Source organism: Bolinopsis microptera, chromosome 7 (genome assembly GCF_026151205.1).
Source record: "Bolinopsis microptera isolate Bmic1 chromosome 7, MBARI_Bmic_1.0, whole genome shotgun sequence".
Classification (NCBI taxonomy): domain Eukaryota; kingdom Metazoa; phylum Ctenophora; class Tentaculata; order Lobata; family Bolinopsidae; genus Bolinopsis; species Bolinopsis microptera.
The window spans coordinates 13,099,856-13,171,944 of NC_087078.1; the positions used below are offsets into that span (position 1 = coordinate 13,099,856).

The 72,089-nt window shown below is 38.1% G+C and overlaps 6 protein-coding genes across 6 annotated transcripts; 5 read left to right on the plus strand and 1 right to left on the minus strand.

Moving 5' to 3' along the window:
* The first annotated feature begins 4,269 nt into the window (after positions 1-4,269).
* LOC134818934 (electron transfer flavoprotein-ubiquinone oxidoreductase, mitochondrial-like) lies at positions 4,270-12,934 on the plus strand. The gene is made up of 9 exons (XM_063828660.1): positions 4,270-4,417; positions 4,637-4,721; positions 7,055-7,158; positions 7,842-7,959; positions 8,131-8,271; positions 8,786-8,899; positions 9,089-9,220; positions 9,689-9,833; positions 12,091-12,934. Exons 1-9 carry the CDS (start codon positions 4,289-4,291, stop codon positions 12,266-12,268), a joined length of 1,146 nt encoding a protein of 381 aa, XP_063684730.1. The 5' UTR covers positions 4,270-4,288; the 3' UTR covers positions 12,269-12,934.
* Positions 12,935-13,576: 642 nt separating this feature from the next.
* Positions 13,577-15,608, plus strand: LOC134818712 (mitochondrial dicarboxylate carrier-like). The gene is made up of 4 exons (XM_063828354.1): positions 13,577-13,702; positions 14,524-14,618; positions 14,888-14,953; positions 15,579-15,608. Exons 1-4 carry the CDS (start codon positions 13,588-13,590, stop codon positions 15,606-15,608), a joined length of 306 nt encoding a protein of 101 aa, XP_063684424.1. The 5' UTR covers positions 13,577-13,587.
* Positions 15,609-28,523: 12,915 nt separating this feature from the next.
* LOC134818713 (uncharacterized) lies at positions 28,524-30,130 on the plus strand. Its single transcript, XM_063828355.1, has 2 exons — positions 28,524-28,652; positions 28,881-30,130. The coding sequence occupies exon 2, from the start codon at positions 28,901-28,903 to the stop codon at positions 30,128-30,130; it is 1,230 nt and encodes a 409-aa protein (XP_063684425.1). The 5' UTR covers positions 28,524-28,652; positions 28,881-28,900.
* A 13,074-nt stretch (positions 30,131-43,204) lies between these two features.
* Positions 43,205-45,041, plus strand: LOC134817955 (arylsulfatase B-like). Its single transcript, XM_063827340.1, has one exon. The coding sequence runs from the start codon at positions 43,239-43,241 to the stop codon at positions 44,850-44,852; it is 1,614 nt and encodes a 537-aa protein (XP_063683410.1). The 5' UTR covers positions 43,205-43,238; the 3' UTR covers positions 44,853-45,041.
* Positions 45,042-62,595: 17,554 nt separating this feature from the next.
* On the minus strand, positions 62,596-65,039 carry LOC134818714 (proprotein convertase subtilisin/kexin type 5-like). The gene is made up of 2 exons (XM_063828357.1): positions 64,865-65,039; positions 62,596-64,751 (listed from the first exon to the last, which is right to left on the minus strand). Exons 1-2 carry the CDS (start codon positions 65,037-65,039, stop codon positions 62,596-62,598), a joined length of 2,331 nt encoding a protein of 776 aa, XP_063684427.1.
* A 2,938-nt stretch (positions 65,040-67,977) lies between these two features.
* Positions 67,978-69,667, plus strand: LOC134819048 (arylsulfatase B-like). The gene has a single exon (XM_063828811.1). The coding sequence runs from the start codon at positions 68,001-68,003 to the stop codon at positions 69,594-69,596; it is 1,596 nt and encodes a 531-aa protein (XP_063684881.1). The 5' UTR covers positions 67,978-68,000; the 3' UTR covers positions 69,597-69,667.
* The last annotated feature ends 2,422 nt before the right edge of the window (positions 69,668-72,089 follow it).

The following is a 72,089-nucleotide window of genomic DNA, read 5'->3' on the forward strand; positions in this document are numbered from 1 at the left end:
AGCGAAATCTTGTAGGATTCGAAGGTATGGTATAAATATCCACGGAGTAATCCAGTTTTCGTATATCAAATTCGATTTCCAACTCCACATCTACAACTACCTCAATATCAAAGTGATAACAGTCTTTCACCTCCTTAGAAGCCCATCATCATCCGGCGACGAACAGCCGGCAACCATCAAACCTTGTCCTGAGCTGCAAGGATTTCGCTACGGAAAGGATGGAAAAAACTACCCAAGACGCCGTCAAGCTTGGCGATGGTGTCCAATCAATCACGAGTACAAATGTATAACATAGCATTCTATCGTTGAGTGTTCAAATCTTCAATTTCAACCGCAATAGAGTCTCATGTTATAGGAGGGTACCGCATTCGTTGCTTGTTCAATCTCAAATTTTTCAACCGAAATAGAGTCCTCAGTAATAGAGGGTTACCGCTCTAGAGTCCCCATGTTATATCTATATAAGGGAGGGCCGCTCTACAAGTCCTACTTCCAGACCTTCACCGCCTACAGTCCACCGCTCAACAGTCCACCGCTCTACAGTCCCGCATTTTAGGATCGTACCGCTCTAAGAAAGTCCTCATGTTTGTTGAGATCTATAAGGGCGGCCCGGCTCTAGAGTCCTACCCTGGCGATTATGACAAACCGGCGCTACAGTCCTAACTTCCGACCTTCACCGACCTACATTCCTACGCTCCAACAAGTCCCACCGCTCAAAGTCCTGCTCCCGCTGAATGACTATTCGAAACCCAAACCCCACTAATTCTGATCCCCAACCCTAACACTTAATCCAATCCCTAACAAAGCATATGCTGGAACCCAAACGAGAAATAAGATCACTTCCTTACGGGTAAACCGCCCTAGAAATGTCACCCCCACCCCTAAACGGCCACACTTGAATGATTTGATCCCATCTTCTTAGAAAGTATTTACCTAATCATTTGTAACTCCTAAACATAAAAAAATGTCATTCAGACCCTGCACAACCTAAATTGAATCTAAATGATGCCATAAGGGCATTTTTTTCAATTTTGTTACGAATTTTTTACTTTTGAAAATAGCGCACAATTTATAACTCTGGAATTCATTAATATTAACTCGGATTTTGTCTAAATAGTGATATTTACATATTTTAGCAGCCTATTTTTAGTTATACAGTACTCAATATTACTACCCTCCCCTAAAATGTCAACTGGCCGCCCCCTAAAATGTCATTTTATCAGATTCTGGGCTTTGAGACTACAGGCACCAAAAAATGGAGGTAACCAGCCTATTAAAAACATCATATTACATTCTAATGGTAATATTGGAAAGCTATGGCAGCTCAAATGAATAGTTTTACTTTAAATTAATCGCAATAAAACATCCCTAAAAAAATGACTAATTATCCCCCCTAATATTCATTTTAACCTGATCAAATTAATCACTTTTCCTAAATGCAATGCTACTCACATAGCGTTAATAGTTGATGGTTAATAATTAACAAGTGCCAAACAAGAGCTATTATTGCACACCATGTGAATAAAATACAAATTTGAGGACATTTTAGGGGAGCAAAAAAATGTAACCTTTAGGGGGCAAATCCTAGGTTTAAACCATAACTAGTACCAAAAAACCTAGTTTTTGACATTCATTTTGCTAAAAAGCAGTTCAAATCTAGTCCTATAAGAAGGGTCAGATCGATTTAACTGGGTACTTGGGTTGGCTTAGTTAACCTAAAGGTCACTAAAATTGCCAAAATGCAGGATGATGTTAAAAATCCCAAAAAAATGCAATAAAACATGCAATTTGCACTAGGTTAAAATCACCTTGAATCCATTTCTTTTGTGCCAATTGTTAGTTTACAACTAATAATCTAACTACAGGTGTAAAATATGTTGACTAGTTACTGTTTTGCCGTAAAAAAAAAAGTTATCTGGTATTCAAAAAAAAGTCCCCAAAATGTCACAAACGTAAATTGACTCTAAATTCCACCAATTTTTTTCAACAGAGAGAGAAATTCTGGTCGACAACCTCTCCAGAAATAGGTTATATTTGTCCAGAAGTGTTAAAATTAATAATGAGCAACATTCTGAGTGCTACACAACTGTTTTAGCTGACGTTTTAGGGGTGGTCACGTGACATTTAAGGGGTGATAACGGTTTTGAGGTACTTTTCCTTGGTGATGAATGTTTTCAAGTAGCTTAATGGTTTTAATGAAGACAAAACAAATAGTACTAGTGGACAAAATATAAATCAGGGCCTCCTGTAACATTTTGTAAATTATACACATATGGAGTAGACATTTTAGAGGGGTGGTGTTTTTAAAAGTGATCCATTTCCACACAAAAAAATTGTACCTGATTTTATTTTTCAAATTTCAAATCTTCCTGGCATCTAGAAAAAGGTTTTAAATATTCTTCCGAGACACATCAGAACCCTGTAAATTTTAGCCCTAACTAACTCGGCAATCTGGCCAAAAAAACAGGTGACTTTTTAGGGCGGCTTACCCCGTATAATGTGAAGACGCCTGCCACAATATTTGGCAGCTCCTGCTAAAACAATTAAAAATACAAACCTTTCTATCACTTATATGTTTTAAGGGACCATACACCAAAACCTTTTAGCAGACCCGGGATTGACTTCCATATAATGAAATGTATAATTACAACTGTAAGATTTGGAGGCATCGAAAAAATTTTTTTGAGAGTTCGCACATTCGAAAAAAAAATTATTTTCTTTTTTCGAAAGTTTTGGAAATTTTTGAGAAGTCTGGTCACTGTGATACCGATATTTCATCATTTAAACTTTTTGGCTGATTTTTTAACTGAACATTATTTACAATGCGTACAAGAGCCCTTTAAAGGATTTTATAATTAAAGAATAGATGACGAAGTTACAGACCCAACAAGGTCGAGAGAAGCAAAATTGAAATTTTTGTAAAAATCAAAGTTGTAATATATTTTACCCATTCACCCAGGTCATAAGATATCGCTCCACAAATTCTTGTGAGTGTAGCTGATGATCATAACCAACTTTTGTGGTACAGGGGATTTCTCTCAATTTTTGAGTTTTAAGGTATGAAATGGGGCCTCAAACGATTAGTAAAATTCATCGTAAATAAAGCCAAACATGGCAGATTTAAGGCTTTAAAAATGCCTATAACTCCAAAAAAGCATCATTTTTTTTTTGAAATAAATTTTTTACAGGAATCGTAAATCAGCTTGAGAACAATCTTTTAGTACCAAATAGGTTATTCTAGAAGTCTTACTAACTTCTAGATGGTTGATTTTATTTTTTCCGGGGTTTTTTCCCGAAAGTATACCTCAATCCCTACCAATAGTGATTGGTAGTGATTCAGTCCGTTAGGGATTCAGTCATGTAGTGATTCGGTCCGTTCACCACGCTGATTCGTGGAAGCAGTTACAACAGGATTCTGAGCCGTTGCAGTATATAATTAAATGAAGTGTGGTAATTAGATTTTACCACTTTGTTTAAATCAACATTAGGTACTCTAGATTCCAGTGTAGCGGTCTATGTAAATATCCAGCTATGAAAAACCGTATTTTTGCTCATTAAAATGAGTTAATCGATACTACGCTCATTGTAAATTATTTAAAGTTAAATTTTCAAGATTGTGCTATGCCACTTCCTTTGAACCCGGTTTTCTCAGACATTTTACTTCCCAGACATTTCTCATTTCTGAGAAGCTGTCAACCTGGTAGAGAGCATACTCGCAGCTCTATAAAATAGCTTTTGATAAAACGTCTCGAACTGCGAGTTTAGGCTAAAGTAACGACTATATTGCCCACGAAGATTCTGCAAATTTGATTTATCTTCATGAATTTAATGATATAGGAAACTCTTAATCTTTCAAGCGTAATTATGACTTTAAAGTTTAAATCTAATGACTGAAAGTGCATAATCATTAATCAGCAATGAAATCTTACGAAATACAGCAATATTCTTGATATTTAAGTTTGATGAAGATATAATGATATAACTCCAATTAGTCTTCGAGAATTAAATGATATATTATGGGGACTGTCGCACTGCAGCATGATGAACATACTTAATATACATACCAAGAAATTCATCCGGTTGGTTACCTGTATTGCACAATCACAGCTGGTATTTTATAAAAGTGATGACAAGTGAAGAGGTTTGAAGGAATTTAAAGAAGACCACAGCTCTGTGGAGTTTAATCGTGGTTTCCCTGTTAGAGCATTCGATTTTAATTAACCAAAGTTAACGTTTGACTGTCGCTACATTCCCAACACTGTTCTGTCCACAGGATACCTTTGAACGAGGTATGGAGATACACGCCAAGATGACCATGTTTGCGGAGGGTTGCCATGGTCACCTCTCAAAACAACTGTTTGATAAGTTTGAACTCAGGAAGAACTGCCAGCCCATGACATATGCAATTGGAATCAAGGAGGTAAGTCAGTACCGCTGCTCTTTTATTGTTTTCTTCTAAGTTGAAGTTTGAATTTGACACCGTGTCATCTCACAAATAGACGACAATCACATATTATAATATATATGGTGACGTGTTACAATATAGTCACGTGTTACAATATAGTCACGTGTAACAATATAGTCACGTGTAACAATATAGTCACGTGTTACAATATAGTCACGTGTAACAATATTGCAGTTGTGGGAGGTTCCAGAAGAGAACCACGAGCCGGGATTAGCAGTACACACGGTGGGCTGGCCCATGGAGCACACAACGTACGGGGGTGGGTGTTAAACTTAGTTTATAAATTAATTCTTGTTAATAAGTTAATATGAGAAAATACTACAATATAATCAAGGTACGATGTTGGATACCTGAGTTCTATATCTTTCGATAGCAACTCCATCTATGTATCTGCTTAGCTTCCATCACTGATCCTGGTACTTGAGATTCCAGGTGTGGCTTTAAACAATGTTTTAAGGGCCCAACACTCAGCTCACTCAGTTGATGGTAGAACAGTGGGTCTTTGTGCGATGTTGTAGCAGGGACTCCACTTCTTGTTTTCTCTTGCTAACCAGATTGCATAGGAACATCTGAGAGCAACCAAAGCCGCCTCTTGGAACACTGCTTTCTTTACTCTCTTTGTAACACCAAAGTAGTTTAGTAGGGCTGGTAAGGTATGATGCCAGAAGCCTCTACACCCAACCTCTACCGTAAAAAGCTGAGCTTTCCACCCACTGCCATGCAGCCCAGGAATAAGCTCTCTGTTGTAACGTGCTTGTTTACGTTCTACTTGGTCACTAAAGTTACTCTCGTCACCAACTGTCAACTCTACTAATATGACCACCTTTCCTTTATCAGACCAGACTACAATATCGGGACGTTCTGCAGTTCCGTAGATGTGCTGGGGGAACTGTGCTGGGAGGTTATCTTCGTCCCAGATAATCTGCCAATCTTGGTCTTTCTCAAAAGGGCTCTCTCTTTTCATCTTCGTCTTCGGTTTTTGGTAACAGCTGCTAGATGACTTGAAGCCTGTCCAGTCCTGAACTTCAAGTTTAAAATCTTTGTTGTTGAACTTCTCGATTTGATCCAGTAGTGATTTCGCAATGACCCGCAGCACGTTGTCATGCCTCCAATTGTATCGTTTGTTGTTCAGCGAGAAGTTGCAAGCTACCAAAATGTGCTTAATGTTGCAGTGTCTCCATCCGCAAAGTGGACAGTGTCCTGTGTCAGCATAGTTCCACAGGCTCATGTTTGCTGGAGTATTTGCAACGTCATGGGTTGCATTGAGGTGGAACTTAAGAAGAGCAGGGCTCATCTTGTAGTTGTAAATAAGGTTGTTCCAACCTAGGTCTAGCTGCATGGTGTTTTCCCATGTTAAGAATTGTCCTTGAACTCCCTTGTCTACCAGTGTCAACAGGATATCCTGCTCTGAGATGTGGGATACCAGTTCTTTCAGTTTTTCCTTTTCACTGGCTACACTCCTCTTGGATCCCAAGCCCATCCTGCCTTGCACTGTTACCCCTACTAACTCTCTGAAGTAGAGATCTCTTTCTCTAGCACTCAGCTCATTAGTGTAACCCCACCGACTGCTCCCTTCTTGTTTCTTGGCCCTGTGCTCGTAGACCTCCTTAACTTTAGGATCCTTGCTGTTCTTTAGAGAGTAACCTTTGGACACCTGAAGGAACTTGTATAAGTCCGATAGTCTTTTAAGATTCAATCCAAAGCAATCCTTATTTCTGTAAAGCACACTGACAGTAATTGTCTTTGTTACACCTAGCCATTTCTTCAGATACTTCGTATATATTGCTTCAAGATCTTTGACAAAACTAACCGGGAGATTGTAGATCATCAGGTCCCAGGAGAGCTTGCTGGTTAGGAGGTTGTTGTAAATCCAGCATTTCATCACTCCATTAAGGCCTGATCCGTCCACTGCCTGAAACAGTGTAATCAGTTTGTCTTCTATCAGCTTCTTGGTATCTTTGAGGCCCAGATCCACATATATCCAATGGCCAAGAAACTTCATCGGTGTATTTCCAATAAACTGGATTTGAGCTCCATCTATGAAAATTTCAGGGTCATAGGACACATACCTTCCATCTATAACCTTCATCCCCAGGGATACGCATTTACTCGGCTTGGCTTTCATTTTCCTTGACCAAGTAAGAAATCTTTCCATCACATCTATTAGCTTCTTCATCTTTTCCAGCCTGGGAGACATCAGAGTTAGGTCGTCAGCAAAAGCACGACTTGACGTGCTGCTAGAACTAAAAGACGGCTTGTAACCCAAGTCGCTTTGATTTATAAGTTAATAAATAAGTTAAAAGGTTAATAATTTAATAAGTTAACATTAATTAATAAGTTAATATTACTGAATATATACTAGTCAATAAGTTAATTTTGGTTAATAAGCTACCAAATTGGCGGGCTTAGAAGTTTATTTTATATTCACTATTCAGTCTAATAATTTAGTCTAAAATAACTTATATAGGGGTTCCGTTCAGGCCCTTGACACTTTGTTTCTGTCTGGTTCTAATATACCGTTACAATAATGACTTTAATATGATATTAAGCTCGATCAGTAAGTAATGTGCTAACCTCTCACTTCTCTGTCAGGAAGTTTTCTCTACCATATTAACGATGGTCCTCTGGTGGCTTGTGGTTTTGTCACCGCACTTGATTACAAGAACACCTACTTGTCCCCTTTTAAAGAAATGCAGGTATGCTGATCACGTGACATGTTCGGAATTGCTGCATATTATGGTTTTCTAATATTAATTTCCATTATTTTGTCGAGCCCTGTGACTCCCTATTACGCTATTGCTTCCCCGGTGTCACATTTAAATTAGTGACAAATTCAAATTATATTGTGACAGGTATTGTATATTGATTTAATGTTACCTGAGGCGCGAAATGGAAAAGTTGAACTCGAAATCAACCACTCAGCCTTGGGTATATTTTATATTATACTGCTCATATTAAAATAAATATATATTATAAGGTGCTCAATAAAGATTTTCGGTAATATCCAACTATTGACATTAAAGTAGCTGTCAGAGAGCTGCTTGAGTGGTAATTGAAAGCGGCGCTTTACCAGTTAGATGATTTCCATCGGGGAAGTTGCCACTTCATGGTTGTATCATATCATAATATATAACGCTAACTCTTCGATAGCTTGATAGACATTCAAAACGCTCATCAGTCCTTATTTGATGTGATAAAAACTGACTGCCAAAGAAATAGAAAACTACTAGCTTCATCCCTGTTACCACGGGCTTTCTATATTATGAAGATAAGGCTATATAAAGTACAATAAATAACCAAAAACTGTCCAATTTCCGCCAGACTGTCACAAAACGAAAATAGCAAAATTAGGGTTAACATCTTAAATTTGAATTTTCAGAGGTGGAAGACGCACCCTAAGATAGCTGCACATCTTGATGGTGGTGAGAGGATTATGTACGGGGCGCGGGCTCTCAATGAAGGAGGATACCAGTCTCTTCCAGAAATAGTGTTCCCAGGTTACTAGAATTATAGTATTTACACTTTACGGGTTATTACAAATATTATTTACACTTTACCAAATGTTAGAGCATGTGTTCCGCCTTCACAATTATCAATTACCGATTACCTAACGATTATATGCCAATAACCGATTACAATTACAATTCCCCCAACGACCCTGTGTTCAGGTGGACTGATGATGGGCTGCAGTCCTGGGTTTTTAAACGTTCCCAAGATAAAAGGGACTCACACGGCCATGAGATCCGGCATTATCGCTGCTGATGCCACCTTCGACAGTATAGTGAACGGTCACCTCTCCATGGAGAAAGGTATTGTTTATTGCGCGAGTAACGCATCCGGTCGAAAGTAGAAGTCTGAATTTTTCCCTTTTGACACATTCAATACTGAGTGTCATTTCATTTCATTAATCAAAGGACCTGCCTGTCACGTATATTTGCTTTATCACGTCACTACAAACCACCTGTCAACCACGAAATTAAATGGAATTCTTGATGGATACCTCGAATCAATTAATAAAAATCAATTTTCAAGTCCTCTTGAAGTGGAAGTAAAAACAAAAATGTGTATTACACGGAACAATCTCCGTTATTAACTTCTTGCTTCTATCAAAGGTTAAACACTATAATAAGTATAGAAGTCTACTGTCCCCTTCTATTAAATTGTTCTTAATTAACTCCTGACGTCTGTCAAAGTTTAACTACTATAAAAGCCTTCTCTCCTACTTCTATTAAATTATTGTTAATTAACTCTCTCTACCAAAGTTTAACTACCATAAAAAGTGGACCCTCTCACATCAAAGTTTAAACCCCCACTTTTATTCAGGTGAGGTTTTAGAAACTTACAAAGAAGCGCTAATGAACAGCCACGTGTGGGAGGAGCTGTACGCTTGCCGGAATGTAAGACCTTCTTTCTGTACAAAGGCTGGTCTATGGGGAGGTGTGTAGATTGAATACTTTTAAACTTTAAAGCAACTTCAACTGAATATAAACTGAATAGAACCCGGAACACCATTAATTGAATCTCAAAAAGCATAATATGATACAGAATGTTTATGTACATTGCATTAATTGCATAATGCATATGTTGCATAATAATTATCAATTAAAATCAATTAATTACCGCCAGGAATGTTGTACACGGGATTGTTCTACGTGGTACTTGGAGGAAAAGAGCCCTGGACTCTGAAACATCACGGAGCTGACAGTGACTCTCTACTCCCTGCTGAACAGAGCAAAGTCATTGAATACCCTAAACCAGGTTAGAAGTTTTATTAGAATGAACAGGATACCCTAAACCAGGTTAGGAGTTTTATTAGAATGAACAGGATACCCTAAACCAGGTTAGGAGTTTTGTTAGAATGAACAGGATACCCTAAACCAGGTTAGGAGTTTTATTAGAATGAACAGGATACCCTAAACCAGGTTAGGAGTTTTGTTAGAATGAACAGGATACCCTAAACCAGGTTAGGAGTTTTATTAGAATGAACAGGATACCCTAAACCAGGTTAGGAGTTTTATTAGAATGAACAGGTCATGGATACTGGAGAGAATGAAATGCTCACTATCAGGAGAACCGGCATTGATATAAAGGGGTGGAACCGGAGTTCAACTGTATATCTTCCAGAACGGAACTATGTAGATATAACTTGGGGCTCAAAACCTGATTATCAACTATCTTGGCCTGCTACCTTGAAGTTAGCTCTAGTTTATAATCTAAATTTCCCAGATAACAAGCTGACGTTTGATCTGCTGTCCTCGGTGGCACTGTCCGGTACTAACCACGAGGGTGACCAGCCCGCTCATCTCACTCTCAAAGATGACTCTGTTCCTGTGGAAAGGAACTTGGGTCTGTTTGACGGACCCGAACAAAGGTTTGTACTTTCTTCGAAATAAAATGAGAATTGCGAGCTTTTAGGATACTTGTAGTGTAAAAGCAACAAATAGTGGAAAAGAATAATCAGCTGAGAATATCTAGAAGCTTTGTACAGAAATTGTAGGCTAATAGATAGACATAATGAGACAGCTCCAGACAGTTCTTACTGGAATCCCCCCCCCCGCCCCTACAAGAAGTAAAATAAAAGTGCCATGGAAAAATCTCCGTTATTTTCTAGAATTTTTGTACAGAAATAGACATTCAATTTCCGACAGTTGGAAACTATACGAAGCCAGCAAATTCTAGTACAAAGGATTCTAGAAAATGTGAAATATGATGATGAAGGATTAGCACTTTCATGTGTGGTGTTTTTTAATCCTGTGTTATCCTCTCAATACTGAAAACACTCGATTATAACCCATGGTTTAAGGTTTACGTTTCAGAACTGTTTTCAAAAGTTATTATCTTGTTTAATTTGTGTTTTGATGTTGACACGGTCACCACTCACCACAGAGCACGTGCATATCAATAAACAATAAATATGATTTTCGCATCATATTCAAAATTTCGCGGTCATGTAATATCAGATCAAATTCAGCCGCTTTGTTTCAAGAAATGTACTGTTTGAAGAAATGTATTGGTTGTGCCTTGTACTAGATGTGTACACTTTACAGCCTAGTATTAAAAGTTTACACGACAGTATATTGCGTAGTGACTAGTGTTTGTTTGTTTGTTTGTGGACCAGCTTTTGGTACACTGTTTAATGTAACTACATAAAATGCTGAAGAGTAATAGTCTTCATATCCATCTTGAAAGAAGCCCGCTATTTGTTTGAAATTAGATTATACGGCTGTTCCGCTGATCACACAAATACGGCATATCCCATATCCCTTCAAGATGCTACAAGTTTAAGTCTAAGGAAGTAGATACTTTAAAAATATGTGGATAAATTGTTCTTCGACACAAATGTGCACAATATGCGTAAATCAGTGGAATTTTTATGTTCGTATCCTTGTTCGTATCAGTGTGAGGGTTTGATTTTTGTGAATTCATGTAGACACGACACTTTCCTTGTGGCCATCATCAGCATTTCTAGATCCTTCTCAGATGGTATAATTAGATGGTATAATTGTGCAAACTTGTATAACCACACAGTGTAATTTGCAGTGTGTAGTATTCGCTGCGTATCGGGAGCTAACATTGAACACCTGGCCTCAATGTATGGGTTCTGTCTCCCCACTGAATCCTCAGTGGTACCCTCGAATATAGTTCAATAAACGCACATACATTATACATAGCGTAATTATGGTATTCTGTTAGATCGCTATATTTTATGCTATTGTATAGTTCTCTTCTAAGCACTTGTAGTTACTTAGGTGACTTATTATATTGGTTTAACAGGAGGGATTTGTTATTATTATGTTTCCTAAAATGTTAAAGCTATGAAAGGTAAATATATAGTTCTATTGTTGTGATATAGTTTCATCTCATATGACATATTGGGTCGATGCCAATTTAGTTTGTGTACCGTAGGTTGATGTGGTTACGAGTAATGAGGTGTCGTGTTACTATGGTTACTCAGTATACCACTCTATAGTTCTCTTTATCCTGTAGTGTACTGTGCCAAGGTACACACTACACAGTGTGTACTGTGTACCTTGGCGGGTACTGGGTTCCACGCTAGTTGCACCTGTCAATTATTGACGTTGGATTGATTAGATGCTGCTTAGATCTTGCTTACAACTCTCGAACGTTCTAGATTTACACTTCAAGAAACGCCCAGGATATTCATTTGTCAAATCATAGCATTTATGGTCGTCAACAGAAGTTCTAGAAAGATGTTCTCTGCTCTAGAAATTTCCAGGATATTCATTTGTCATAATACATATTGTCAACAACAGAAGCAAATTTATTATGTGCAATTAGCTTTTGTTTGAGTCTTGCTGTTATTGAGAGCCCCTAAGATTACGTCCAACCACCTTATCAGGTCATGTATATTGTATACTGCACTGTATAGTGTATACTGCACTGTATAGTGTATACATGTCCTGACCCGAATTGTACACCTGTACTTGTCATACTGGGCACCAATCACCATTTGTCAGTCTCGTATTTCCTGCCCCTAGAACCCTGGTAGATCATATCAGATGACTAATAACATCCAATTTAACCCCCGGGGCCCCCTCTCTTAATAACAACAGAGTAATTCGATGGTTAATGGTTATCCCCCGTTCAATATGTTTCCTTGCGTTCAGGTTCTGTCCAGCGGGAGTGTACGAATACGTGCCAGAAGATGTTGGTGACGGATACAGATTACAGATAAACGCAAGTAACTGCGTGCATTGCAAGACATGTGACATCAAGTGTCCCTCCCAGAATATCAACTGGGTGGTGCCTGAAGGTGGAGGTGGTCCTGGTTACAACGGAATGTGAATCTCTGATTTAAAAACATTTTCACGCTCCGTCTCCCCGCCCCATTTTAAAACTCTGATTTATAGGCTGCACAAATCACATACTGTATAGTATGCACGCCGATTTTTGGGGCCTGACAAGATAAGATAGGGCGTCCTGTTATCAGTATCTAGAAAGGAAATTTGACCCCGTTTCCTTGATATTCCATTAGATCAAAGCACGCTGCACTGTGCACATTATAGTTTTGTATATATTGTGTTTTACAATATGCAAGTGCTGATAAGGAAAGAACTTAGGTTCTATAGCTTTTGGTGACCCTCCCATTTCAATACTAGTGTCCAGTGATATTGGGTGCTAGATTGTCGAATTAGGAATGTTCTTAGGTACTCTTAATATTTTTGTCTTTTGCTATAGTTTATAATTTCCTGTTGAGCTGTGTATAGTACTGTACTTGTACGCTGTCTGAACAATGCAGAGTACCATATCCCAGGAATATCGAAGCCTCTTTTGTTTAATTTTTATTAACTTATTGTGACCCTTCCTAAAGATAAATTAAACTAAAATAAATGTTAAAGTTCAGTTGTGTGTTTGCGAGTTCTGCTCGATCCAGTTTTATGGAGATCTTTTGAGATGTTATATTGCAGTATGTGTTTTTGATAATTATGATTTCCATGTTAGTTAATAAAATAGCCGGTTTTATTTATTTCGGTTGGATTTGTGCCAATTTATATTTATCATGCTAGGTAATTTGAGCATAACAATCGAATTATACATCCGATTATGTTAAAAAGAAATTAAAGCCAAACACCACGCCGTGAAATATCGGCCCATCAAGCTTATCTTAACTCGAGAAACTTATTATTATCAGTCATAATTATCATTATCAGTCATAAAATTATCATTATCAGTTACATCGTAATCAGAACTTAAAAGGTATCATGTAATGAGAAGTGAGCTGATTATTTAGTAGAGACTAGATGTGACAGCTCCAACTATTATAATAACACGGGACCTAATGATAATGATATGCAACAAGTCTCAGCCAAGCACCTCCTCTCCTCTCTCCTCTGGGAGCTCTCTCTTAATTATAATATTACAACTTACACTCATCACGTAGTCGGTGCTTTCTCGCTTCCTTTCTGCACGTATTGCCATCACCAAGTTGAGTCTCTCTTCCAATCCCTCTACTCTATATCGTATATTTTTTTGATTTAAGCTATTTTTTGTAGTTTGATATGGTTTGTTTTTTAATAAAGTAAAGTTGTTTGTCTGATTTGTTAAATAATTGTAGTGGAGATGGTTTTTGTTTTTGTTTGATTTGTTAAATAATTGTAGTGGAGATGACGGCTAGCAAGAAGCAGCAGCGCTGGTATTTGGGTGGGATGGGGGCTTGTATGGCTGTCCTCTTCACTCACCCGCTAGATACTATTAAAGTCCACCTCCAGACTCAACAAGGTATGTTACTCATTTATATTACTGGTATACCCAATTTATTTTATTTTTTCGGTTATTTTACCTTTTTTCCAAGTCAAAATCCAGGAGACTAAAAATATCTATTGTAATACTTTGAAACTTGTTTAATTAATGAAATGATCTTATTGACCATGGGAAAATGGTAAATATGGAGATTATTATGGAGATGGTCACTTTATATCCCCAATATTGGTTCCATTGGTGATGTCCCAATTGTATGTCACAGTAAATTTAACGGCACGGTTAAACTCTAAGTTTGTTGCAGTTTTGCTAATTGCTCCGTAAAAAAACCTTATTCAAGTTAAATGTACTTTTTAACGTGCTCGATTTTACGATTATTCATAACCGTGACGTCCGCCTACTTGACCGAATCATTTGAAATGGTCAGCAATCGTGGTCGTTGTATAGCAGTTGTATCTCGGTTACAAAAACTTGAATCAGATGTTTAACATACTATACCTGTCTCGACATTAATTGACAGACATGACGCACATCAACTTAACCGACGTATTCGACATGGTTATTCATGACAACTTCGATTGTCTGTCAAGTCTATGTGAGTTTGTATCGGTGCAAAAACTTAAATATGCTTTTAAAAGTACCAAATTGTACGATTATATATAGTCAAGTTGGAGTAACTCGTGTAATTTCACTGCAGAACAGTGTCACTATCAACCATGAAGCCAATTTAAGTTTTAACCGATAAAGTACTATCGAAATAACAGTAAATTAAAATATATGTATATATATGCACTAACAAATTAAATAATAACTAACAAATCTACAGATAATAATAACTCCAGGAAAAGATCCAGTACACAGGGTGCTTGTGAAAACTCTGAAAACTAACGGGATTATGGGGATATACAGTGGTCTTTCAGCGTCAGTCCTAAGACAGGTATTAATTGTTCCTCACTGCAGCTGCTTTTTAATTTTATTATTTCAGAGCTTTTAATCTAGAAGTGAAAGAGATTCTCCATATTATGGTGCTAGGGTGTGCCGTGTGGACTAGCTACAGTATACACCTCTTTAAAATGTATTTATTTGTAGATGTGAAAATATTTTATTTATAGATTATGTATTTTATTTGGGATGATACTAATACGTTAATCTACAAATCCACAATATTGTGTATAAACCATGATATGTAATAATTACCGCCGCCAGGCTACTTACACCTCCGTGAGATTTGGAGCGTATGAAGTAGCACGTGCTCGACTAACCCCGCCGACGGTACACCCTTTACCCTTCACTACTAAGGCAAGTTTATTCAGATGACATTTTGGGTATTTTTACTGTGTTAATTTTTTGAAAAAACAGGATATAATTTTTGAGAACTTTTGATCCTTGTACTGTGAATTGATCTTTAAGTTTTCCTGTAAAGTTTTTTTGACGGCCCCAACGTTAATGTGGCTCTTGCTATGTGTTGGTTCAGCGAATTAATTATTATGTAATCAAGTTTATTTTTCTCTTTTAGTTAGTTGTCATCCGGCCAAACATTAAGCAATTTATTGCAGTTCCATTTATCAATTAGTATATCAAAATATGTCATTGTAATTTTGCATGGCTGAAATGTAACGCTTGATTTATATATATAATAATTAATTGAATTTTCAAATAAAAAAAAAAGTAAAGAAAATCTCGAATTCCCCAAATATCAAATATGTTGCAATCATCCTCAGCCTAGCCTCCATCCACCGAACCATAATATGAATATTCCTAATAGAAATAGTAATGGGATCGTCAAATTATTCGCTGCAATTTAATCAACTAACTCCACGGAAACGAACTTTAAAATTAATAAGGATTTATATAATGTTATATTTATTATATTAAATTAATATTGTATTAATTTCAGGTTATGCTGGCTGCTGGGGAGGAGCTATAGGAATTCTTGCGGGTAAGAGTCTCCTATTTAAATTATAGTTATTTTAGGGGGGGGGGTGAAGAGGGGGGGGGGGGAGTGTCGGGGGGGGGGGGAGAATGGGGGGGGGGGGGGGGGGGGGGGGGGGGGAGGGGGGGGGTGGGGGGTTGGGGGGGGAGTGGGGCTGATTTTGATAGAACAATTTTTGTACCACCCCTCCATTCTGTCTCCATTCCATTCAAAGCTCTGTGTTGGCTAATTGTAAATCTCATTTTTAACTTAATGTTGGAGTAAAGAAGCGTGTCGCATGTGGTTTCTTTCCTTCCATCCTTACTAAATAGTCTTAGCTTAGTTTAGATTGCTTAATATTGTTTCTCCTTCAAATTTCCATTGCCATTCACACAGTGAGATTATTTTATTTAATTACGGGTTTGATTTGTGGTATGGTACCTAGTTTGAAGCATGTAAGATTTTGAGGCACGCATGGATGTGAAAAAGTCTTGTAACATTAGGCTATTTACTCTTGGGCTATTTCTCATGATTTTGAAATTACAATTAATCTTTCTGTTTTGTATTGACTCTGATTCCAACGCAATTACGTCAATGTTGACCTGTGTTTTAAAATATTCCCCTTTATCTTTATTTTTGGATGGATTCTACGTGATTTTACAAATGAATTTATAGGTTTTAAATTTTCATGTGGGTGGATTTATGAGCTTTGGTATGGGTGGGCAACTGGTGTTATGGGGATAGAAAGTTTACAAAATATCGGAGAATCACTTTCTAAAAACATTTTAAGATACTCTATTCGTAAAATGATTCATATTAACGCCAAATTGATCATGTCCTATTACGCCTTTTCTAACCGGAACACGAATTGCCGATGAATAAACCCCCAAACGGCTGAATTGAATTTTTATGTGAGTTCGTAAATCAATGACATGATGCCCATTGCACAACCCTCCAGTCTCCAATTAAATAATCACCCTCGTTTTTAAGTGCATACATTAACAAATCTCTTATATTCGCATTATAAAGTTATTATTGTGTATAGATTTATTTGTATTTATGATAAATGAAAGCCCAGCCACACTATTGCTTCAAATCTTACTCTTTTGTTTATTATAAATATCCGAAGCTGAGGCCATATCTGGGAGCTAATACTTTCGTTTTTTAGCGATTTTTTGTGAAAAGCATGTTTAAATAACAAAAAAAATTAGCACTTATTACTGCTGCACTTTGGTAAAGAACTTATAAAGTGTTCGAAAACCTAAAGTTAACAATCTGACCACTAATCGAGACTTGTTGTTCCACCAGGTAAACCCAGCGAGATGTGGTAAACGTGAGGAATGCAGAATGACAAGAGGTTTGGCCGGTATGCTAAGCGAGACTGGGCAACAGAAACCGTAAAATCCACGTACTAGGCCACCATAGTACGATCCGAGGATTCTGGCGTTGTACCCGGGGTCTCCAGGGCAAACATTCCCCGCTCCATCCCTGAATTAAACATTGGTCAGGTGGCTTGCTACGCGACCAGGCAAACAAGTGCTACAGTGTGAGGTTGGGGATTTTTAGAGGATGAAGTATGAATCCATCCCCACTTCACTTTCTATCGAGCTTTAAATCCGCCGGTGACCCCATGCAACCACTCTGACACAACCTGTGGGATTTATCAAAACCCAGGGCTTATGCAGGTCACAACAATTTAAACTCAATAAAAGAGGATATCGTGGCAACCGCCAAGAGGGCCCTCATGCGTTCTATAAATGGTTTCGGGTGCCCCGCTTGGATCAGACTCATGCAGCCCTCAGACACAATATTACCCTTGGTTTGTATTTTTGGAACGCCTTAGATCAATATTGCCCTCCCTAAGTCATGCGCTAATAGTTCGTATTGTGCCTGAGAGGTTTAAATATATTGAAGGGAATAGAACAATGAACAATGAACAGACCCTGTTTATAACATAAATCAAATTATTAAATATTTTATAATCCGTTGAAACGGTTCAGTAGGGTAAGGTTACAATCCATTTCGAATTTCTTGTAGCTCGTTAAAATTAGTCAAAACTTCTGCAACCCTAGAGATTTTCCCGGTTTTTATTTATTGGAAACTGATTATAAATTTATATAATTATATAAAATCATTATATAACATAATAATGATAATTATATTATGATTAATTAAATAAGTTATTGACTAATGAGTTAGGACTATGTATAGACAACATTTTAGAAAATTATCCAATGATTGAAGACGGCAATCTTTATTACACCTAAATCTACCAAAACTTCTTATATTAATAAATTTAAATACACTATTTTTTCGATTTATTTTTACGCGTCGGTATCAATTAGATTGGATATTAATGAGTTTTAAGTTATTGCAGGTTGAATTGGTGGAATTGCAACGTGGAATAATGTCAGTATTCCATAAGAACCCCAAACTGACAAAGACATTAATTGACATTAATAGACATTAATTAGACATTAAATTGACATTAATTACATTAATTACATTAATTGACCTTAATTTTAATTGACAGCAATTGACATTAATATGTCTTGAAATTAGAGATTATCATTATTCGATTAATATTCAAGATATTCACGTCCTATGTAAGTTAGACCGGTTCAAAAAAACTAAATGTCCTTGAAAACTTAATGAGAATGTTCTTATCCTGTTGATCCATTAGCTTCAAAGACCACCGAAACAAAATTACAGCTTCCAAAACTCTTCCATCTTCGTCCCAACACACCCACGCCCGATATATTAAGTTGGTTTTCTTTATACAGGTAAAATATCTAGATCGTGCTTTTTTTTTTTAGTATGAAGGAGTAATGTTAGCTGAGAGATCGGGGGGGGGGGGGGGGGGAGGGGGGGTGGGGGGGGGGGGGGGGGGGGGGGGGGGGGGGGGGGGAGGGGGGGGGGGGGGGGAGGGGGGGGGGGGGGGGGGGGGGGGGGGGGGAGGGGGGGGGGCGTTATTCCAAATAGAGGAAATTCATGCGAGGGCATTCTCGTTAAATGTGGGTTGTTAAGTTCTGATGATGTTGAGAACCACGCCCTTGGATGGGGCCACAAACCCATGTTAAGAAAATTTAATTTCGGAAAACCGTATTTATTTTAGTTTTATTGTTTAATGATCTGAATTTTTACATTTCTACATTTCCATATGTGATAGTAGTGAATAAATTGATGATTAAAAGTTCAAAGTGCTAAAAATTGGAAGAAACTACAGAATCTCTCTGGTCAAAAAATGCGTGTCAATATAATGTCAGTATTCCCAAAAATTTGGCAAAACACTGACATAGACATAATTGAACATAATTGACATTAATTGCCATAAATTGACATTAATTGACATTAATTGCCGTTGCATACACCCCCGGTTGAATTAAATATGTTAAATGTTTTGAATTTCTCCACTAAGATATGACCTGTATGTACATTTTAAATATCGTTAAAACGAATAATTTAAGGAATTAATTCAATTTTTTAAAAAATTCCAATCGTATCCCTCAGTGGAATCGATTTGCAGCCTTATCAAGGTGGACAAGATTTAAACCTATTATTAAATTCATGTATTAAATTATAGATTATCAAAGCCGTTACACGTTACCTTTAGCGTTTTAAATTTCATGTCAACAATAAAATGTAAGTCAATCAGAACTTACTGTTCTCATGGCATATCGCTCGTCATATCTCATCTGTATATGCTTAATAGATAGGTACCCTAAGCTCGACAGGATATATTCAACTGTGAAAAAAGTACAGTGTAAAGTAGAGGGTTAAATGGCCGATTGCGTTATTTTTTTGAATGATCTGTTCGTTATTCTGTCACGAAAACCAGTAATGGTATTTGTGATTACGTCTAGAAAGATGGATCTCGTAATCTGTAAATCTTTCATTATCTTACTGGTCATCATTAATGAATTTTAGATTTTGCAATAGTTTATGTCGTGGGTAATTTTGCTCACATGTATTATGCTCTTAAGTGGAGGTTTGAATCAGTTTTGATTCAAATAGGTATTCGGTGAAGAACTAGAATACAGCCTAGAAGAAAACTAACTTCTTATCAATTTAACTTGAAATTTAAACAGCAGAAATATTATATTCCTCATTCTGCTTGTATACACGTCAGCAACTAAGTGACCGTCATAAAGTCCAATATGAACTGAGCTTTGATACGTTGAATGTTTTTGAAAAAATTTTTCTACCAGTCGGTCGCTTTCCACGACCCATTTTTCACTGCTTTTACTGAATATTTCTTGCATGACCATTTAGCAAGGTCACTGAGGATTGCACAAGAAACGATAAGGTTCTCTATTCCGACAAAGAAAGCTTTGATAAAAGGAACATCATCATAAGACAGGGTGGTCCCGACTCCAGACAGTTACTGCCCAACACAATCCTATAATAACTCGCGTATTCTTATTAGAATTGCACAGAAATTTCAGAGATTATAATATGGGTCAAACTTAGATTTCCTGAAAGTTTCGTCAATTTAATTTTATTACAGTGGGTGTGGCAGCCACTCCTCTTTTTCACTATTTTCAGCGTGGTGAACGCTTTCAGCTAGGAACTTCAAAGTTTCTAGACCACATTTGGATTGATAAGTGCTTTCCCCAAAATTTTTCAAGTTGGTTGTTCACAAAAATTTAACACGAGTTATGACCCTTTTAAGATTTGCCAGTTAAGTAATCCAACACTTAATCAGTGATATCTTCACTCAATCAATGTCTGATTGGTTTGGAGAGCTGCTTATTGGACGCAACCGAAGCCGCCTATAATGCAAATTTCTTCGGTTTTTATGGAATGTCACTATCAGTATTCACTCAATGTGATCAGATCGTCATCCACCAACATGGCTCGTTACCACCTAATGTGGCTCATTGTTGCTCGATGAGATTACTGATTGGGTGACGAATTCACTGATTAAGTGCCGAGATCACGTATCTGCAAATATCTTAAAAAGGGCCACCCTGCTTTAAAAAGAGATTTTGGAAGATTTTTGATTGACAAGCTTTTCTGCCGTCCCCTCTTTGACCGGATTTCGTAGGTTTTGACCCTGAACTTGTTACCAGTGACCAATTAGTGTAGGTCGGTGAGGAGTGACACAAGTCGCCATCAATGGTACTGCGAAAAAGAAAGATATCGGAGGTGACTTTTGCGATGCCAATGAAAATTTTGATATGTCCATACAAGTGGGACTTATTCGAATTTAGCTTTCTGCGACCCACATTTGCATTGTTTTGACTGATTTTTCTTCAACATCCATCTCTTACAAGGTCACCTGAAGGATGGCACAAATAACACGTGTGACATGTACTCAAATTTTTATTCCCAAAGAAAGCCTTTGATAAACGTGAAAATCATCAGAATATAAAAAGTGATTTTGGAAGTTATTGAAGAGGAGCCTGTTTGCTGTCCCCTACGCCGTAGATTTTGCGCGTTTTTTTCACTCACAATTTTTACCATTGACCAATCAGTGAGGTCGGTGAGAATTACAAAAGCCACCATCAAGGTACTGTAGCAGTATATCCGGAGGAAAAACTTAGATTCAGATGAAAATTTTGAACATGTCCTACCGGTAGGACATATTTGATTTTCAGATTTCTGCGACCCACCCAAATTTCACTGTTTCGATTGAATTTTTCTTCAAGGACCATCTTACAAGGTCACTGAAGATGGCACAAGACAAGATTGAGGAACTCAAAGTTCTATTCCCAAAAAAAGCTTTGATAAACGGAAAATCATCAGAATATAAAAAGAGATTTTGGAAGATTTTTGAAGAGGAGCTTTTCTGCCGTCCCCTTGACCAAAATTTTGCGGTTTTGACTGAAATTTTCACCAGTGACCAATCAGTGAGATCGGTGAGAGTGACACAAATCGCCATCAAGGTAGCCATGGAAGCAGTACATCCGGACAAAACTTCAATGCAATGAAAATGTTGAATATGTCCTACATGTAGAACATATTTGAATTGTTTTCACTGTTTTGACTGAATTTTTCTTCAATAACCATCTTACAAGGTCACTGAGGATAGCATAAGACACGATTGAGGTACTCAAAGATCTGTTCCTAAAGAAAGCTTTGATAAACGAAAAATCATCAGAATATAAAAAGAGATTTTGGAAGATTTTTGATGACGAGCTTTTCTGCCGTCCCGTCCCGTCCCCTTTGAGGGCGTCCAGGCGTCCGTGGACGCCCTAAAATTATTATCTGGTGGCTGGTGCTTGAAAATAGAAATAGTGATTAGTAATAGTATTCGGAAATATCTAATCGCAATATAAAGCTCTTTATTCACTCAAACGTTCGAATGTAAGGCATAAGCGCACACATGATCTTTGTGAAATTTTGTGTTGTAGGGTGTCCAATCCTCGTTTGGACAACTAAGCCGCGCAGTTTTAACACATAGTTAATTGTAAACGGTACAAAGCACATCAAGCGCATCCCACTAAAGGTAATCTATATGATTTGGTCGTCCAGGACACCTCGCAATTTGAACTATTGACTGCTATGATACTGCGCAGCTGAGATCGTACACGTGTGGTGTCCTGTTTCACCCATGTTATAAGTTTTTGTTTTTGTTTGCTGTCACCTGTGAAATGTGACACATTGCATACATGAGGCCCTGTGTGTAACTGTAATGTATGTTGGAATAATTTAATTAATTATTTAACTATCTGCTATGGTAATGGTATTGTATGCAGTCATCGGTGAATAGACATTGGTAGTTTGGGGGGGAGCTTGGGGCTTTCACGATAGGCTTTCTGCGACCCATATTTCACTGTTTTGACTAAACTTTTCAAAAAGGTGAAGTTTCTTGGTGTTATTATTGATGATCAGCTTAAATGGGATGCTCATATACGGTCGCTCAACACAAAGCTGAAATGTGAAAGTGGGAAAATTTGTAGAATACGGCACATTATTCCAGAAAAACTCTACAAAGAACTGTACTACACACTATTTGAATCACACTTGCGATTTGGGATATCAGTATGGGGTGGCCTTAGTAACAACAGGCTTGAACCAATATTTATCACTCAGAAGAAATGTGTTAGAATACTATTTGGTAACCGAGAGGCGTACTTAGAAAAGTTTAGAACTTGTGCTAGAACACGAAGTAAAGACAAGCAAAAATTAGGAAGCGACTTCTATGAAAAACAGCACACAAAACCGCTATTTAAGAAAAATGGTTTACTAACCATACACAGTTTGTTCAAACACACATGTTTATTGGAAATGTTCAAAATCAATAAATTAGAATCCCCAGTCCCACTCCTAAATCTATTTAACAGATCATCAAGACGTGCTGATCGATTCATCACTCCAACCCCATCCACCTCCTTCATATATCAATCGACAAAAATGTGGAACGATTGTAGAAACACTGCTAGCAATATCAACTTCTCTACATCAACGAACCTTGTGAAATCCACAATAAAAAAGGAGTTACTCGGCATGCAGTCCAGGTACGACGAAATAGATTGGTGTGAACTGAACTTCGATTCCAACGAACTGAAATTCTAATGTCTACTCAATGAAGATATGCTGAGCGCTAAAGCCGATTGAAATGTTAATGTCTAAAGTATAAAATTTCGGCGGTCACGCCGCGCATTTTGCGCGCTGTGCCGCTATTTTTGGCCCATCTTATCAGATATTATTTACAATGTACTCGCACAGTACATGCAGGGCATGCCTCAAGATCATATTAGTGTAGGAATCATTATGTTTTCAACAATTCATTATATGTCGAATTCAGCAGTGGGTCCTCTCTTCGTCCGGTTTGTGTGTTTGTCGCCTGTCTGGACTCTCGTAGTCATGTAATTTTTAATTTTTAATTTCTAATTTGTTATTTTAATTTTAATTTTAATTTTTCAATTTTCTAAATGTGTGTTCTGCTCCGGGACTCGATTACCGTATCGGCTTTCTTGAGACTGTAAATTTGGAAAGCCAACTATGCGGGGCGCCTGCCCACCGGCACTGAAGAGTGATCAAAGAATTAACTAAAATTTCCTAATATAACGATTGAATATAGAGTTGTTTAACCGGCGCGGCCATGGGTGTGTGGCCTAGCTTTGGCTGCACACCTATGACTGCGCTGTTGCTGGTGGACAGGCGCAGTTTTTGTTGTGCAGTAGTGTTGCAAGAGAATAAAACCAACTTATTATGTACTAAATGGAATCAAGAATATTATTGACTATATTTGATAACGATGAATTGTAAATTTCGATCAATTTATATTTTTCGGTCTCCAATTATTGAACTGCGGAAGCTGGTTGCCTCAACAATGTTGACTATGCATGGTATGACTGAATTGTAAAAACGTGATAATTGAACGAAAAATAAATGATGAACATGATTCAAAAACTGTAAACCACCAAATGAATTATCGCTTAAATTTAAATAAGTATTTAAACAAAAACCACCATGTGCCGTTAAGCAGCAGGGCGCGGCTCATCTGGGCCACAGCAAATCGGCGAAAATGGGTTCGAAAAAGCCACTATTGGCACTCGAGTCCTTGATCTTTCCGATGGTTCACTGGGGCTTTTGAGCTGCCGTCCTTCAGCTTCTGTAAACTGAAATTACTACCAATCCAAGTTGAAGCAATCAGCCGACGCGCGGCTTTTATGGTTATATATGATATGTTTAATCTGTAATAAAGATCAAAATTCAAATTTGTTTCTCTAAAAAATTTGTTCCTCTAACACAGATTAGTTGAGCCCCAAATCATTCAGGGTACATGGAAGTATCAATAGGAAACAGATTAAGCAAAAACAAAAATCTTACAACAATAAACAATAACACAAAATAACTCGTAAGATATCTTCGTGTATCAAGACAATATTTGCGTTAGCGCTCGATTTTTATACTACGGTGTAAATCTGCGAAAATACGCGCGGCTCGTCTCATCTTTATTTGTACATCATTTTTGGCCATTATTATCATTACATTACATTATTATTTTTATTGCAAATTACATATTTGTATTGGATAAATATGCATTTTTTTCTTTATAAAATTAAGAAAAAAAAAAATCTTCAACGCAAAAAGGGATCATTATATTTTTATACAATGTACAATCTTGAGAGGCGTTTCTAATTTAGGTTAATTTATTTATTGTTTCATTGACTTTTTTGGCCAATTAAATCAGTTTTTGCTATTTTAATTGACATACACTGTATACTTTTTTGCGTGCGCGAAACGGCTGGGAAAATAGTTTACTCATTTTATAATATTCAATCACTTTAAATCTATTTTAGAAAAGTGTAGTAGTATTTCAACGTATCGAGTGCATGTAATGAGCAGAAAATGCTGTTAAACTACTCCGCGCGCGCGGCTTTCTTTCCAAACTATCGCCTAAAAATAATTTGTAAATCAGCAAGATAGGTAACTCAAAGTAGCAACAATTTTAATTTGCAACAGCGTTTCTAGAGTCTTGTAGATTATAATTTAAATAATTTTTCATACAATGACGTGCTAAAAATGGTTTGTTAATGTTTTCTTATTTATCATACCTATTCCTTAAATCAACTTCAGTGATTTCTTTCCGAGGAGACAGAGGTGCACAAAAATTTGTTGTTCATACATGATACATAGGTTTAGACCTTGTCATACGTTGTATGACCCGCCGCGCACGAAGTGCGTGGCTCCCCCTGTAGCGTCGAAGACCGTGGGGGTCACCACGACTGTGGGGGTCACCACGTGATACAATTTAGACCTGAATTAAGAGTTACTGGGAGGCGCTCAGCTTGTCATTCCACCGAATCTTTATTCGGGCTGAGTGAATTACGACTTCCATGTCCATCGCCCCATGAAAAAAAGTGCGCATGCTCATTGGATGCTAGAGCGCACGTGACTTGCATTCACGTCATCGTTCAGAACCAATTACAGCCGCGCAAAAGATTATGTGTGATTTTAGATATGGAAATATTCTAGATTTGCAAGGGTTCACTGGTATATAAGACGGTTTAATTTTATATAGGGTCATTGCATTGCTGATAGTATATGTATTAATATTGTAGCAAGATGCGCTACTGGGCCTCTAGTAGAGGCTCTTACGGGCAAAAAGACGTGTTTTCTGCTACGAGTTTAGAGACCTAACCGCTAATTGGACACAATAGTATGATGTCTAAGGATCGATAATATATTAAGAAGTATAAATTTGGCCTTATTAGTCACGTGCTATACCAATGCGCGTTTTAAACTTTGACAGTCTATTACTCTAAGGCAAATAAAGTAATTATATTCATATTTTGTCAGCAATAAGATCACATTATTTTCTATTTAGTGTGAAAATATGAGCTAGAACGGACATAATCTCGCTGAGTTATAGCTGTTTGAAATTTATGATGAACGCGCGGGTGCCAATTGATAACAACTAAATGCTTTTGCGCGTAGTGCGCGTCGAAAATTTGGCAAAAACGCTTGCGGAGTGACAATATTCAAACTTCGATTAAGTATATGAAGTGGGTACTTCTCGGAAAAGAAAAATTTAGGCAAACACGATGTGACTATTTTTGGGTTGATTTAATACAACTGCAAAAAATTATTCAAACTTCAAGCAAAAAAGTCAAAATTTTTACCACTTTTTTGGATTTTTACCTCAGAACAAATAGAGGGATTTGTTTTATTTTTATACAATCTTGTGCGGCTGTCTTTTAGCTATCTTTATGCAAGTTTTGCCGACATGCCAACAAAATTAACTTGCTCAAAATATCAAAAAACATGGTTTTTTTGGCCTATTTTTGGCCCAAAAATCGGTTTTTTGCGATTTTACCCCAGAACAATCAGTCCAATCATCTTGAAACCACTTTCAATCGATTCTACGGTCAAAAATACGTCTAGTAAGGTGTATCTGGGGTCCCTAACGTATCGAGCAGACAATGCCCGTAAGAGCCTCTACTACTCGCCGAGCTGCGAAGAATTGACATCGTCAACTAAGTATTAATACTTTTCATACAATTAATAACAAAGTCTTCATGTTACCTTAATTCCCAAAAATTTGGGCGACAAAAAATTTGAGCGGGCCTCTCGCCCAAATTTTTTGCAGACCAAATTTATAGCATAAATCTTTTCCGTCTGCTAAATTTTTTGCTAACCAAACTTTTGGCATTTGGCCCTGAAATTGTAGGTTTACAACCTACCAGGACGCGCGCCGAGTATATGGAACAGATATTTTACGAGTATCACCCGTTAACCCTGAAATCTATAGAAAGATGGCTTTTTTTCATATCCAAGTGAAATAATATTTAAAATTTTAGTTTTCTAATCTGTCATTCATGGCTTGACCAATTAAAAAGGATTGAAAGCAAAATGACTGGAATAATAAGGAATAATAATGAACTAAGGCAAATATTTAACTGAAATTTTAGTGGAAAATCGTTCATTTTTCGAAGAATTTGTGCCCAAATTTTCGGTCGCCCAAATGAGTTCAAATTTTCTGCCCAAATTTTTCGGGCTCAAATAAATTGTGCTCAATATAATGGCGCACAAATTTTTGGGAACTAAGGTATGTAAAGTATATTATTTGGATACTTTATTTTTATCATACCTATTCTTGGCTGTTTTGAGCTCTGGTCTGAAAGGGTAACATATGCTCAGTCTCGGATTTTATAGGGAGACCTCTGATTCCTTCGAGTGTAATAGATGAGCATTAATTTGCTGCATCCACGAGCTTTGAGTGATCTCTTACAGCTCTGACTGTTCTCTGCAAGAGCAATCCACTAGCGACCAATTGTGCTGGTCTATCTTAAGAGTCGAGATCAGTTGTCATTTTATGTAAATTTTGTAGATATTTTACTGTACTATTTTATATTGTATACAATTTGACGGACAAAATGATCCCAGGGGGGGGGGGGCTCCCAACCCACCGCTTCGGCGGGTAGTTGATGCACCGATCACAAGCAAGAGCCACTTTGGTCTACTTGCTGTGAGGTGTCTCAGCTACATGGGTTGGGGGCCGTCCCCCCTTTTTTTTCTTTTTTTTTGTCTTTGAACCAAAGTATTTATCTCTTTCGTTTTCAGACTGACGGCTACCTTTATTAGGCACATCATCCGAATGCTATCCTTTTGTTGTGCCCCCTAGACATAAAATGAACTCTGAAATAATGTATATTAAGATTTAAATAGGTAGGCTTATGCTGAAGAGTGAACAGAGAGTATCATTCATGTTTATCACAGAATTATTATGATTTACTAGTGTGACTAACCCGTGCCTACGGCCAGGACTTCACTTTCGCAGTTGAAATGCAAAAGTATAAACCCGCATATTATATTCGAAAACACGCATTACATTGTCGTAATTTGGTGCAAAAGTATGAACTCTCTCAGTCCAAACAGACTGCAATTTTATTCCGAGTGCCCCCTAATAAGCTTATAGTATTACATAACAGGGAATCTTGGGGAATCTTGCGGCTGATCCACTACCAAATAACCCAATTATGATTTATGTACCAACGCTGCAGTAATAGGGGAGAGAGCAAGGAGAAGCGGGAGAAAAAGTGAGCCATTTTATGTCACATTTGTGGTACAAAACCATCAATTAAACCACTTACCACCAGCTAATTTAAGAAAACTTAAGCTGTTGGGCTTCATCAGAGTTGTGCTGGAAATATACCGAAAAAAACTAGTCCCATAACTCAGATTAACTGTTTTCTTGATTGAGTTGTTCGTAAATTACAAACACACACACACACACACACACACACACATAGATTTATTGAGATTATATATATAGATTACTGGTGGGCTGTGGGTGATGATGTCATTTTTGGCACACAGCAGTACTTTAAAAATCGAAATGTTGCAAAATCGAAACACCTCGCTACTTGAAGTCCAATCATTATTCTTTAAGCTAATATAATTGTTTACTCTTCATTCATTTCAATAAAATGCTTATAATTTTGTAGGCATTGATCATGGTCAGAGAATGTTACATGTTCAAGAAGGATGGGAGGTGTAGGTTTGGAGACAGCTGCCGTTACAAGCATATAAAGAGGAACAAGATAACTACCAAAAATGATAACACATCCTCCAGAATATGTCCTCTCTTCACATCAAAGGAAGGTAAGATTTCTTACACATTTATTTTAGAACAAGATGATCGCAAGTAAGTAAGAAAGTGCAGCAACTTGTTACATACATTGTATAATGATAGTCAGTATCTTTTTCTCACATCCAGAATGTTTTAAATTTCCTCGCAGTTCAATGTTCCCCGCCCCGCCCTGCTGTCTTTCTGGATGATCTTTTAAGCAATATTTTGTATCCTGAATACATTGAATTTCACAATTTCAGGATGCAAAGGTGGGTGCAAAATGGCCCATGCTTTTAAGGAAGACACTGAGTTGCTTGAAATGTTCGACAATGGGATTGGCATTATCAATATACAGATGAAAGAAATTGACAAGCTAAAACTTCAAATGGAAATGATGCTGAAGCTTGGGGAGAAAGACATGTATGATCTACCAACACCAACACCCTCTGACACATCTACCATTTCTTCTTCCCAATATGTTAGTTTTACACAAAAAACGGGAAATCCACCATCACTAACATTTAGTTCATTTCTTGGACAATCTGATAACTCAAGATATAAACATGAAACAAGGGCTACACCAGATGATATCTCTGAAGAATCTACCATGTCATCTAGGCTGCAAACTTTGCCAAGGTCTGAGACAAATGTTGCCAATGTTTACAATGAACTGCGTGGAGATGAATACGTTCGTGAGATACAACAGATAGAGAGATTGTATAGAGGCAAATGTCAGGTACTGAAAAATGATTATGGTGCCATGCTGCAGATAGTTATGAAACCAACAGACCCAGACTGGAATCTTACCATACTTGAAATAAATCTTGATGTTTTTGTTCCACTTGAATATCCCACTGCAAGTTGTAGCATTGAGTTCTGTGATGAACGAATCAGTGAGTCAACAGCAGAGTCCATCAACACTGCGATAAAGGAAGAATTGGCAATGCGTGAGGGTTCACCATGCCTGCGTCCAATGTTGCGATGGATTGAACGAAACATTAAAGATATGCTGCAACCAGAATCTCAATTTCACACTCATTCCTCTCTAAAAGTTTACAAAAAAGGAGAGATAGAATGGAGTGACTCTGGCTCAGATGGCAGTATCGAAGAGGATGAAACTAGAGCCGATGTTTCTGCACCAGTGCCAGATCAAAGTGGAGAATTCCTTGACAAGGAAGTTGGAACTTCAATACGGCTTATAGACATCAACCTTCACGGCACAAGTCACGGTCTGGTCCCTCAACAAATCCTCTTTCTTGTACAGTGTCTAAGATGTAAAACACAGGTTGAACTTGTTGTTGCTCCCAACTCTAGTAAGAATGTAGCCTGTCCGCGGTGCTCTTGTGAATTGGTGTGCAAGCTTTACAAGAAATTGTGTCTGCCTGGCACTGTGTCCATAGCTTGTGTTGATCTGATCGGGTGTAGTGTTGCTGATGTTATTCTTTCCAGAAGTCAGATTTTGAGTATCTGTACAGAGTGCTCCTCCTCAACTTCTCTCGGGTTGCCATAAATTTTTAGCATATTTTAAAGAACAAACAAATTATTAAAATTCACTAAAATAAATAACAATAATCCAAAATATGATAATATAATGCACATAATCTGGAACATCATGATCTTGCCAAGCTCAATTTAATCTGGTGACAACTTTGACACATGCTCACACACAATTATAGTGGTCAAACGTAAACAACTATTCATCATGCATCTGTTTAGTTCACACTCATCTTGAACGTGAAATTAAATAGATATGTAATTTTTAAAGAATTAACTAACTATACAACTTTAATATCCCAAGATACATCCATCCTATCACAACAAGTCATTGATAATCTGATTAATCTAATAGATCTATTGTTTAAAGGAAACTTAAATTAGGGGAAATGTTAAACTGATGGGACAAAACAGTTTATATGCCAACTATTTTTGCTAAATTCTCCATTCACTACTATGTATCTTCATCTGTACCTCTTTTCCGGGTATCTTTGCCTGGATTATCATGTCCAGGGTAAAACATATTTTACCGAGTTAAAGGAAACTTAATAGTAAGTAATTATTTATAGTTAAACTGATTGGAGAAAAACAGGTTATAAGCTTAAAGACAGGGGCTTTTGCTATTTTGTCCATTCCTCTCCATAATATCCATTCACTACTATGTGATCTGCTTCGTGGATCTTTTCATTCACAACTATTGATCTCTTCGAGATCTTTTCTTATCGTCCAGGTATAACATATTTTGCCGATGTACTCCGTAATTTTTTTTTCGCGGATGTCAATAAGGATGACTCCTCATAACGTCAAAATAATCTTCGTAACCCCCTCTCATTTTGTAGACTCTTGTAAAGCACTTAATACAACCAACCGTTAGAATTTGTGCAATACTTTGGAGGAAGATCGCGTGAAAATCGTCTTCATTGCCCATCACCTATTCACTAATAAATCCATACCCGTAATCTTCTTTATATACAGGATAGTGCGTTGCTTGATGTTTCCTTATTTTTAGAGAAAGCATCGAGTAAAACATGTTTTGTTAGGATCGACCTTCTGTTCTTTACTTTGCCAATACTTAACAGCACTCATAATCTTTTCTCCGTGAGGGTCGGATGAAATTTTTTCCATTAACATTCAGCAAGCGCGTAAATCTCCTTTGAAAGAAAATGCTTCACTTCATTTTTTTTTTTTATTTTTATGTGCAACTTTCAATGAACCGAATAACTTTTAAACTGCTTCCCAAAGAAAGGGTGTTTCTTTATTTCATTTGTACAGGATCCATTGATAATCTTCGTTCAATGCAAAGACTTATCAGCATATCAGCCAAATTTCATCTACAATCGGTCTTTTTAGATGTATTTGGATAATAGACACTCCATTCCCATTTTAATGCACACTGTTCGAGTTTATCTTCACCAAATGGATGCATATTACCAAACCAGACTCGTTCTGATTCTTCTTTTCGCTCATCACATAGTGTATAATCATCCGAACGAAAGATATCAACATGTTTTTTGTGCCCTTTATTTTTTATCTTCTACAAGAGACAAATTGGTGATGTTTCCTTCAGCTCAGAATGGTCCCCTCTCCACATATATTTTGTATATGAAAACTGTTTTAAGATTTTACGACAACTCTTTAGTCTCCAGCCATCAGTTCCGATTAATTCACCTATGACAGTTTTGCTTGCACTCCCAGTACAATATAAGACTCAGTCCGAAATCCGAATAAAAGCATTATACATAATTTTTGTCCAATACCACGCCTTGATTACTTTTATTGAACTGAAGGAGATTCTAGCTTCATATCACCGGAATATACCACCCCATGTAAATAGTGTAAGTCCATCAAGAATTCCATTCAGCAAGTGCTTCTGCCTGATATTTCGCCCTTCTCCCGAAAGTAATTTTTTCTGGTTTTGCCAATTCAATGTATTCTGCTTATTCCCTTACACAGTTCAAGAGCCAAGAATATTAGGCCGATTCATCATTATCCAAAGATAGTACCGTATGACATTGTATTACATTCTCCCTTAGATTTAAGCCTCATTGATCATCCCTCTCCAAGCAAACATATAGTAATGCCTTTACAAGTTTTTCTTTAGGAATCATCTTTTATACCACCGATACTTTTCAAATCTGACTTCATACACTAAATCCCATTGCTACCACATCCAATAGCCACGGTAGCTGAATACTTAAGCTTACCAGATTTTCCACATCTATAAAATTGTCTTCTACGGATCAAATTAACATTTTTGCTGAATTACAGCTCTCTTCTCAGCTATAAGCCTTTACTGAAATAAGAAATTGACCATGAGAAATTTTAACCGTACAATAATATGGATGCGATAATTGAGAGGGTTCTGGAAAATATAACTGAAATTGGCACTGTCCGGCACTCTCGCGGCACTCTTTGAGAAAGGACACAATATTTTCAATGTGCACGCGCGAGTTCAAACAATCGCAAAACAACTGGAGATGTAAGATGAGACCCGGAGCTCATAAACGAGCATCACGGCCGGGGAAACATCCGTAATGATTTTCGGAAGCAGGAACAAGCCAGTTACAACCAAGCGCAGAAACGGGACCTCAAGCTCTGATATACAGTTCAAGTTTAAGACTTAGAACCGCCTGCATAGTGATGAGGTCACAAGAAACTTAAACTACCATCAGCAGCCGAGAAGGGAGTATGGAAGGAATTATGAAGACCCTGATGTTTTTGGTGAACAATGTATCATCAGAGACTGAGTCCCGATCTGGAAAGGTAGAAAGCCTGGTATACAGCTATCTGGAAAGTAATTCTAGAGAAGCGAAGAACCTCGAGTTCCCAGAAGGAAAAGGAGATACAAGGAGACAAAAGTTATTCGCTTGGCCCCCAAAGGAAATAAAAGAAAAGGGGGCTAAAGAGAAACAAGAATATGCTAGTGATAAGCAATGATCTTAATATGTTGGAACAAGCTAGAGACTGAGTACCTGAACCTCGTGCGCTTACATAACAATAAAGAATCCTTCTAATGAGCTCAGGAAAAGAAGAAAAAGGAGAGCAAAGGAACATCACAGTTTAAAACAAAACCCATTTCAATTTGTAAGAAACTCTTGACGGGGATAAGAGAACAACCCCCTAATTCACCAAGGAAGGTGGCCCTGACAGAATCATTTAAGAATGATACTGTGATAAGGATAAGTGCTCCTATATGGTAAAGCTTAAAGGACTGCCCGATTGCCCTACCAAAGACTGCATTTGAGATAGAAGAGGGACTGGATGAGTTTCAAACGAATCTGAAAGCCGAAGAAAAAATCATCACTTCCGAATGAGTCCCATATCTGGTAATAAGAGATGTCCCAGAATGGCAAGCATATTCAAATTTGCTGATTCTCTATGAAAGCCAAGAGTCCCGCTGCAATGGCGAGTAGTAAGCCATCCTGATAGCAAACGAGATTTAGATGACCCTAGTAAGTTTTCAAAACATCACAACAACAAACATGAGTGGAAATTTCAGCTGGGAATACTAGCGGACAGAATCTAGAGTAATGGTCATTAATAGCCACATAGACACGTCTATCAGAAATTCCTGCGTAAGACACCGTTAGCTCGAGCATAACCAGGCTCTGATTTGAAGAGTTTGAAGGATGCCAAATTCTAATAGACACAGATCTTTGCAGTTTGGTGGACCTATAACGCCTACGCCGTTCCCCACAACTTGAATAATATATGCTCTAAGACATTATAAGTTCCCAAACCTTGCTCATAAATATATGTTTAATACTATGATGACTGATTGTTGAAGTGTGACAAAACTGGAAAACAAAACTGGGTTTCTTTTAATGTTAGTCTTTTCCAGGCGGACCCCTCTATCGTTGTACGTTCTTATAGTTTCAACCTACTATTGATCTCCTGAAAAACAAACGAACTTGGGTTACAAGCCGTCTTTATTTCTAGACACGTCAAGTCGTGCTTTTGCGCCGACCAAACACTGATGTCTCCCAGGCGGAAAAGAGAAGAAGCTAATAATTGTGAAGAAAAGATTCTTACTTGGTAAAGTAAATGAAAGCCAAGCCGAGTAAATGCGTATACCCTGGGATGAAGGATATAGAGAAGTATGTGTCCTATGCCCCTGAAATTTTCCATAATGGAGGCTCAAATCCAGTTTTATTGGAAATTACACCGATGAAGTTTTCTTGCCATTGGATATATGGGATCGGGCTCCAAGATAACCATCAGCTATAGAAACAAACTGATTACACTTTTCAGGCAGGAGAGCTGCGTATCGCTGCCGGAAGCTCTCTGAGTGATAAATGCGGATTTACAACAACCTGCTAACCACAAGCCTCCTGGGACCTATGATATACAATCCCCGGTTATTGTCAAAGATCTTGAGCAATATGTACGAAGTATCTGAAAAATGGAAGGTGTAACAAATACAATACTGTCAGTGTGCTTTACAGAAATAAGGATTGCTTTGGATGATCTTAAAATGAGCCTACGTTGGAGCTTACTACCAAGGTCCAGAGGAGCCGAGTGGTTAGCGCGAGAGAGTGTGAAGAGCTTCGTACATTTAAGAGCTACAGCAAGATGTTCCTAAAGTTAAGAGTCCCTACCGACACAGGCCAATAACCAAGAAGGAGCATCCGGTGGGTTACACTAAAGACGGAGTGCCTAAGAAAGAGATCTCTACTTCAAGAGTAGTAGTGGTAAACAGTGCAAGGCAGATGGGCTTGGGATCCAAGAGATGTATCCAGTGAAAAGAAAAAACTGAAAGAACAGTATCCCACATCTCAGAGCAATACCTGATGACACTGTAGACAGAGGAGTTCAATACAATTCTTAACATGGGAAAACACCAAGCAGCTAGACCTAGGTTGGGAACAAACCCCCACCTTAATTACAACTACAAATGAGCCTGCTCTTCTTAAGTTCCACCTCAATGCAACCCAAGACGTTGCCAAAATACTCCAGCAAACATGAGCCTGTGGAACTATGCGACACAGGACACTGTCCACGTTGCGGATGGAGACACTGCAACATTAATCACATTTTGGTAGCTTGCAACTTCTCGCTAACTACAAACGATACAATTGGAGGCATGACACGGCTGCGGGTCATGCCGAAAATCCCTACTGGATCAAATCGAGAATTCAACAACAACGATTTTAAAACTTGAAGTTCAGACTGGACAGGCTCAAGTCATCTTACCAGCTGTTACCAAAAACCGAAGACGAAAATAAAAGAGAGAGCCTTTTGAGAAAGACTCAAGATTGCATATTATCTGGGGACGAAGATGACCCTCCCACACAGTTTCCCCCCAGCACATCTAACGAACTGCAGAACGTACCCGATATGTGTCGTCTGGTCTGAATAAAGGAAAGTGGTCATATTAGTAAGAGTTGACAGTTGTGACGAGAGTAACTTTAGTGACCAATAGAACGTAAACAAGCACGTTACTTCAAAGCTTATTCCTGGGCTGCATGCAGTGGGTGGAAAGCTCAGCTTATTACGGTAAGTTGGTGTAAGGCTTCTGGCATCATACCTTACCAGCCCTACTAAACTACTTGGTGTTAACAAAGAGAGTAAAGAAAGCAGTGTTCCAAGAGGCGGCTTTGTAGCTCCGATTTCCAAGCAATCTGTTAGCAAGAGAAAACAAGAAGTGGGAGTCCTGCTACAACATCGCATCAAGACCCACTATTCTACCATCAACTGAGTGAGCTGATGTTGGGCCTTAAAACATTTTAAAGCACACCGAATCTCAAGTACCAGATCAGTGATGAACTAACAGATCATAGATGAGTTTGCTATCGAAAGATATAGAACTCAGGTATCCAACATCGAACCTTGATTATATGTGGAAGTATTTCTCACAATGGAAATGGCCATGGCGCCTTGCAGAGGCTAGTTTTTCACTGTTACTGCGGGAAAGACCAGCTGACTTCTGACAAAAAGTGTTAGTGACTCTTGGAATACCAGTGACGCCTGGAAGACTGGTGACATCTTGGAAAGACTGATGACCCCTTCGAAAGTGCAGAGTTAAGCAAATAGGCTTATAGAGGCCCCCGCTTTACAGAAAGCAATCACTACAAACAATATACAAAAAATGCCTTCAAACCTTCCGATCAGGTGGGGACAATCAAAGGTCAACCCGAATTAACTGATGATGACCTTTGAGAAAAGGACGACAAATTTGTCAATGTGCAAGCGCGATTTTCAAACAATCGGCAAAAACATCTGGGAAGACGTAAGATGAGACCGGCGAGCACATAACACCTCAGGCGAGTGGGAGATGACATCCGTAATAGATTTTGTCGAGCATGGACAACCAGGTTTACAACACACCTGACGGGACTGCAAGCCTGAATACAGTTCACTTTAAAAGACTAGAACCGCCTGCCATAGTGATGAGTCACAAGAAACTTAAACTACCAACCACTAAGCAGAGACGAGTATGGAAGGAATTGATGAAGACCTGATTGTTTTTGTTGAACAGTAGCAGCAGTGGACGTGGAGTCCCGACTGAAAAGGTAGAAAAGCTGGTATACACTATCTGGAAAGTAATTCGTGAAGAGTAAGCGAAGAAACCTCGTTCCCCAGAAGGAAAAGGAGAACAAAACAAAATTTTATTCGCTTGGCCAGAGAGAGGCTAAGAGAAAAAAGAAAGAAGCTAGGAGAAGCAATGATCAAATTGTTGCTCAAGCTAAGACTGAGTACCTAGACTCGTGCGCTACATAACAAAAGCCGCGTAAATGATCTCAGGAATAAGAAGAATAAGGAAGCAAATAGGAACAGTCACAGTTAAACAAAACCCATTTTCAATTTGGAAGGAAACTGCTGACGGATAAGAAAACAAACCCCCTAATTTCCTCCAAGAAGTGCTGACAGATTCTTTAAGAATGAGTACGTGATAAGGAGTGAAGTGCCTATATGTAAGCTTAAAGGACTGCCCGATGCCCGTAACCAAAGACTGCATTTGAGATGGAGAGAAATGGACTGGATGATTTCAAACGAACTGAAAAGCCTTAGAACAAACATCACCTGTTCCGAATAGGAGTCCAATCTGGTAGATAAGAGAAGTCCAAATGCGAAGCAGTATTCAAATTGCTGATTCTCTAAGGAAAGCAAGAGAGTCCCGCTGCAATGGCGATTAGTGAAGCATTTTGATAGCAAAAACCTGAGATTAGATGATCCCTAGAAAGTTCAAGAACATCCACTAAAAACAAACACAGAGTGGAAGTTGCAGATGGATTACTAGCGTACAGAATGCTAGAGTATATGTCAGTAATAGCTAACATAGACACGTCTATCCAGAAAGGATCCCAGCGTAAGAACACCAGGTTCCTCGAGCATACTCCCAGCTCTGATGAAGAGTTGCAGGATTCCAAATCTAATAACGACAGATCTTTGCAGTTTGGGTGGACAAATAACGCCTACGCCGGGTTCCCAACAACTTGATAATATATGCTCTAAGACATAATAAGTTCCCAAACGGCACATAATATATGTTTTAAGTACTATTGATGAGCCTGATGTGAGAGTGTGACAAAGACAGAAAACAACTGGTTCTTTTAAAGTTAGGTCTTTTTTTCAGGCGCACCCTCTATCGTTTACTGTTTCTAATGTTATAAACCTTACTAGGCTCACCTAAAAATCAAGCGACTTGGGTTACAAGCCGTCTTTTAGTTCTATCAGCACTCAAGTCTGCTATGCTGACGACCTAACTCTGATGTCTCCCAGGCTGAAAAGATGAAGAATCTAATAGAGATTTAAGGAAAGATTCTACTGGTCAAGAAAATAAAGCCCAGCCAGTAAATGCGTATCCCTGGGGATGAAGTGTATAGATGGAAGTATTGTCCAATACCCTGAAATATCCATAGATGGAGCTCAAATCCATATATTGAAATACACCGAGAGTTTCTTGGGCATTGGATAATTGGATCGCCTCAAAGATACCAAGAATCTGATAGAAACAAACTGATTACAACTGTTTCAGGCATGGACGATCAGCCTTAATGGAGTGATAAATGCTGGATTTACAACAACCTGCTAACCACACACTCCTGGACCTATGATCTACAATCCTCGGTTAGTTTTTTCAAAGATCTTGAAGCAATATGTACGAAGATCTTAAGAAAAGGCTAGTGTAACAAAGACAATTACTGTCAGTGTCTTTACAGAAATAAGGATTGCATTGATTGAATCTTAAAAGACTAATGGACTTATACAATTTCCTTTCAGGTGTCCAAAGTACTCTCTAAAGAACAGCAAGTATCCTAAAGATAAGAGGTTCTACAGACACAGGCCAAGAAAACAAGAAGGGAGCAGCCCGGTGGGTTATCTCAAAAGATCTGAGAGCGTAGAGAAAGAGTCTCTACTTCATAGAGTTAGTAGTTGTAACAGTTCAAGCAGATGGCTTGGATCCCAAGATGTATCCAGTGAAAAGGAAAAATTGAAAAACTGGTATCCCACACCAGAGCAGATCTCCGTTGACACTGGTAGACAAGGAGTTCAAGACAATTCCATAACATGGAAAACACCATCAGCAAGACCTAGGTGAACAACCTTATTTACAACTACAAATGAGCCCAGCTCTTCTTAAGTTCCACCTCAATGCAACCCATGACGTTGCAAATACTCCAAGCAAACATGAGCCTGTGAACTATGCTGACACAGGACACTGTCCACGTTGCGGATGGAGACACTGCAACAATAAACCACAATTGTACTTTGCAACTTCTCGCTAAACAACAAACATACATTTGATGCATGACAACGTGCTGCGGTCATTGCGAAAATCCTACGATCAAATCGGAATTTCAACAACAAAGATTTAAACATGAAGTTCAGACTGGACAGGCTTCAAACATCTACCAGCTTGTTACCAAAAACCGAAGACGAAGATGAAAAGAGGAGCCCTTTTGAGAAAGACCAGAATTGGCAGATTATCTGGACAAGATGACCTCCCAGCACAGTTCCACAGCACATCACGGAACTCAGAACTCCATATTGTAGTCCTGGTCTGAAAAGGAAAGGTGTCAATAGTAAGTTGACAGTTGTGGACGAGAGTAACTTTTATGACCAGTAGAACGTAAACAAGCACGTTACAACAAGAGCTTATCCTGGGCGGCATGCAGTGTGAAAGCTCAGCTTTTTACGTAGAGATGGGTGTAAGCTTCTGGCATCATACCTTACCGGCCCTACTAAACACTTTTGGTGTAACAAAGAAGAGAAAAGAAGCAGTGTTCCAAGAGGCCGGCCTTGTTGCTCTCAGAGTTCCTATGCTATCTGTGTAGGCAAAGAAAACAAGAAGAGGAGACCCTGCTACAACATCGCACAAAGACCACTATTCTCCCAACAACTGAGTGAGCTGAGGTTTGGGCCCTAAAACGATGTTTGAAAGCCACACTAGAATCCTCAGTCCATGATCAGTGAGTGAAGCTAAGCAGATACATAGATGGAGTTGCTATCAAAAGTATAGAACTCAGGTATCCAACATCGTACCTTGATTATATTGTAGTATTTTCTCTTCTCAGCTATATCCTTTACTGAAATAATTGACCATGAGAAATTTTTAACCGTACAATAATATGAGCGAATATTTTGAGAGGTTCTGGAAAATATAAACTGAATGCACGTCGCGCACTCCTCGCGGCACTCACGTGGTCACTCTCGAAGGAACTGTTGTGGCACGATGGGCGGCACTCTGGCGACATAGTGCCAACTTTCAATCAGTCGTTCAAAAGCAGTAAGACTATCAATATCCTTACATTATTACTTTTCACAATAACCACCGGTGCATGAAAGCATAACCCCTTATTTACTTCTTGTACATGACAACATGGCGATTATTGGACCAAAATCGCGGTGCGGCGACAAGCCAAATTAAGAATAATGCGCCGGCAAAATCGCGGCGAAGATAATGTAGTGCAGAGCTAATTAGATGTCCTAATAACACACTGAAGTACAAAAAAACGAATCACTCTCGGACTACTGGAATATACTAATCTTACGGCTGGATATTTGATGCGGAAAGATAAGTCATTCTCTATACACTCTTTCGAAGTATGAAGTTAGTTTATTCATTGTGTTTAAATGGTAAATTTTATTATCAATATCAATGGCTATGTGGCGCAGTTCGTTAGCTACCTGCTTTGTGAAATGCCTCGCATTCACAGGTCCTCGGTTTCGATTCTCGTCCTGTGCCGCTAGCCATGGGTGGCGTCGTTGACGCTCTGCTAAGGGTTCCTTGAGACCTATGCAGCCCCCCGTCTACTCATCCGAAAGCTCGAGAAATCGTGTGTGAGGGTTAAATGAGGAGCTGTACAGATCCAAACAGCAAGCTTCGCGAAGAAAGTGTGGTATAAAACCTTAACCGTCGCTGGCCTTAGTAGTTTAGTAACTTGAACCTCGGTATCCTTAAGTGCCAGTTACAGCGTAACTATGTATCCATGGTTGATCCGAAGTAAAGCATAAGGGTGGTCATTCAGTCGATGCCCTGCTGCAGCGCAGCTAATACAGCAAATTAGGAAATTAAAAAAAATACCGTTCTAGAATGCCTGCGGAGGCATTATTACTCCTTTATAATGCATTATGCACGTGTTAGAAAATTTAATAAAAGATAAAAATAATAAAGCTAAAATGAACGAAGCGGTGAAAATCTTAGAGGGTGAGAGGTTCTTTAATAAGACCTAATGATTAAATTTAACCGGACTGCTAGCGAGGAATCGAGAGTGGGAATAAAATAAAAGCGAAATAAATTCTAAGATAACGAAAAAGTGGTACAGAAAGCTAATGTCCTAACACGGAGTCTAGGAAAAACCTGTGAACCAAATAAGCAGAATGAATATATATATATATAAATAGGATACGATTCACCCTGGTCGCTGATTCCTCTAGAGCCTTCCATAGAACATAACATTTTTATTCACTTACTTACTTAGATTTAGAGTACTAGTAGGTTTGACTGGGATCTAGTAGGTTTTAGCTGGGATAGCCTCGCTGGACAACAGTATTGGTAGCGGTGTATCCTTTAGTAGGGGGCGTGTCGGGGAATGATTTTAATAAGCACAAGATAGAGGTGGAATTAACTTATTTGGGAAAAAATTCCACAGCTGTGCTGTTTTTACTCTAAATGAGTTAATAGTGTTATAGATTGAATCGAGCTAGTTCCTAGCTCTCTCCTGATTCTTCTAGAACCTTCCACGAGGACCAAATATCTCTTGATATTTACGGGTTAAACCACTAGTCCGTAAAGAGGACAGTTAAAACCACTAGTTCGTAGAGAGGATAGTTAAACAACGGTTAACTACCTTGTTTTAATTATAAACTTAGACCTCTCCGAAACATGTAGGTTTAGCGTAAGGGTCAAGGTTCTGCGATCTTACTTTGTTCATTATTCCGATTCCAATTATTCTGATTTTACCATCATACTATCTTTCACTTGAACTTCGAGTATCTATCTATTCTCCACGCACCGGTGATAACAATAGTGTGTAGCCACAGAGCGTGGTAGATTTTCTGTTCACTTTGTTGTTAAACTATCAGCTCCTGCCTTCTGTCCGAGGCCAGGGTAGTTGATTAGTTTAACACAGGGTAACGAACTCATATATTTTTTCCATCGCCTAAAAAGGCAATAGATGGTTAGAAGTGGTAGGATTTGAGAATGGGTATAGTGGGTATAGGTTTTTCGTCGTGTCACAAAGCAAAACATGCATTAACCTCCGCAAACACGTGCTCCTTTACAAATTATGATTTGATGGTCGCGCGCGCATTTTACAATGCTTTTATGTCAAGGTGTACTCTATACCAAGAATCGAGCTAATAAATCGTGTACGCCGCGCATGTATATCTCTCTTCGCTATTATACATTTTGATTAGGAGTCGTTTTTGGCGACATCTGTCCAACTTTCGGATCACATTTGTAATTTCGGATCACGTTTGTATTTCACAAGCTCACGTGTAATCTTATTGTGACGTTGCTTCCACAGTCGACTAATATAATGCTAATTTGATCCATTGAGATCTGATCCATCGATACGTGATTGACTATTTGAGGACAGGATCATGCTAGCCGTACACTAACAAGCTGTAACAAGCTGCCAATCACATCACAGCCTACATTACACACAGTTTTATGTCAAATATTGTCCAATTTTTGACATAAAATGAAAATAAACTATGGTAGAGTTCAGCTCAGGTCATATCTCAGTTCAGATCATGTCTCTAATTTGAAAATGGAAATGTGTCGTATTGCAATTAGATCACAATTTCGGACAGATGTCTTTTTTTTTCTGGTAACATATTGAGTCGGACAAGAGTCGCTGTCGGACAGATGTCTTTTTAACTGCATCATGCATATCACCGCACAGGCTGCGCTACGGTGTCCGGTCGTTTAACTTTCGATTCAAATAATTGACAACGGCAACCCCTCCATTTTGTTCTCTGTAACGCCCCAAAGAAATTTGGTAATTTAACCAATATGAAACGATCGTTAATTGTAATTAATTACGGTCGATGGAAATCTAGCGTCCGCTAACCGGCGCAATTCTTGTTACTGTAAACATTGGCCGCACCAAAGCACGAATTCCCACGTAGATCACTATAAATAGTTCGTCTCGCTATATATATATCGTCTTGCTTTGTATATTAATACAGTGTTTAATACTGTTTAAATAGTAAGATACCACTATTAGGATTTTTATGATTTATACAGTGTACACACTATGTTGAATTATTTCAATATTCTACCCAGAAAACCTTACCGGTTGCCGGGCTTGCTAGATGCGCTCTTTTCTCGATCTAACAGCATGCTTGTCTCCGCTGCTTGTATGTGTAATTGTCTTTGACTTTGCTTTTCGTGACCGCAACAATCTGCAGGCCATGTCAGGTGTATACTGGATGATATTGGTAGCAGTTTTGTTCGCAACCCTCCTAGAACATATCGATTTTAAGCAACCCAATATAGTGTAGATGTCAAATCAAGCCATCTTCAACCTTTTGTGAGGTTCTGGAGGTGTTCATATTTAACTTTGTTTTAAAGTTCTAATATCGTTTAATTATTTTAACAAATTTCGTAACCCACTGATATAATTTACTCCTTAGTTCGTTGAATGGTTGGTTGATCATCACAAACTTCAGGCATGCCTGACGTACTCTTGGTGGTAGCACTTGTCTTCGTAACCCTCCTAGACCATGTCGATTGTAAACAACCCAATATAGTAATAATAGTAGCAGATGACCTGGGATACAACGATGTAGGATTCAGAGGATCTATTGCACTGACTCCAAATATTGATAGACTTGCTAACAAGAGTGTGATTCTGGAGAATCACATCGTAGCTGCTAGCTGCTCTCCTACTCGATCTGCTCTTATGACTGGTCGGTATCCAATCCGAACAGGATTCTGGAAGGGAAATATCAAACCAATGGAGGAGTTTGGATTGGGATTGGATGAGACCTTGCTCCCTGAGATGCTGAAAACAAACGGATACTCAACACACGGCGTAGGAAAATGGCATCTCGGTATGCATACTTGGGAACACACGCCTGCAAAGAGAGGTTTCGATACCTGGTTTGGTTTGTACAACTGTCAACAGGATTATTTCAAACATACATTCAAGGGCAAGACAGACTTTAGGGAAAACTATTACGATGAGAATAGTAATTTAGTTGACGACGTACGGAATGATCTAACGGGACAGTATAACACATATCTGTTCACTGACAAGTCAATTGAGCTCATCCAAAACCACAACCAAAGCAACCCCTTCTTTCTTTATTTAGCATACACTGCACCTCATGTTCCCCACCAAGCTTCTAAGGAAGATGTAGAAAGATTTGCCTCACACATTCCTAAAAATACTCGTCAAAGAGAAGAGAGACAAATATATACGACTCAGATATCTGTAATGGATGAAGGGATAGGAAAAGTAATTGACACTCTACGTCTGAAAGGAATGATGGACAACACTGTTTTGTTATTCACTTCAGACAATGGAGCACATAATTTCGGAAGCAACTATCCTCTGAGAGGAGGTAAGAGATCTTATCTGGAAGGAGGCGTCAGAGCAGTATCCTTTGTGCACAGCCCACTCCTTGAAAAGTCTGGTTACACCAACACCAACTTACACCATGTGACTGATTGGTATGCTACATTCCAGAAACTAGCGGGAGACAACCCAGAGGAGCACAGTAAACCACAGTTACCAATAGACGGAGTTGACATCTGGAGATCTATCAATAATAACGAATCTTGCCGCGATGAGATTCTTTATGAATTAAGGGATCCTTCTAAAAGGCTGGACTCGGAAGGCAGAAATGGACTTGACAATGCCAAAAAATATCCAATCAACCTCAAAACATTTGAAGCAAAATTCCGCAAAGTAGAACATAAATTGTCTTACGACGCGCAAGACTTTTTCGTTATTCGATGGAAGAATTGGAAGCTTCTTGTCGGCACAGGAATAATGCTCCAAGGATGGACTTCAGAAAGTGGACAGAGAGACGAATACGAACAATTCATAAGTTACGGAGGAAAAATGCATCCTTGGTGCATAGTGTCTGGAACATTCCTTTTCGATCTGTCCACAGATGTCAGAGAGGAACACAATGTAGCTGATAAATATCCTGATATGTTGAAGAAATTGCTGGATAAAAAACAAGGATATTTGAACAAGATGAAGACGGTCGAAGAACGGAATTTTTCAGATAAAGGTAAGGTTGATGGAGTTTGGAAACCCTGGGTAGAACTATAAAATGGTTGAATGTGAAGTTGTTAAACAATGATATTTTTGCAATATACCTTATCGGACCTTATTTGGACGGACATTACATGAACGGACATAATTGTGAACGGACATTAATATGAACGCTCGAAGGCATTCAAAACCATCAAAAATCCGAATTTTTTTCAATTTTTGACGTTTTTTTAATTTCAGCAAATGATTTTTTAATCCATTTTTTATACAGTAAGTAAGAATAGCGTCATTAAGCAGTAAAAATGTTAAAATATGTGTACATGATCAGTGTCTAATATCACATATCATCTTCATTAAATGGGTTTTCGTGCAAGAAATAGTCCATGCTTAAACAAGCATCAGTGATTTCTAGCTTTGTGGAAACCTTTTTTATCATACTACCCCGGTCCTGCATTTCAGTGTTAACTTTTACAAGCCATTCGGCGTGAAGTGGTTTTATGTTAGACAACTTTAGGTTAACCTTAACATCACGTGAAGCTTTCCTAGCACTGTTTCATTACCTCCCCTCAGTAATATGAACTATAAAAACGTCGGACAATGTCCTTGGCAACACGATTTACCGTAATATCTAGAGGCTGGAACAAGTTTGTCATGTTGGCGGGGACTAGCTCATGAACTATGTTGTTGAGTGCCATGATTTCGTTGACTTTTTCCGCCAAGTGACCCTTGAAAACATCATATTATACTAGTAGAGTTTTCTGTGCCTCCGGCAGACCAAGGAGAACCTTTCCGTCGTTAACTTACGGCACAATAAAGTTATCATTGTCATATTCTGGGTAAAAAGTTCGCGATGGAAAAATTTTTGAAAAAATTTCAACGGACTTTAACTTGGACGGACATTAATTGAACGGACTTTATTTGAACGGACATTAAGATGAACGCTAGGGCCTCCATGGCGTTCAAGTAATGTCCGTCCAAATAAGGTCCGATAAGGTAGTTAATGTTATTACACCGATAAAAGAAAGAATCTCAATTTGTATTTAAATGGCTATCTGAAATTATTCCGTGAAAGAAAATTGAACGACCGTCATTACTGTTTTTCATAATTTCAATAATCCCTTAAGTTGAATTCAAATTGAAATAATATATAGTGGTAATAGTAGCAGATGACCTGGGATACAACGATGTAGGATTCAGAGGATCTATTGCACTGACTCCAAATATTGATAGACTTGCTAACAAGAGTGTGATTCTGGAGAATCACATCGTAGCTGCTAGCTGCTCTCCTACTCGATCTGCTCTTATGACTGGTCGATATCCAATCCGAACAGGATTCAGGAAGGGAAATATCAAACCAATGGAGTTTTACCCAGGGTTTCCAAACTCCAAAGCAACCTTACCTTTATCTGAAAAGAATCGTGCTTCAACCGTCTTCATCTTGTCCAAATATCCTTGTTTTAGAAATTAGAAATTAGAAATTGGACATTAGAAATTAGAAATTGGAAATTAGAAATTGGAAATTAGAAATTGGAAATTAGAAATTAGACATTTACTCTAGTAGCAGGGAGGAGTTGAGTGTGCACTTCGATGTCCACAGTTTTTTGCTGCTAAATCGGGTTAAATAGGTCATTGGTAACTCAAAAAATCGAGGGCCGCATGTTGTGTCGCTAGTCCCAACCCTGTGGAGCCACGCCCATATTTCATATCAGGTGCGTATATGGGAAATATGTATCTCAGCTTCTGGAGGTCTTAGAGACTCAAACTTGAGTTTAAAATGACCGCAATGCACATGTTTATATTGGTACTATGAAGGTCATGAAAGCCCAAAATGCTTATTTTTGGAAAAAATTCAGAAAAACCAATTTTCACTTGGGCGCGAGTAAAAAATTTACACTATAAATTAAGTGAAAATCGAGTAAGCAGTTCAGTGACTACAACATTTCTAAACACAGGGTCCTCTGCAGTTAGGTCATTCTAAATCGGAATTGGTAAAGTAAGCAAATTCTTTTAGTAGTTTTAACCCTGTGGAGCCACGCCCATATTTCATATTATGTGCGAATATGGGAAATTTGTATCTCAGCTTCTGAAGGACTTAGAGACTCAAAGGTGGGCTTAAAATGACCGCAATGTACATGTTTATATTGGCACTATGAGGGTCATGAAGGCCCAGAATGCTTATTTTTTGGGAAAATTCAGTAAAACCGATTTTCACTTGGGGCGTGAGTAAAAATCGACTCTTAGAAGTTAAGTGAAATCGAGTATGAAGTTCAGTGTCTGCAACGTTTCTAAACACAGGATCCTTTGTCAGGTCATTCTGAATCAGAAATGATAAGGTACGCAAATTCTATTGGTAGTTTCAATTCTAGCTCTAGGGTGCAAAACTCCTAAATTACCTCCAGGCGCAAATATGTGACTTTTCTATCTCGGCTTCTGAACGTTGTAGGGGCCCCTCTTTGAACTCAAAGTAACTACGATGGCCACATTTATATACCAACTGTAAAGAAACATAGGGTCTATACTCTATAGTGCTTAGTTTTTAAAACATGAACACATTCGGATAACATTTATGGAGCAGCACATACCACCTAACTTTAATTTTGGTATAACTGCGAAAATTCTCAGTTTCAGAAGCTCCTTCCAGCTATCTTAGGCTGCCTTCAGCTCCCTCTCTGGGGCTCTCTCCAGTACTGCTTGGCTATTATGGCTAATCAACTTGAATCCAACCTCATGTAGCAGAAACTACTTTTAGCTACATTCTGCTAACTCCATGTCAACTCTACCCAGCTACCACCATCAGTACGTCATAATTTTAGATCTTTCTAGCAACCTCTGATATGTATGCTACCTCTTCCTCTATCCAGCTACTATACCACCAGATGGCAGAAACCGCCTGTTTTCACCTACTTCGGCTACCTCTATTTAGCTACCACCAAGGTTCCTCCAACTTCTGCTATTTCTAGCAACCTTAGCTTAGGCTAGTGGGCTACTTCTTGCCCTGTCTAGCAATCATCAGCAACATTTTATTCTGGCGTTTAGAGGTTGCTAGAAACAGCAAATTTCCTCTTTCTTAATGAGCTCGAAATTTTTGGATGCAGCAGAGGTAGCACTCATATCAGAGGTTGATAGAAAGATCTAAAATTATAACGTACTGGTGGTGGTAGCTGGGTAGAGTTAGCAGAATACCAGAATGTAGCTAGAAGTAGATTCTGTTACATGAGGTTGGATTCAAGTTGATTAGCCATAATAGCCAAGCAGTACTGGAGAGAGCCCCAGAGAGGGAGCTGAAAGCAGCCTAAGATAGCTGGAAGGAGCTTCTGAAACTGAGTATTTTCGCAGTTATACCAAAATTAAAGTTAGGTGGTATGTGCTGCTCCATAAATGTTATCCGAATGTGTTCATGTTGAACGTTTTACTGTGCTGCAAATGAGATACCATAATTAATTACAAGTTTATGTTATTATTTTATGATGCATGAAGGTTAAAACAGTTTTTAATGAGTTTTTAAAAACTAAGCACTATAGAGTATAGACCCTATGTTTCTTTACAGTTGGTATATAAATGTGGCCATCGTAGTTACTTTGAGCTCAAACAGATTAGAGAGGCCCCTACAACGTTCAGAAGCCGAGATAGAAAAGTCATATATTTGCGCCTGGAGGTAATTTAGGAGTTTTGCACCCTAGGGTTAAACTACTAATAGAATTTGCGTACCTTATCATTTCTGATTCAGAATGACCTTACAAAGCTAAAGGATCCTGTGTTTAGAAACGTTGCAGACACTGAACTTCATACTCGATTTCACTTAACTTCTAAGAGTCGATTTTTACTCACGCCCCAAGTGAAAATCGGTTTTACTGAATTTTCCCAAAAAATAAGCATTCTGGGCCTTCATGACCCTCATAGTGCCAATATAAACATGTACATTGCGGTCATTTTAAGCCCACCTTTGACACCCCAGCGAACGCCGCGGGCTTCATGCGCCGCTAAAACGTTTAAATTTCATTTTTATAATTCTCCCAAGACTCCTGTTAAGACAAATTGCACATGTTTAGCTTAAAAACTACTCTGTTCTTAAAACAATTGTTTTAATCATCGAATACTGAAGAGTTCAATTCAATCCAAGGTAAATTGTTCAAATTATGAGTGATCATGAATGAAAAATGAATAATTTACACGTAAAATTTGCCTCAAAATTTGTTTTGAAAATCAACCATAACTCTGGCTATGGTTTGAATTTTGAAAATTTAAAATGCTAGTGCCGCGCACAAAAACGTTCCGCGCATTTAAAACGTGTCGATAATGCGCACAAACCAATGTCGCGTTGGATAATAGTATCCAAGCTGGTTGAATTCACAATTTTCATTTCTTGTTCCAGTTTGTAGCTTTGTGTGGCAGCCATATTGGTTTTATGCGTGCGCATATCTTGCGCGCTATCTATATATCTTACCGTTAAATGTACGTTTACAGATTTAATCGAGATCTCTGCGAGGCTTTCATAATTATGTATGATATAGCTTGATATGCTGTTACTTCAAATTGCTGTAATTTCTATTTATATTGACTGAAGTAGAGTACAAAATAAAATTATTTGCTCTCTAATTTTAAGGATGTCGACCTGCAACTGAAATTGAGTGATATTCGACTATTTCAATTTAGATTCGCTAGTCAACAAAATGATTGCTCACTCCGAAATAACGACTTTCAAGGAATGGTATGTACCCTATTATTTACAACAAGGCTCCCAGCATTATAGTAAAACATAGACAATAGACAATATTTTAATATAAACTATAATTAATTTTTGACCGGGAACATTCAGCAGTTAACTTTGTCGTATTTTAAAACAAGTAACTCGGGCCCAGTTCGTAGAGAAGATGGATTTGCTGTATTTTAAAACAAGTAACTCGGGCCCAGTTCGTAGAGAAGATGGATTTGCTGTATTTTAAAACAAGTAACTCGGGCCCAGTTCGTAGAGAAGATGGATTTGCTGTATTTTAAAACAAGTAACTCGGGCCCAGTTCGTAGAGAAGATGGATTTGCTGTATTTTAAAACAAGTAACTCGGGCCCAGTTCGTAGAGAAGATGGATTTGCTGTATTTTAAAACAAGTAACTCGGGCCCAGTTCGTAGAGAAGATGGATTTGCTGTATTTTAAAACAAGTAACTCGGGCCCAGTTCGTAGAGAAGATGGATTTGCTGTATTTTAAAACAAGTAACTCGGGCCCAGTTCGTAGAGAAGATGGATTTGCTGTATTTTAAAACAAGTAACTCGGGCCCAGTTCGTAGAGAAGATGGATTTGCTGTATTTTAAAACAAGTAACTCGGGCCCAGTTCGTAGAGAAGATGGATTTGCTGTATTTTAAAACAAGTAACTCGGGCCCAGTTCGTAGAGAAGATGGATTTGCTGTATTTTAAAACAAGTAACTCGGGCCCAGTTCGTAGAGAAGATGGATTTGCTGTATTTTAAAACAAGTAACTCGGGCCCAGTTCGTAGAGAAGATGGATTTGCTGTATTTTAAAACAAGTAACTCGGGCCCAGTTCGTAGAGAAGATGGATTTGCTGTATTTTAAAACAAGTAACTCGGGCCCAGTTCGTAGAGAAGATGGATTTGCTGTATTTTAAAACAAGTAACTCGGGCCCAGTTCGTAGAGAAGATGGATTTGCTGTATTTTAAAACAAGTAACTCGGGCCCAGTTCGTAGAGAAGATGGATTTGCTGTATTTTAAAACAAGTAACTCGGGCCCAGTTCGTAGAGAAGATGGATTTGCTGTATTTTAAAACAAGTAACTCGGGCCCAGTTCGTAGAGAAGATGGATTTGCTGTATTTTAAAACAAGTAACTCGGGCCCAGTTCGTAGAGAAGATGGATTTGCTGTATTTTAAAACAAGTAACTCGGGCCCAGTTCGTAGAGAAGATGGATTTGCTGTATTTTAAAACAAGTAACTCGGGCCCAGTTCGTAGAGAAGATGGATTTGCTGTATTTTAAAACAAGTAACTCGGGCCCAGTTCGTAGAGAAGATGGATTTGCTGTATTTTAAAACAAGTAACTCGGGCCCAGTTCGTAGAGAAGATGGATTTGCTGTATTTTAAAACAAGTAACTCGGGCCCAGTTCGTAGAGAAGATGGATTTGCTGTATTTTAAAACAAGTAACTCGGGCCCAGTTCGTAGAGAAGATGGATTTGCTGTATTTTAAAACAAGTAACTCGGGCCCAGTTCGTAGAGAAGATGGATTTGCTGTATTTTAAAACAAGTAACTCGGGCCCAGTTCGTAGAGAAGATGGATTTGCTGTATTTTAAAACAAGTAACTCGGGCCCAGTTCGTAGAGAAGATGGATTTGCTGTATTTTAAAACAAGTAACTCGGGCCCAGTTCGTAGAGAAGATGGATTTGCTGTATTTTAAAACAAGTAACTCGGGCCCAGTTCGTAGAGAAGATGGATTTGCTGTATTTTAAAACAAGTAACTCGGGCCCAGTTCGTAGAGAAGATGGATTTGCTGTATTTTAAAACAAGTAACTCGGGCCCAGTTCGTAGAGAAGATGGATTTGCTGTATTTTAAAACAAGTAACTCGGGCCCAGTTCGTAGAGAAGATGGATTTGCTGTATTTTAAAACAAGTAACTCGGGCCCAGTTCGTAGAGAAGATGGATTTGCTGTATTTTAAAACAAGTAACTCGGGCCCAGTTCGTAGAGAAGATGGATTTGCTGTATTTTAAAACAAGTAACTCGGGCCCAGTTCGTAGAGAAGATGGATTTCCTGTATTTTAAAACAAGTAACTCGGGCCCAGTTCGTAGAGAAGATGGATTTGCTGTATTTTAAAACAAGTAACTCGGGCCCAGTTCGTAGAGAAGATGGATTTGCTGTATTTTAAAACAAGTAACTCGGGCCCAGTTCGTAGAGAAGATGGATTTGCTGTATTTTAAAACAAGTAACTCGGGCCCAGTTCGTAGAGAAGATGGATTTGCTGTATTTCAAAACAAGTAACTCGGGCCCAGTTCGTAGAGAAGATGGATTTGCTGTATTTTAAAACAAGTAACTCGGGCCCAGTTCGTAGAGAAGATGGATTTGCTGTATTTTAAAACAAGTAACTCGGGCCCAGTTCGTAGAGAAGATGGATTTGCTGTATTTTAAAACAAGTAACTCGGGCCCAGTTCGTAGAGAAGATGGATTTGCTGTATTTTAAAACAAGTAACTCGGGCCCAGTTCGTAGAGAAGATGGATTTGCTGTATTTTAAAACAAGTAACTCGGGCCCAGTTCGTAGAGAAGATGGATTTGCTGTATTTTAAAACAAGTAACTCGGGCCCAGTTCGTAGAGAAGATGGATTTGCTGTATTTTAAAACAAGTAACTCGGGCCCAGTTCGTAGAGAAGATGGATTTGCTGTATTTTAAAACAAGTAACTCGGGCCCAGTTCGTAGAGAAGATGGATTTGCTGTATTTTAAAACAAGTAACTCGGGCCCAGTTCGTAGAGAAGATGGATTTGCTGTATTTTAAAACAAGTAACTCGGGCCCAGTTCGTAGAGAAGATGGATTTGCTGTATTTTAAAACAAGTAACTCGGGCCCAGTTCGTAGAGAAGATGGATTTGCTGTATTTTAAAACAAGTAACTCGGGCCCAGTTCGTAGAGAAGATGGATTTGCTGTATTTTAAAACAAGTAACTCGGGCCCAGTTCGTAGAGAAGATGGATTTGCTGTATTTTAAAACAAGTAACTCGGGCCCAGTTCGTAGAGAAGATGGATTTGCTGTATTTTAAAACAAGTAACTCGGGCCCAGTTCGTAGAGAAGATGGATTTGCTGTATTTTAAAACAAGTAACTCGGGCCCAGTTCGTAGAGAAGATGGATTTGCTGTATTTTAAAACAAGTAACTCGGGCCCAGTTCGTAGAGAAGATGGATTTGCTGTATTTTAAAACAAGTAACTCGGGCCCAGTTCGTAGAGAAGATGGATTTGCTGTATTTTAAAACAAGTAACTCGGGCCCAGTTCGTAGAGAAGATGGATTTGCTGTAGTTGTCAGTTTACGGAAAAATAAAGTCGAAAAGCATTAATCAGAATATGTTTTAGGCTGTCCCAAAATTTCGGATTCTTTTTCTGGAGTTTGAAATTGGCGGGAATTTTAAAACTCTCGTTGTAGTACCAAACCAATATTTTCAGCGCAGAGTTTTAGCGCGCGCCAAGAGCACACACGTATTTTTGCACACGTATTTCCGCGCGTTATTTGCACGTGCACTTCTACAGATTAAAATTTGGAGAGGGCCCTTACTGCTTACATTACTAAGTTGTTATGTAGTAATATTGTGAATTTGTCCGAAACTGGAAACAAATCTTGTAAAATTTTACGAATAGAAGTTATAGTATTACTTGACTGTAAAAATTTACTGAGTTTCACTTCCATATTTCAGGATCCGACCGCTGATATTAAAATTGAAGAGTTAGATTTCATTGGAACATGGAATTACTGTAATGGAAAATAAAACAGGTCTTGCTGAGGATGAAGAAATGTTATGTGGGGAGAAAATGGGCTACTGGAAGTGGACCTTCTTAAACAAAGACGACTTTCACAAAATGTTTAAAAGATCACGGTCGCGGCATCGAACCTTGGACGCTTCCCCTGCCACTGTCAGACACTCGAGATCAGTACTAGTAGTGTGCGCTACTCGAGCTGTTGATATATGAGTTCTTCGGTGTTATTTATATAATTGTAATATGTAATGACTGACAGTGCGAGATATCTTTTTTTGTTTCTATTTGATGTGTTTAGTGTTTGTGTTGCATTCTAATATAAACTGCGTATTAGTTTCGTGTCAATTTTAAATTTTATAAGTTTATCTTTAAACTGTATTTATTAGCAGTAATAGTTAAATTTTGATATTATACCTATATTTATTATTGTAATACTGTTGTATAATGCTGTTTCTTCCTCATTGTAGCTTACATATAGGATAGCATACTTTGCTATGATCTTTAATCACAGTTGACAATACTTGATTAGAGTTAATGATTGTACGCGTTTGAAATCTTGATTTGATATCATTATAACCTTTACTAATGTTCAGATAAATGAATTTGATGTTTTATTTTTTCTCGGCACTATTGAAAATCCTTTACGGGATAGAATCGGCACTGTCAAATATCTTTAAAAGGTTCGTAAACGGAATTACAGTCGATCTCCTGACAAATTTATGCCGAAAATTTGTTTTAACACGCGCAGCAATATGAAGCCCGCGGCGTTCGCCGGGGTGTTTGAGTCTCTAAGTCCTTCAGAAGCTGAGATACAAATTTCCCATATTCGCACATAATATGAAATATGGGCGTGGCTCCACAGGGTTAAAACTACTAAAAGAATTTGCTTACTTTACCAATTCCGATTTAGAATGACCTAACTGCAGAGGACCCTGTGTTTAGAAATGTTGTAGTCACTGAACTGCTTACTCGATTTTCACTTAATTTATAGTGTAAATTTTTTACTCGCGCCCAAGTGAAAATTGGTTTTTCTGAATTTTTTCCAAAAATAAGCATTTTGGGCTTTCATGACCTTCATAGTACCAATATAAACATGTGCATTGCGGTCATTTTAAACTCAAGTTTGAGTCTCTAAGACCTCCAGAAGCTGAGATACATATTTCCCATATACGCACCTGATATGAAATATGGGCGTGGCTCCACAGGGTTGGGACTAGCGACACAACATGCGGCCCTCGATTTTTTGAGTTACCAATGACCTATTTAACCCGATTTAGCAGCAAAAAACTGTGGACATCGAAGTGCACACTCAACTCCTCCCTGCTACTGGAGTAATTAGAAATTAGAAATTAGAAATTAGAAATTAGAAATTGAAATTGGAAATTAGAAATTAGAAATTGGAAATTAGAAATTGGAAATTAGAAATTGGAAATTAGAAATTAGACATTAGAAATTAGAAATTAGAAATTAGAAATTGAAATTGGAAATTAGAAATTAGAAATTAGAAATTAGAAATTAGAAATTAGAAATTAAAAATTAGAAATTAGAAATTAGAAATTAGAAATTAGAAATTAGAAATTAGAAATTAGAAATTAGAAATTAGAAATTAGAAATTAGAAATTAGAAATTAGAAATTAGAAATTAGAAATTAGAAATTAGAAATTAGAAATTAGAAATTAGAAATTAGAAATTAGAAATTAGAAATTAGAAATTAGAAATTAGAAATTAGTAATTAGAAATTAGAAATTAGAAATTAGAAATTAGAAATTAGAAATTAGAAATTAGAAATTAGAAATTAGAAATTAGAAATTAGAAATTAGAAATTAGAAATTAGAAATTAGAAATTAGAAAGATCATTACAGAACTACATGTGTCAGATCCAAATCAATTAAATGAAAATTATTCAACCAAACAAAAAACATATCAAAAATAAAGAAATGGTTTCAAAGTGTGCACGGATTATGGATATTAAGTCACAGCTTAATTTTAGGAAATCTTTCACGAAATAAATTATAAACAAAATTTCTAGTCTCAAGAATGTAATTCAGCTAATTCTCCTCAAATAATTTACTGAATTGACTACACAATAAAGGTACTCGGAGCTCAGCTCCCTGTCCATGGCCCATAGTTACTAATCCACTAAGTGCCTTTTGTCGCTCAGTTCATGGTTTTGAATGTAATGTAGGTATGATCGCCAACCCAGACCACTTTATGACATAGTAGCAGGCAGCAGCCCTGCTGACCCATATTTTATATTGAAATGTAAGTTTCAAAGTATGGCTAACAGGTCGGTTAGCTTATAACACATATTGTGTGTTATGTAATGTTGTGTGGGGAGGGGGTGGATAAAATCCATCTCAAGTTACAATTACATGTTCCAATTTACTAGTACATGCAAGGTACTGATATGAACTTTTTGATTTAATTTAGAAATCACTATAAAGCCTGTGGTCACCAGGGGGATCATACACTTAGTACCGTACGTGACGCTGGGGTGGTGGGTCATATTTATTCCAAAACACAGTTAGTAATTTTGTACTAAGTGGTGGGTCTGCTGCTCATTTCCCAGGAAAATAGTTAGTTCCAACCCCAAAAAACCCATTTTACCTCTAATTTTAATTTTGGGAATGGGTTTTTTGGGTTATGACTTATGAGGTTTTTTTTGACTTTTTTTTGGTTTTTTCCTTTTTTTGTAACTGTTTATCTACATTGAAAAAAACCCCTACTAAATAGTGGGTATAATTTGCCCATTTCCCAATGTTCAGTTAGTACCGCGAAGGAGGTGGGTGGGTCTTTTGAAAAATTCCAAAATTACACTTAGTCGACGTCACGTACAGAACTTAGTACCTGATATTAAAATAATTTTTGAGAATCGATTAGTGCACGGTATAGAAGAAAAGCCCGGTATACAGAGAGGTTCACCTCATGATACCAATCCCCAGTATCTGTAGTCTCCAAAATGACACGTCCAACGTATCATATACCCCATTAGGGCCTTATAATGCACGTTTTGTGTCGGAATATGTACTAAAATCACCACCAAATGCAATATATGAGCTAAGACAAATCATATTTCTTCAAGCACAAAACAATTAACTAATTAACTAATTAGCTAATTAACAAAAAGTTTTGGGGATGGGGAGGCCCGGTATATCAAGGTACCCGGTATACTGGTATAGAGAGGCAAGGTGTAAAAAGATTTGACTGTACTTGTATCACGTTGTGACACCCACGGTCGTTTCACTAGGTGAAACGTCGTTTCACTTGGTCGTTTCACTAGGTCCCCCTTTATCGTCCTGACGATACAGGGAGAGCCGCGCACTTCGTGCGCGGCGGGTCATACAACGTATGACAAGACTGTACTTGTCCCCATAACTTTCATATTATGCTTGTTTTATGATGTTGATGTTGTTACTCAATTAGTACTCAAATTAATAAAATTTTAATTTCAAACTTGTAAGAACAATTATAATAGCTAGCTTTGTCACATTTCATACGATAGGAAAGTGTAAAAATCATAAGAAAAAATATATTAATGTATGTATCACCCCGGCGAACGCCGCGGGCTTCATATTGCTGCGCGTGTTAAAACAAATTTTCGGCATAAATTTGTCAGGAGATCGACTGTAATTCCGTTTACGAACCTTTTAAAGATATTTGACAGTGCCGATTCTATCCCGTAAAGGATTTTCAATAGTGCCGAGAAAAAATAAAACATCAAATTCATTTATCTGAACATTAGTAAAGGTTATAATGATATCAAATCAAGATTTCAAACGCGTACAATCATTAACTCTAATCAAGTATTGTCAACTGTGATTAAAGATCATAGCAAAGTATGCTATCCTATATGTAAGCTACAATGAGGAAGAAACAGCATTATACAACAGTATTACAATAATAAATATAGGTATAATATCAAAATTTAACTATTACTGCTAATAAATACAGTTTAAAGATAAACTTATAAAATTTAAAATTGACACGAAACTAATACGCAGTTTATATTAGAATGCAACACAAACACTAAACACATCAAATAGAAACAAAAAAAGATATCTCGCACTGTCAGTCATTACATATTACAATTATATAAATAACACCGAAGAACTCATATATCAACAGCTCGAGTAGCGCACACTACTAGTACTGATCTCGAGTGTCTGACAGTGGCAGGGGAAGCGTCCAAGGTTCGATGCCGCGACCGTGATCTTTTAAACATTTTGTGAAAGTCGTCTTTGTTTAAGAAGGTCCACTTCCAGTAGCCCATTTTCTCCCCACATAACATTTCTTCATCCTCAGCAAGACCTGTTTTATTTTCCATTACAGTAATTCCATGTTCCAATGAAATCTAACTCTTCAATTTTAATATCAGCGGTCGGATCCTGAAATATGGAAGTGAAACTCAGTAAATTTTTACAGTCAAGTAATACTATAACTTCTATTCGTAAAATTTTACAAGATTTGTTTCCAGTTTCGGACAAATTCACAATATTACTACATAACAACTTAGTAATGTAAGCAGTAAGGGCCCTCTCCAAATTTTAATCTGTAGAAGTGCACGTGCAAATAACGCGCGGAAATACGTGTGCAAAAATACGTGTGTGCTCTTGGCGCGCGCTAAAACTCTGCGCTGAAAATATTGGTTTGGTACTACAACGAGAGTTTTAAAATTCCCGCCAATTTCAAACTCCAGAAAAAGAATCCGAAATTTTGGGACAGCCTAAAACATATTCTGATTAATGCTTTTCGACTTTATTTTTCCGTAAACTGACAACTACAGCAAATCCATCTTCTCTACGAACTGGGCCCGAGTTACTTGTTTTAAAATACAGCAAATCCATCTTCTCTACGAACTGGGCCCGAGTTACTTGTTTTAAAATACAGCAAATCCATCTTCTCTACGAACTGGGCCCGAGTTACTTGTTTTAAAATACAGCAAATCCATCTTCTCTACGAACTGGGCCCGAGTTACTTGTTTTAAAATACAGCAAATCCATCTTCTCTACGAACTGGGCCCGAGTTACTTGTTTTAAAATACAGCAAATCCATCTTCTCTACGAACTGGGCCCGAGTTACTTGTTTTAAAATACAGCAAATCCATCTTCTCTACGAACTGGGCCCGAGTTACTTGTTTTAAAATACAGCAAATCCATCTTCTCTACGAACTGGGCCCGAGTTACTTGTTTTAAAATACAGCAAATCCATCTTCTCTACGAACTGGGCCCGAGTTACTTGTTTTAAAATACAGCAAATCCATCTTCTCTACGAACTGGGCCCGAGTTACTTGTTTTAAAATACAGCAAATCCATCTTCTCTACGAACTGGGCCCGAGTTACTTGTTTTAAAATACAGCAAATCCATCTTCTCTACGAACTGGGCCCGAGTTACTTGTTTTAAAATACAGCAAATCCATCTTCTCTACGAACTGGGCCCGAGTTACTTGTTTTAAAATACAGCAAATCCATCTTCTCTACGAACTGGGCCCGAGTTACTTGTTTTAAAATACAGCAAATCCATCTTCTCTACGAACTGGGCCCGAGTTACTTGTTTTAAAATACAGCAAATCCATCTTCTCTACGAACTGGGCCCGAGTTACTTGTTTTAAAATACAGCAAATCCATCTTCTCTACGAACTGGGCCCGAGTTACTTGTTTTAAAATACAGCAAATCCATCTTCTCTACGAACTGGGCCCGAGTTACTTGTTTTAAAATACAGCAAATCCATCTTCTCTACGAACTGGGCCCGAGTTACTTGTTTTAAAATACAGCAAATCCATCTTCTCTACGAACTGGGCCCGAGTTACTTGTTTTGAAATACAGCAAATCCATCTTCTCTACGAACTGGGCCCGAGTTACTTGTTTTAAAATACAGCAAATCCATCTTCTCTACGAACTGGGCCCGAGTTACTTGTTTTAAAATACAGCAAATCCATCTTCTCTACGAACTGGGCCCGAGTTACTTGTTTTAAAATACAGCAAATCCATCTTCTCTACGAACTGGGCCCGAGTTACTTGTTTTAAAATACAGGAAATCCATCTTCTCTACGAACTGGGCCCGAGTTACTTGTTTTAAAATACAGCAAATCCATCTTCTCTACGAACTGGGCCCGAGTTACTTGTTTTAAAATACAGCAAATCCATCTTCTCTACGAACTGGGCCCGAGTTACTTGTTTTAAAATACAGCAAATCCATCTTCTCTACGAACTGGGCCCGAGTTACTTGTTTTAAAATACAGCAAATCCATCTTCTCTACGAACTGGGCCCGAGTTACTTGTTTTAAAATACAGCAAATCCATCTTCTCTACGAACTGGGCCCGAGTTACTTGTTTTAAAATACAGCAAATCCATCTTCTCTACGAACTGGGCCCGAGTTACTTGTTTTAAAATACAGCAAATCCATCTTCTCTACGAACTGGGCCCGAGTTACTTGTTTTAAAATACAGCAAATCCATCTTCTCTACGAACTGGGCCCGAGTTACTTGTTTTAAAATACAGCAAATCCATCTTCTCTACGAACTGGGCCCGAGTTACTTGTTTTAAAATACAGCAAATCCATCTTCTCTACGAACTGGGCCCGAGTTACTTGTTTTAAAATACAGCAAATCCATCTTCTCTACGAACTGGGCCCGAGTTACTTGTTTTAAAATACAGCAAATCCATCTTCTCTACGAACTGGGCCCGAGTTACTTGTTTTAAAATACAGCAAATCCATCTTCTCTACGAACTGGGCCCGAGTTACTTGTTTTAAAATACAGCAAATCCATCTTCTCTACGAACTGGGCCCGAGTTACTTGTTTTAAAATACAGCAAATCCATCTTCTCTACGAACTGGGCCCGAGTTACTTGTTTTAAAATACAGCAAATCCATCTTCTCTACGAACTGGGCCCGAGTTACTTGTTTTAAAATACAGCAAATCCATCTTCTCTACGAACTGGGCCCGAGTTACTTGTTTTAAAATACAGCAAATCCATCTTCTCTACGAACTGGGCCCGAGTTACTTGTTTTAAAATACAGCAAATCCATCTTCTCTACGAACTGGGCCCGAGTTACTTGTTTTAAAATACAGCAAATCCATCTTCTCTACGAACTGGGCCCGAGTTACTTGTTTTAAAATACAGCAAATCCATCTTCTCTACGAACTGGGCCCGAGTTACTTGTTTTAAAATACAGCAAATCCATCTTCTCTACGAACTGGGCCCGAGTTACTTGTTTTAAAATACAGCAAATCCATCTTCTCTACGAACTGGGCCCGAGTTACTTGTTTTAAAATACAGCAAATCCATCTTCTCTACGAACTGGGCCCGAGTTACTTGTTTTAAAATACAGCAAATCCATCTTCTCTACGAACTGGGCCCGAGTTACTTGTTTTAAAATACAGCAAATCCATCTTCTCTACGAACTGGGCCCGAGTTACTTGTTTTAAAATACAGCAAATCCATCTTCTCTACGAACTGGGCCCGAGTTACTTGTTTTAAAATACAGCAAATCCATCTTCTCTACGAACTGGGCCCGAGTTACTTGTTTTAAAATACAGCAAATCCATCTTCTCTACGAACTGGGCCCGAGTTACTTGTTTTAAAATACAGCAAATCCATCTTCTCTACGAACTGGGCCCGAGTTACTTGTTTTAAAATACAGCAAATCCATCTTCTCTACGAACTGGGCCCGAGTTACTTGTTTTAAAATACAGCAAATCCATCTTCTCTACGAACTGGGCCCGAGTTACTTGTTTTAAAATACAGCAAATCCATCTTCTCTACGAACTGGGCCCGAGTTACTTGTTTTAAAATACAGCAAATCCATCTTCTCTACGAACTGGGCCCGAGTTACTTGTTTTAAAATACAGCAAATCCATCTTCTCTACGAACTGGGCCCGAGTTACTTGTTTTAAAATACAGCAAATCCATCTTCTCTACGAACTGGGCCCGAGTTACTTGTTTTAAAATACGACAAAGTTAACTGCTGAATGTTCCCGGTCAAAAATTAATTATAGTTTATATTAAAATATTGTCTATTGTCTATGTTTTACTATAATGCTGGGAGCCTTGTTGTAAATAATAGGGTACATACCATTCCTTGAAAGTCGTTATTTCGGAGTGAGCAATCATTTTGTTGACTAGCGAATCTAAATTGAAATAGTCGAATATCACTCAATTTCAGTTGCAGGTCGACATCCTTAAAATTAGAGAGCAAATAATTTTATTTTGTACTCTACTTCAGTCAATATAAATAGAAATTACAGCAATTTGAAGTAACAGCATATCAAGCTATATCATACATAATTATGAAAGCCTCGCAGAGATCTCGATTAAATCTGTAAACGTACATTTAACGGTAAGATATATAGATAGCGCGCAAGATATGCGCACGCATAAAACCAATATGGCTGCCACACAAAGCTACAAACTGGAACAAGAAATGAAAATTGTGAATTCAACCAGCTTGGATACTATTATCCAACGCGACATTGGTTTGTGCGCATTATCGACACGTTTTAAATGCGCGGAACGTTTTTGTGCGCGGCACTAGCATTTTAAATTTTCAAAATTCAAACCATAGCCAGAGTTATGGTTGATTTTCAAAACAAATTTTGAGGCAAATTTTACGTGTAAATTATTCATTTTTCATTCATGATCACTCATAATTTGAACAATTTACCTTGGATTGAATTGAACTCTTCAGTATTCGATGATTAAAACAATTGTTTTAAGAACAGAGTAGTTTTTAAGCTAAACATGTGCAATTTGTCTTAACAGGAGTCTTGGGAGAATTATAAAAATGAAATTTAAACGTTTTAGCGGCGCATGAAGCCCGCGGCGTTCGCTGGGGTGTGTATATTGTATCAGATTATGAAAGTTTATCCATTGCTATCATCACAGTAGTATTTAACAGTATACAATAATACACTACACAAATTACAATACGTCAGAAAATCAACGTAACAAAACTATTATGCCTGCGAAACATCGCCAAATTCTCAAAAAATGAATTCTTTTGTTGTACAGCAAGCACACTGAAACATATTTTTTAAGCATAGCATAAATTATGATTTCTCAATGGGGGTTGCATGAAGATAATTTGATATTTAAAGTACTATTTAACTGTTTAATTATATATGCCTAAATTCCATTAACATTTTAACAACCAGGTACATGATAAAATACCGCGGGTATTTTGTAATTATGTTAAGGTAATCCTTACTTCAGTCTTAATAACGCACAAACACAGATTAAAACTAGATCAAAAGTCTTTTTTCATCCTAGATGGTGCTTCAGTCTTCAATGCTTCACGGGCCCGTTTTTACTCATCTTTGAGACATCCCTCGTTCAAGCTCACTTAAATGACACCTCCTTGTTTCCTCAGTTGATCAACTCTGTCGTCCAAGTGAGAGTAGATGTTCTCGTCGTGCTCACTTCCTGGTGTGAAGTTGTTCCATTCAGCACACCCACTTCTTTCTTCTTCCTCTGGCTCCTCTTGAAGTCTCACCGCTGATGGTCCTGCCCCTTCGGGCCAGTCACTGTACTCAACGTTAGGGGTCAATATGGAGGAATATCTTACTCCAACTCCTTGTTCTGGTGTCTTTACTTTCTCTTTCTTTTTCTTCATCATAAGGACTGCTAGGACGATGCACACTAAACCTAGTACGACTGCAATGCCAGCTATGATGGCAGTCATACCTCTACCACCGTGAACTATTTTTTCAGAGGACCCCTCTTTTCCTAGAGACTTCATTATACAAAAGACTCCATTGCCTATCTTGTCCAGTTCATTGCACACATCACAAGTGTATTGCTTCCAATACTGCCCGATTTCGCATGTTTGACATTGCGGAGATCCCTTTTTCGAAATAGTGTAGAGAGGACATTTTGTACACTCTACGGCAAAGTCACCACTGTAGTAATTCTCAAGACAGGGAATGCATTTCATTGTTTGGGAATGCCAGTAGTTTCCAGCAAGGCAGCTACAAGCAGTATCGTTAAGAATAGAAGTAGTTCCATTTGGGCACTGGGTGCATTTTCCGATTGACTTCTGGAAGAAGTCATTTCCTGTGCACAGGATACACTTGCTGTTGCTCCAGAAAGTTTTTGTGCCACAAGAACAGTGACTTGATCCTGGTGGTGAGGTTGAGGAGGATGGGCAATCTTTACAGAAACTCATGTTTCCGACCTTGTAGTAGTTTTTTGGACATGGCTTACATGATCCAGTTATTGGACTGTCCCACTCCCAGGTCATACCGTCCTCACAAACGCAGCTTGATTGGTTAGTTAATGTTCCTCTGTCACAAGTCATGCATCTAGATGCTCCTTTTGCGCTAGCTGAACCAGAGCTGCATTCTTCACAGTTCTGCCCATTCCAGAAGATCCCAGCAAGGCAGGTACAAGACTGTGATCCAAGTAGAGAAGTAGAAGGAGATGGGCAGTCTCGACAAGTGATCATTCCCTCAACTTTGTATGTGTTCGATAAGCAAGGCTTGCAGGACCCATTGCTTGGACCATCCCATTCCCAGACTATACCATCTTCACAGAGACAACCAGTGAGATCCTCAGTTGCACCATCACTACAAGTGATACAAGTAGTTGCTCCTCCCAAGCTAGCTGTGCCAGATCCACACGGTTCACAGTTTTCCCCATTCCAAAAGCTTCCTTTTTCACAAGAACATGCTGCTGATCCTGCTAGAGATGTTGCCCCTGTTGGACACAACTGGCATTGCATCACTGCTCCAGCCTTAAATTTGCCTTCCGGGCAAGGCACACATTTTCCTTCCATCTCATGATCCCACATCCAGTACTGCCCGTCTGGACAATCACAAGAACTCCCATCATCATTAGGCAGTGAGTCAACTGGACACTGAAAACATTTTCCACTAACACTTGCAGAGTCACTGGGACATTTGCTACATCGCCCATCACTCCACTGGGTTCCGACTTGGCAATCACACTGGACAGAGCCTGGCTTGGAGGTGGCGACACCTGGACATCTTATACAGGATGTAGATCCTGAGGTAGGACTGAAGAAGTTGGCAGGGCACATTGCACAGATTAAGTTGTGTGTGTAGTGGCCTGCAGGACAGTCAGGTTTTGGACAAGTGATTTGGGGAGGACATGTTGGGTTTGGTGGACAGGTTGGGTGTGGTGGACAGGTTTGGTGTGGTGGACAGGTCGCTACTTCATTGATAGATACTTCACAGGACAAGAACACATCCTCACTATGACCACAGTTGTCCTCAGTGACATACGAGCATGAGGCACAGTCTTCATGTGAGCAGACAACATTATCCAAATTGATATCTTTGCTAGCCTGTATGTCGGGGAATTTATTTCCATATGACCACTCGAGCAATCCTGTGAAGCCCATATGACGACAAATGGCTATGCCAGATTTGGAAGTGAAGCTGTCGTCACAAACTGTTCCGTCGTTATAGAGAAGCAATGCGAGTGATCCTCCGTTAAGAACTTCGTTGCCGTTGTTGTCAATCAGTGAAAATTGGGGTGCTGAAATTACATCTTTACATATTCATCGAAATGTTTATTGGCAGTCGGTAGTATTTTTTATATTTTTCAAACTATAATAATCACCCGAAATGCAAAGATGATAATTACGTCACCTTGACAAGTTAGAAAGACATCCTCAGAATGTCCACAGTTGTGAGTCTCCGTGTAGGAACAGCTTTCCCATTCTCCACTGCTATCACAGGTCACATCGTCCAACTCTATCTCGTAGTTATCCTGTATTGTCCACTCGGTGTCGGAGTTCCAAGATATCTGCGGTCCAAACCCCATCTTTCGACAGACGGCATTCCCGGAATATTCGTTGAAAGAGTCGTCGCATACCGTTCCGCCTTTCCAGAGAAGAAGTCCTTCGGCTTGTGTTGTTATTGGCTGTCCATCTCTGTCCACCAATGTAAATTCGGCTATCACAACTGAAAATAACTTCTGATAGATTGATTTGGAATTTTATATCACTACATACCTCAAACGACTAGTTCCGATAAACTAGCATCCTTTCTGATAGTAATTCTGTTGTTTCCTTATTAGTAAGTTCCTTAGCTAAAATGTTTTTATTAAGTCAACCAAATTTTCGTGCGTCTTACGAAAAGATTTGTTGTTCATTGCGAGGCATAGGTAGTAACGTTCTGTGGTTATCAACAGCTACCATATCGTTAAAAAGTTGTAAGTTATAAAATATTCGAGATCGGAGATTTATTAGCAATTAACATGTTACCTTATTCCGTACACTTTAATTCAGACTTACAGTTAAAACAGCAAACGGGAGAGTAACTAACAAGTACAGAAAATATTTAAACGCCCGTTTATTATTCCGTTCATTGCCGTTCAAATTGTTACCAATCAGTTCAATTCATATTATGTAATGTGTTGCCGAAGGTTGACGTAAAACAACTGCAATGACAGGATCAGTTCATTCCGTCAACAACTAAAATAACAAAGTACGTAACATAATATACTAAGTCCTTCTTAATGGAATGTGTTGGCATAGTACCTGCCTTATGAAGTCAAGTTAATAGATCCACGTCACGAAAATGATATTTTGTCATGGTAATGAGTAGTGAATAATTTAAACCAATCATCCCTAAAAAGATGATATTATGTCATAGCAATACTAGCATGCACTACTTTAAATTTCTTTACCCAATATTGTGCTTCTAACTTATTAAAATGGTTACATGATTACATTGAACGCTTGAGTGTGATGGTATATTATATACTATTAAATAGTATTAGATTGTTACGTCATGATGTTAAAACAGTTGTTCATTGCATTATAATTGATTAATTTAAATAACCGCAAAATGTAGATCAAATATAACAAAGATACATTTTTTTAAATGTTAACAATTTAAAAAATGTAAAAAATGTATTATCTCTTACCCGACATGAGGAATACCAATAATAGGGCAGAGAGCAAACGAATCATAGTGCGGGTTATACAAATATTTCAACAAAGCGAAAATGTATCTAATTTAATGTGATCAAATCGTAGACTTATGTGATCGCAGAAGATGGTGAAAATGTCCCTCTGAGTAGGTATGGAAGTTCTTGTGATTGTGAAATCATCGGTGTCGAATTTGAACCCGTCCAGAGTGAAAATGTGTTATTAGTGTATTTAATCATCACATTATGCAGTAAAGATTACAGTAGGAGCTGGTACAAACTTGAATTTGAGATTATTTTGACCAAATAATTCCTGAAAAACCTGTGCTATTCTTTTCTGAGATGACCCAGCACAACTATTAAGTATAATTAACTGAGCTACTATATCTTAAACTTGAAGAAATTCCCCCAGCAACGACTTGAAACCACAGAGAATTGACTAGTGACCTTTCTCATGTTCTGATTTTGGCTCGAAAGTTGACCGGGAAATTCGAAATTTTAGGTAAGGTTGTACAGAAAAGGATGTGCATATTATATAATATTATTAATATTAAGAATGTAACATCAATGAGTGATTCATATAACTCCCTCTAACAAAGAAGGTAAGTAAAATAATAAATTAACTTAAATTTGGAATTTAAAGTATTTTATTTTTCATAATACAAGCGGGATGTAAAAGCGATATTTCATTTCATGATGAACTCATTTCTGCTGGTGTGTGTTGAGTTTTACATACAAATTCAAACGGAGGATACGATCAATATCTTAATACATGTAACCTGAATGATGAGGCAAATCGGTTCGCCACTACGGCTTGTGATGGTGAAACTGGGGAGGTATCTGAAAACATTGTTTATGTCACTGGTTGGTTTAGGATACAATGTTGCTGCTACACCGAATCTACACTTATACCCAGAGGCACATATTAGATTACCGCACCTAATATGTGCCTCTGCTTATACCGTGTATTTGGACGTCGTGTTCTCTTTTATTGAAGAGTAGCTTTGTTTTAGCCATCTTCAAGATGGTTGTAGTTTTACAGCACGACTATTAGTTTCATTATATATTTGCTCTCAAAACACGTTGAATGCTGGTTAACATTATATTTATTATCCTCCTCGATCACCGCATCACTATTATAATTATAGTATTATAGGACTAGCTTAGCAAAGACAATACCCCACAAACAGTACCACTAACCAATACCATATTACACTAATAATAATATATTTCTAGATGGTATTTTAGCAGAAGCTGGGAGTTTTGTGATATACAAAATGATAAATTAAATGTACATATGTGGGACAGGGAGAGACACGGTCAAATGAGGTCACGTAAATAGAGTTTACCGGAAGATAAACTTCACTAATATTCCGTGCGAAGAATTCATTATGATCTTGTTGAACTTGTAAAACGGTTAAAGTTCTTGTAATGTACGGCACCGACAATTAGTTTTAGATTGCTCGTTAACATCAATTTCAAATATGGCGCCCTTGGCTGCAACATTTTAGGACTAACCTTGCCCATTAAACTCAAGTTGCTTCCTTAGTCCACATACACCAAGGCCAAGTCTTGAAAAAATAATAAACATGATGTGATAATTCCTAGCCCTCAAGCCCTGTCCTTAACTCCGATCTCAGCCCTAACCCAGGATCCATAAAATAACATAATATAAGGATGTTAAACTGCAGGCCATCTTCATGATTTTTGTCAGGTATTGGAGGTGTTTATATTTAACTTTGTTCTAAAGTTCTATTATCGTTTAATTATTTTAACAAATTTCGTAACCCACTGATATAATTTAATCCTTAGTTCGTTGAATGGTTGGTTGATCACCACAAACTTCAGGCCATGCCTGACGTACTTTTGGTGGTAGCACTTGTCTTCGTAACCCTCTTAGACCATGTCGATTGTAAACAACACAATATAGTGGTAATAGTAGCAGATGACCTGGGATACAACGATGTAGGATTCAGAGGATCTATTGCACTGACTCCAAATATTGATAGACTTGCTAACAAGAGTGTGATTCTGGAGAATCACATCGTAGCTGCTAGCTGCTCTCCTACTCGATCTGCTCTTATGACTGGTCGGTATCCAATCCGAACAGGATTCTGGAAGGGAAATATCAAACCAATGGAGGAGTTTGGATTGGGATTGGACGAGACCTTGCTCCCTGAGATGCTGAAAACAAACGGATACTCGACACACGGCGTAGGAAAATGGCATCTTGGTATGCATACTTGGGAACACACACCCGCAAAGAGAGGTTTCGATACCTGGTTTGGTTCGTACAACAGTGAACAGGACTATTTCAAACATACAATGGCAAACCTGACAGACTTTAGGGAAAACTATTACGATGAGAATAGTAATTTAGTTGACGACATCCGGAATGATCTAACGGGACAGTATAACACATATCTGTTCACAGACAAGTCAGTTGAGCTCATTCAAAACCACAACCAAAGCAACCCCTTCTTTCTTTATTTAGCATACACTGCACCTCATGTTCCCCACCAAGCTTCTAAGGAAGATGTAGAAAGATTTGCCTCACACATTCCTAAAAATACTCGTCAAAGAGAAGAGAGACAAATATATACGACTCAGATATCTGTGATGGATGAAGGGATAGGAAAAGTAATTGACACTCTACGTCTGAAAGGAATGATGGACAACACTGTTTTGTTATTCGCATATCGTTTTGGAAGCAACTATCCTCTGAGAGGAGGTAAGTGGTCCCATCTGGAAGGAGGCGTCAGAGCAGTATCCTTTGTTCACAGCCCACTCCTTGAAAAGTCTGGTTACACCAACACCAACTTACACCATGTGACTGATTGGTATGCTACATTCCAGAAACTAGCGGGAGACAACCCAGAGAAGCACAGTAAACCACAGTTACCAATAGACGGAGTTGACATCTGGAGATCTATCAATAATAACGAATCTTGCCGCGATGAGATTCTTTATGAATTGAGGGATCCTTCTAAAAGGCTGGACCCGGCAGGCAGAAATGGACTTGACAATGCCAAAAAATATCCAATCAACCTCAAAACATTTGAAGCAAAATTCCGCAAAGCAAAACTTAAATTTTCTTCAGCGCAAGACTTTTTCGCTATTCGATGGAAGAATTGGAAGCTTCTTGTCGGCACAGGAACAATACTCCAAGGTTGGACTTCAGAAAGTGGACAGAGACACGAATACAAACGGGTCTTAAGTTACGGAGGAAAAATGCATATATGGAGCATAGTGTCTGGAACATTCCTTTTTGATCTGTCCTCAGATGTTAGAGAGGAACACAATGTAGCTGATAAATATCCTGATATGGTGAAGAAATTGCTGGATAAAAAACAAGGATATTTGGACAAGATGAAGACGGTTGAAGAACGGAATTTTTCAGATAAAGGAAAGGTTGATGGAGTTTGGAAACCCTGGGTAGAACTATAAAATGGTTGAATGTGAAGTTGTTAAACAATGATATTTTTGCAATATAGTTATTACACCGATAAATTAAAGAATTTTAATTTGTATTTTGATGGCTATCTGGAATTATTCCGTGAAAGAAAACTGCACGACCGTAATTATTATTTTTCATAATTTCAATATTCCCTTAAGTTGAATTCAAATTGAAAAACTCTTAAATTGCTAAAATGTCACCTCAAAAACTACAGGTAGCAAAATCAATACATATTCAGACTTTAAAGAATAGAAATTAGAAATTAGAAATTAGAAATTAGAAATTAGAAATTAGAAATTAGAAATTAGAAATTAGAAATTAGAAATTAGAAATTAGAAATTAGAAATTAGAAATTAGAAATTAGAAATTAGAAATTAGAAATTAGAAATTAGAAATTAGAAATTAGAAATTAGAAATTAGAAATTAGAAATTAGAAATTAGAAATTAGAAATTAGAAATTAGAAATTAGAAATTAGAAATTAGAAATTAGAAATTAGAAATTAGAAATTTCTAATTTCTAATTTAGCGATCCGACCTCTCCAGATGTTAAGGATCCGGTTTTCTCCCCTCCCTCTATCCAGCACCCACAAGAACTAGAGGACTTTAGAATTAGTGACGAAGATATCATTTCAGCTATAAAAAGTATCTCTACAGATTCTGCTTGTGGACCAGACGGAATACCTACAACTCTCTTGAAAAACTGTGCTAAGGAGTTGTGTTCTCCTATACGTATTATTTGGGAGGAATCGTTTGAAAACGGTACAGTGCCATCGTTCTACAAAGACACTTACATTACACCACTATTTAAAAAGGGTGACAGGGCCAAGGCAGTCAACTACAGACCAGTTGCTCTCACTTCGCACATCATCAAAGTGTATGAACGTATCCTCCGTGGTGTTATGGTTGACTTTATTGAGAAAAATCAGTTACTCTGCAACAACCAGCACGGGTTCCGCTCAGGAAGAAGCTGCCTTACCCAGCTGTTAAGTCACGTAGACGATATAGTTCAAGGTCTTACTAGAAATGCAGACACTGACGCTATATATTTGGATTTTGCCAAAGCCTTTGATAAGGTCGATCATCGGTTACTGCTTCTGAAAATGAAGAGATTGGGGTTTCATGAGAAGGTGGTAAACTGGATCCGATCCTTCCTGACTGAAAGGAAGCAATGTGTTGTGTTAGATGGTGTATCATCGTTTGCTGCCGCAATCCTCAGTGGAGTTCCACAAGGCACCGTTCTTGGGCCACTGTTATTCATTCTGTTCATAAATGATATGAAGCTATGTGTTAAAGGGTCTGTCATCAGATTCTTTGCTGATGACACTAGGATTCTTAAGCATATCTACAGTTTGGCCGACAAAGATGTCCTGCAGGATGATCTCAACTCTGTTGTTAATTGGGCTAAGTGCAACAACATGGCCCTTCATGAGGATAAGTTTGAGCTTCTTGTTCACAAGCATTGTCCAAAGAATTCCTTGTTTGATCATCCATTCGCCATCCAAGCTCAAACATATGAAGTGTCTAACGGAAACATGCTGTACCCCACTCAAACGGTGAAAGATCTAGGAGTGACAGTTTCCGCTGATTTGTCCTGGACCCCACACGTCAACAGGATAGCTGAACGCGCAGGAAAAGTTGCTTCTTGGGTGCTAAGTGCGTTCAAAACGAGAGACAAAGCCACCATGATGACTCTGTACAAGTCTCTCGTTAGAAGCCATCTGGAGTATTGCTGTCCTCTGTGGAATTGCTCTAAGAACAAGGACATCCAACAGCTAGAAGGGATTCAGCGTACGTTTACATCGAAAATAGATGGCACCCAGCACCTCGACTACTGGCAGAGATTAAAGGCCCTAGATCTGATGTCATTGCAAAGAAGAAGAGAACGGTATTTAATCATCAACATGTGGAAAGTTCTGCATTGCAAGTGCCCTAATGATATTGGTATCCAGTTCTCGGTGACTCTCAGACATGGTCAAAAAGCAGTTGTGCCCAGTATAGCTAAGTCCAGCAGTCAACGTAATCAAGCACTACACGACAACTCATTTGCAGTCACTGGACCTCGATTATGGAATGTAATCCCAACACATATGCACACCATCGAGGATCCTATGCAATTCAAAGTAGCTTTAACGAACTTTGTGAAGTCATTTCCGGACGAGCCTCCAGCTCCAGGATACAGCCGTCGGAATGGAAACTCCTTGCTTGATTGGAGTGGTGATAAAACAGTTTCTACACTGTCCGGGGGGTCGACTTTTTCGATGGCCCGATAGAGGATTCTATGAAACCCTACAAAGTAACAAAGTAACAAAGTAAGTAATTAGAAATTAGAAATTAGAAATTAGAAATTAGAAATTAGAAATTAGAAATTAGAAATTAGAAATTAGAAATTAGAAATTAGAAATTAGAAATTAGAAATTAGAAATTAGAAATTAGAAATTGGAAATTAGAAATTGGAAATTAGAAATTGGAAATTAGAAATTGGA

Excerpts from the sequence above, each read along its gene's own strand:
- LOC134818934 (XM_063828660.1), top strand. The coding sequence starts at position 4,289 with ATGGAGATACACGCCAAGATGACCATGTTTGCGGAGGGTTGCCATGGT. Across the intron at positions 7,960-8,130 it reads TCCAGAAATAGTGTTCCCAG|GTGGACTGATGATGGGCTGC; the intron begins GTTACTAGAATT and ends CCCTGTGTTCAG. Across the intron at positions 8,272-8,785 it reads TCACCTCTCCATGGAGAAAG|GTGAGGTTTTAGAAACTTAC; the intron begins GTATTGTTTATT and ends ACTTTTATTCAG.
- LOC134818712 (XM_063828354.1), top strand. The coding sequence starts at position 13,588 with ATGACGGCTAGCAAGAAGCAGCAGCGCTGGTATTTGGGTGGGATGGGG. Across the intron at positions 13,703-14,523 it reads CCACCTCCAGACTCAACAAG|GAAAAGATCCAGTACACAGG; the intron begins GTATGTTACTCA and ends TAATAACTCCAG. Across the intron at positions 14,619-14,887 it reads CAGCGTCAGTCCTAAGACAG|GCTACTTACACCTCCGTGAG; the intron begins GTATTAATTGTT and ends TACCGCCGCCAG.
- LOC134818713 (XM_063828355.1), top strand. The coding sequence starts at position 28,901 with ATGGCCCATGCTTTTAAGGAAGACACTGAGTTGCTTGAAATGTTCGAC.
- LOC134817955 (XM_063827340.1), top strand. The coding sequence starts at position 43,239 with ATGCCTGACGTACTCTTGGTGGTAGCACTTGTCTTCGTAACCCTCCTA.
- LOC134818714 (XM_063828357.1), bottom strand. The coding sequence starts at position 65,039 with ATGGGGTTTGGACCGCAGATATCTTGGAACTCCGACACCGAGTGGACA. Across the intron at positions 64,752-64,864 it reads TGTCTTTCTAACTTGTCAAG|CACCCCAATTTTCACTGATT; the intron begins GTGACGTAATTA and ends ATGTAATTTCAG.
- LOC134819048 (XM_063828811.1), top strand. The coding sequence starts at position 68,001 with ATGCCTGACGTACTTTTGGTGGTAGCACTTGTCTTCGTAACCCTCTTA.